This window comes from Homalodisca vitripennis, chromosome 5 (assembly GCF_021130785.1).
Source record: "Homalodisca vitripennis isolate AUS2020 chromosome 5, UT_GWSS_2.1, whole genome shotgun sequence".
NCBI lineage: Eukaryota > Metazoa > Arthropoda > Insecta > Hemiptera > Cicadellidae > Homalodisca > Homalodisca vitripennis.
Window position 1 is genome coordinate 39,237,640 of NC_060211.1, and position 51,717 is coordinate 39,289,356.

A 51,717-nucleotide genomic window follows, 5' to 3' on the forward strand; every position below is an offset into this window, starting at 1 on the left:
ATCGTTTATTCTGACTAAAATCTCGCAAGAATAAAATTAATATTAAAACATTTGTATTAATTTACTAGTGGTATTAACATATATTTATAAAATTATATAATAGGTTTTTTTAAAATAAAGTATTGTTAACTTCTTGTATTTATTATTTGTATTCTTTTATGTGGCTGCTAAGTCCTGGAAACTTAGTCTAGCTGCTGGTAAGCCTGGTTGCTGGGTGTAGCCTGCTGGTAAGTCATGGAGATAGGGTCTAGCGGTTGGTAAATCCTGGAGACTGGGTTTAGTGTCTGCTTAGTCCTGGAGACTGGATTTAACATCAAGAACTAATATACTCCTTTCACTACGTTCTTGAACATAGTCTTCTTCTAATAGTTGCCCGATGCTCTCTTCAGAATCACTATCTTGGCTAAAGTTTTCAATTATTTTAGATTCGTCCACATCACTTAAGTCAGATGACATAATCTAATTAGCTCGTTCGTGGTTCTGGAACTGACTCTAACAAATATCTTACGCATCTCTGTTCTCATAATACGAATCCTTATTTTAATTTACAAAGATAATTAATTCCCACATCCAAAAATTGTGCACTTAAGCCAATTAAAAAAAAACTTATTAATAACTAGATATTGGATACACCAAATTGTACGACAGCACGTAGATCGCTAACGGCAAAAACGCGACAGCAAGCACGTTAGCAAACTGCTCACAAATTGAGGTAGCGCTTGAGATAAGCTCGGTATTGCACATCTGGGCGGCCGGCGAAACATTAACCCAGCCCAATGTTACGTGGGGGGATAGTTGTTGACAGATTATTTTTTTTCCCGCGAAAACGAAACAGCTGCATTAAATATTGTAAAAATGCAGCAATTTGCCGCAATGTTAAATAATTATAACGTAAAGTATTATTGGACTACCTAATACTATAGTCCACTCAATGAATACTTCTAGAAGGAAATATAAATATTACATTTATAAAATTATATAAAATTACCGTAAAGCCCAAAAGAATATATCGACAAATTTAAATGAATTACAACTTAAAGTGACTAAAATAGTGATATTGTGCTATAGGCACGCAGTTAATGGAAATTACCAAATCAATGTGAATGATTGCAAGTTCCTATGTAAGCGTATATATGAAATAGAATACAAATGCTATATCTGAGAATGAACTAATTGTAATAGTTTATAAATTATTATTATTATATCTTACAAAACTCTTGATTATAGTTACTGATTAATAAACTCTCTAAACTTCTCTCTCCTTACTTTTTCACAATTTATTGTTTACTATAACCTTGTTTAGTGAATTAGGAATCTATAATGTATCGACGAAATGCTAACTGAAAAGAGATCATGACTGTACTTCGTTCAGAAGCTCAGGTACATGATATTTTACCCATCAGATGATTTTGGCTTACCTAGATGGTTTTGGCTTAGTTGATATTACAATTTTGTGTTCCTAGTAACACAAAAGCCCTAAGTTCCTAGTATTTTGTGCTAAGCAGAGTACAAAAGATCTTTTTAAAATATTGTGGGAGCTTTAGCTATTTTCGTAAGAAACATTTAGACCAATAATATTTTTTGTTAAATAAAATGTTAAAATATATTCAGTAAAAGGTTGTTTAACTTTCTTTCCAGTTTTGCAAAATTACATCTAGTCACCAAATCGTTGTATAAATGAATTCGTTTACAAACAAAATTTGTAAAAGATTGCAACCTAACCAACTCCAAATTCTGAGTCACCCTTCGAATGTTTATAATGAAATGCAAAAGATATCAAAATGGAGTTTCCAAGCATTTGAAGATTATTCAGGCTGTATTCTAGAACATTGTTTTATTTCATTATATAACAACAAAACTTCCCTTTTCGTGTAGTTTATTCTATTATATAAGTACACGATGATGCAGACTTATGCTATCAGCCAAAATCCATAATATGTAACGAAAATTTGTGATATACATTATATACAGTATATATAGCGTTTCTCTTGGCTGGAAATTACAAAATGAAGTCAATATCTCGAACCATCTATCTCTTTGTTTAGCTACAGAATACAGATCTATCCACCTTTGGCTTTATGTCGAATCAGGGATAGTTGTCGTGTTATCGCATCGTACAGTTACATTCGTGATTGTGTTGGAAGTAAGTAATCTATACACTTTTTCTACAATTGAAAAAATATTTGTATCAATTAATTTGACATAGTGACTTTGTAGTATCTTTTTAGGTCCTCTATACTCAAACCTTCTGCAAAGTATATGGGTTTACAAATTGGGCGCCATTTCTCTGTAGTCTGTAGTACATAAAAGTTGCAATGAAAGACGCTGCTTGGTTTGCAGGAGAGTCCTGGAATATTGTTTTTTCACATCTTCGAATTTTAAAATTCCTGAATTTTATATCAAACTATGTATTATTTGCTGGTTCTTCACTCAGCTTTTAATTAATAAACTGGGAACGATTACAAATGTTTTTATGGAGTTATAAACCATTCATTTAGGCTACTTGTGATGTAAATATACAAGGCAAGTCTGGTTATGTTTTTCCTCTTCTATAACTGCTAATTATAACTTCTGAACCTTCTGTTCACTGAAACACTTATGAATACATTTATTTTTCATGATCATGTAGTAATCCCACAGAGTTATACATTGCTAGTTAGGGATTCGTAATTATTTTGTCCAAGCTTGGCATTACTAGCTAGGACTATTACTTTGTTAAAATATTTAATGTTATCATTACTTTTTTATTTTTATTGCCTTCTATTGATTTGATACATGTCACTAATATGCCTAAATTAGTTGTTTACTATAACCTAGAAAGGGGAGACTTTAAAGCGGCTTACACTTGTTACAGGTTATTCTGTTGTTTTTATCCATCAATTCGACATGTAAAAATCGTACACAATAAGAGGTATAATTAATTACCGTAATACGAAAAATCTCGTATTTTACAATTTTAAAAACATAAATTTAACACCAACATTACAAAATAACAAAACCAACTATGGCCTAGACTTAGACATCAAAGAAACTTTACAATATTTATAACTTGCCCAGCTTGATATCAATGAATAACCACTTTTGGTAAAAGAATTCTCCCTATGGGTCACCAGGAGCCAAACCCACATGTTGAAGCTACTTAAACAAATCTGGTCACTTGTAAGAAACACCTCACATATTTTCCTCATATTCATCACCATTTTGGATTCTAATCTTGATTTTAAGAATCATGTAAAAGCGTTGTCATAAAGTTGAAGACGTTATATAAATGTGTACACTGCCAGTGTCTGCTAAGTTTGAAATTGTCTGCTCAACAATAAAAGTGTTTTACAATGATATATGTTCCTTCATCTTTCGCTCATTGTCTTACTCGGAAAAATGGAATGGTTCTCACTAGATTGGAAAACAGAGCTCTGAAATTTGTTTACAATCTCAAAAGATTTGATCATGTCAGTGAATTTACTTAGGTTAAGTTCTAAGGTGTTATCGATTAAAGATTGTTGTGACTTGTAAACTGTGCAAGTTGTTGTTTACAAAGTTAGGGTAGGGTACGATAAGCGGACCCGGATTTTTATATCAACATTGGCAAACGATATTACTTAATCATAACCATCGATACTGATTAATTATTTTGAAATATTAACTTAAATAGTCTAGATATCAACAGCTGTAAACACTTTAAAATAATACACGTTGGGTAATATTTCAATTTTACATAAGTAATTTTAATTATTAAAAATGGCAGTCAATTTTAGAAAACTACATGACATTGCTTTGAAAGATGATAAGACATAAATAAAATATATTGTTTTTGTGGCTTCAACATGTTGGACTCGTACCGAAAACCCCATTATGTAAAATTTGTGGCAAAGAAACAACTATAACTGTTAGAGGAGCAAATATGGTTGTCTTCAGTTTTTCAAATTTTTGTTATAATAATTTGTTTGATCACTGTAAATATTAAATTCATATTTTAATTTAAAACATATGATTGTTATTGAGGACTATAGATACTTTTATATCGATTGATAGTCTAGGATTTGAGATGCGAATATTAGTTATCAAAGACTATATTCTTTAATATAAAAAACCGGGTCCGCTTATCGTACCCTACCCCAAAGTTATTCAGACTGACAAGCCTGAATATATCAGGCAAAAACTTATTCTCAGGCATGAAATAAACACTTGCAGTACTTGACAGGACGGCCTATGTCATTTGCCAAGGATCCTTTTAGAAATCGGCAAGGAAGCTTTTAAGATACTTTGGACCGGAAATATACAATGCTTTGCCCCCTGCTTTGAAGAGCCAACTAAGGGGTGAACTGTTCGTTTAAAAAAATCATCTCAAAAAGATTTTTATATAATTTTATTTCGTTTTAGATTTGAATGACATCATCTCAATGATTCGCCTTGTAAATCAGAGTAGTTTTGAAGAACGCTTGCTGAATAAAGACGTTATTTATTTATGTGTTTGGATAGTAACTCTTTGTCTTTTATATCTATTACTTAATATTTGCTAAACAATAAGGTAAAAGTACATTAAAAACAACACTAACTTATTTATGTGTTTGTTTCTTTATAAACTGAAAAATATTTTTAATAGTTAAGAACATATAGAGCTGTCGGGATTTCAAAATGTGGAATCCATTTAGTGGTACATTAGTTTAAAAGCAAAGTCCAGCGAACATTCTTCTGGCATAGTTCTTGCCGACTTCTTCAAGGGAGTCTTTGTAGTACAATTCTGGCCATATTATATTTTAGGACATTTGGTAATGAGTACTTATCGAATCACTGAAATCTAAAAACGGTGTGAAAGTTAATGGTTAATCCCTAGAGAATTTACACACTATGAGTGTAAGCAAATTGAAAATAGTGGTTAAATTAATTAAATATATGGTTTTGCTTGTCATAAAAAATGTTACAAGGAATTAGAGATCAATGTTGGATTTTTTACTACTTTAAGACCAGTGGGATGTAGACTGGATGGATTTTCAAATTTAAAAATAGGCCTATATTCATCCCAGGGACCCTAAGAATACCCATGTAAAATTCCAGTACAGGTAATTCTAAGCAATATATGGGTCAAACTCGATTTTTCTCATATTACAATATAATGTTACAATAGTCAATTAGAAAAGGAAATGACTAGAATTTCTTGCCGGAAAGCAGTTATAGGGAGCAGGCAACCGCCAGACGGTCATATATTGCTTAGAGTTACCTATTAGTGATCAGGGGCACTGACGTGATCTGGGCTTCAAATTTGGAACTACTCGAGTTAATTTTTTTTTTTTTTTAGAGCAAGCAGCGCGAAGCGCTGCGCAGCGGGCAGGCATTGTGCGTGATCTTTTTTTTATTAAAAATTTCTGATAAATTGTTATTACATATTACAATATAATGCAGGTAATGTATGTAAAACAATTTTAAACACATAATTACATGCTGGAAAGCAAAGTAAACCAATATAATCCGCCCAATACAAAATCTCCGTAAAAATCTGGTAAAGGAATCTGTGTCATTCCTTTGGCCTGAATCAATTCAGTATATACGAAGATCACGCACGATGCTTGCCCGCTGCGCAGCGCTTCGCGCTGCTTGCTCTTCTAGAAAAAAAAATTAACTCGAGTAGTTCCAAATTTAAAGCCCAGATCACGTCAGTGCCCCTGATCACTAATAGGTAATTCTCGCGGTTGCCTGCTCCCTATAACTGCTTTCCAGCAAGAAATTCTAGTCATTTCCTTTTCCAATTGACTATTGGAACATTATATTGTAATATGAGTTGCCTGCTCCCTATAACTGCTTTCCGGCAAGAAATTCTAGTCATTTCCTTTTCTAATTGACTATTGGAACATTATATTGTAATATGAGAAAAATCGAGGTTGACCCATATATTGCTTAGAATTACCCCAGTACAAACAGTTGAACAGTTTATATGTTAAAGCAAAACAAACAAAGCATTTATAATATTATTAGATTAATGCAGAAAAAATAGACCAATTCTGAGATCTGATATGCATTGTCTCAGGGGCGCTAAATACCTTATAGGTTTTACCAGTCATAAGGTTAAAGGAGATCAAGAAAATGTACAATGAACCTTCAAGCAATTATCTTTTGAAAACTAAAAACTATTAGTGTCTGTTAAAAATGTAGAAAAACTGACAGGGTTGTAATGAATACGTGTAATGGAATTTAATAATGAATACATTTTTAATACTACTACAAAGTGTTAATTTGAAAAGTGCCTTTGCCAGTTAGGGACTCATCCAAAGATTTTGTAGAATTATTAAAAATTTGTTCACAATTAAAACCTTGCCACTTCCATCAAGAATACAACATAGACAATAGCATTTCTTCGATAGTGTTTACTAGTATTAGTATTTATATTTTTTATTGTTTATTTGCAGAATGGGGAAAGCTAAGGCAGTGGAGCCAGAACCAGCTGATAAGATTATACGAACTTTGGGTGAAAATCTGTGTATAGAAGTTTCTGAGGAGGAGAAGAAATATAGAAATAAAAAGGGTCCAGGTAAAATTTACTATGTCATAACTTCCTACCTAAATAGAGGCAATATCATTGCGAAAATGTATTACTGTTCATCAACAATTATATGTATATGATATTTTAGTTGATAACTTACTCAAATCTTATTTCTGTAGTTTCTTTCACTATAGGAGCTGCATCTTGATTCTGTAGTTTTTGTTGCAAGATTAGTGGCTGCAGTGTAAATTGATGGCAGTGTAGATTTGATTTAGAATATTATTGTGCCACAGGTTTAATTATTAATTGAAACAGGAAAACGTACATTAGTTTAAATGGTATTGAAAACTACCAACCCAAATTAGCACTGTTACATAAATGTATACCTTTTCTGCAAATTATAAGCTTTCAAATTTATTGCAATAGGCCTAATACATATTATTATTAAGATTGATGACATAAATATTAAAATTTTTGTAAACAATCAAAACTTTGTTGCTGAAAACATTTACTTTGTTTTATATTTAATACTTATATTAAACAATCTATTTTATATTTAATGTGACAAAATTATGAAAGTAGCTATTTAATATTTCAAATAATCAATATGTTATAGTTATAAAAATTTAATTCCATCTAAGATGTATAACAGGACAATCAACAGTTTTGTGTTGACTTTTTCTGTTATATATTTCATTCTTGTTATCCCTGAATTGCGAGACATAGACCACAAGCATTGTTAGGAAATTCTTTTAAAACCATAAAAAGATTTTATTTTAACCTGGTATATTTGTGTTTATGTTTAGTGTTTAGCTATTATGATTGTATATATTCAAGTGCTATAGTGTACAGAATGGCTGTAGATGGTACGTTAAGTTGTTCTAAATGAAGACTGTTGTGCAGATGATGTGAAGCACATCCGCAAAGAGAAGCTGAAGTGTACAGTCTGCGGCAAGAGTCTGGCCGATCTGGCCAAGAAGGCAACAGAACCGTATGTACACATGGTTCTAGGCGTATTGGTGTGTGGGGTAAGTTTAGTTGAGTATAAGAGACATCATTAGTAAGTAGTGTGTGCTAGATTTTTAACTTAGGAATTAAACTAGTGTCACATCTTGATACAAGAGACATAATTAGTAAGTATTATGTGCTAGATTTTAAACTCGTAGGAATTAAACTAATGTCACACATATTGATATAAGAGACATCATTAGTAAGTAGTGTGTGCTAGATTTTTAACTTAGGAATTAAACTAGTGTCACATCTTGATACAAGAGACATAATTAGTAAGTATTATGTGCTAGATTTTAAACTCGTAGGAATTAAACTAATGTCACACATATTGATATAAGAGACATCATTAGTAAGTAGTGTGTGCTAGATTTTTAACTTAGGAATTAAACTAGTGTCACATCTTGATACAAGAGACATAATTAGTAAGTATTATGTGCTAGATTTTAAACTCGTAGGAATTAAACTAATGTCACACATATTGATATAAGAGACATCATTAGTAAGTAGTGTGTGCTAGATTTTTAACTTAGGAATTAAACTAGTGTCACATCTTGATACAAGAGACATAATTAGTAAGTATTATGTGCTAGATTTTAAAGTTGTAGGAAGTAAACTAGTGTCACACATATTGATATAAGAGACATCATTAGTAAGTAGTGTGTGCTAGATTTTTAACTTAGGAATTAAACTAGTGTCACATCTTGATACAAGAGACATAATTAGTAAGTATTATGTGCTAGATTTTAAAGTTGTAGGAAGTAAACTAGTGTCACACATATTGATATAAGAGACATCATTAGTAAGTAGTGTGTGCTAGATTTTTAACTTAGGAATTAAACTAGTGTCACATCTTGATACAAGAGACATAATTAGTAAGTATTATGTGCTAGATTTTAAACTCGTAGGAATTAAACTAATGTCACATCTTGATACGAGAGACATCATTAGTACGTAGTGTGTGCTCAATGTGCAAAACTACAAAACCATTATACTACCTGTGGCCCTTAATGTATCTCCAGTTTTAAGTCTTAGTTTAGCACAGAAACATCTTGCAATTCTTCAAATGACACAAAATACTTAAGCTAGATTTATCCTGTATTTTAACAATTTTGACCACTTAGCTGTATTTTAAAAGCAAGCAGATTTTCTACTAATCATGGTAAGTTCTTTACTTAAAAATATTATTCATGTACACAAAGTTCTTATCAGGTGAACCCCTGTACCTAAAAAGCAAACTTAGGAATTATTTTAACCTGAGGGACCGTTGGAACTAACAGGATACCTTGCTTGAACCTTGAACTGATTCAAAGAAGGTTTTCATACTTCTTCTAACAACTAAATATTGAATTACCCAGTTCCCTAAAGTTTGAAATTAACTTGAAATAAAAAAAATCAGTCTTTGTTTAAATAAACTTTCTATTTACTGCGCTTAAAAATGTTTATATTTTTATTATTCACATTAACTCTTATTCAAAATTAAATTTGGTGACGTGAACTGTTTGCAAAGCAATGTAATTAATGAAGACCGCTCAAGAATAAAGGCGTTAGATATTTATTTATCTTATAAATGTTAGGCATATTACTAATTTAGTAAACTTAAGTTATTTATTGAAACAAATATTTTGTTTCAATAGAGTTAGTATAATAAAAAAAAAAAAAAAAACTGTAAACCTCATTTCCCATTAAAAATTGAAATATGTATCTTGTTTACATTAGAGGTTATATGACTAATGCATGCCCTAATATTATATATTGAGCTGCTTGGTAACCAAAGTTTTAATTGTGTGATAAAAAGTGTACTCACATGAAGGTAAATATGTATTTAGAATGTATTAAAGAAAACAAGGAGTTTTATTTCTGCATTTTAGTAGGCACCTTGTTATTTTTTTAGATTTTCCAACCAAAAATAGATTTATATTAATCGAAAATGTTTGACTCTGAATTATGTAAATGGCCTTTTTGTCCGATTAAAATGTATTTTATATCATTGTTGTTATCTTATAATATATCATTTACATTAAATATTCGGAAAATCAGTATTATTTGAAGTCCTTACGTAATTATTAGAAAGTATTAGGCCTACGTAAAATGCCTCAAATAAGTCAGTGAGTTACTTTTGATTTTGAGTATTCCTGATTAGCTCTTTATGCATTTTTCATTCATATTAACAAATTTGTTAATCATGGGTTTGGATAAACTGATATGGAATGCTCCATTTCAGCCAGCTGCCGTGTATAAAAGCTTTAGGGTCAGTTTATGGTTGACCATATGTAATATTTTGATGGTTATTATTACTTGTGGTTGTAGTAAACTTTTAACATATACTCTGCCCTGATATTGTGATGCAAAACTGATCATGTATTTCCAAGGTTTGTAATTCATTTCTTTTATCATGCATCTCTAGCATATCTTAGGACATTTTGTCCTATTGCCACTAAATTGTAAAGTATTGTCTGAATGTGTTGCAGGACTGCTCATCATTCTATGGTGATGGCTATTTCTCCGTAGATGAGGACGGAGATGATAAGTACTGTCGATGGTGTGGTCAGGGAGGCACACTATACCTGTGTTCCAGTTGTACTTGCGCTTTTTGTAAGGTAACATATATCTTGTGGTTTGTCTTATGTTCTTATCATCCATTCAATGTCAATACTGATAAGAAGAGATATAAAATAGCAAAAGTGAAGAGAGTGATCAAGATGTGAGCTTTAGACATGTCTAAAGTAATGTTACTTGGCTCATCACTTTACTTATGACAAAATCTCCATAAAAACATTTCTAGAAATGTTGTTATTGTTTCTACAATATAGTAAGGTTTTTTATGTTTACATTGTTCATATTCAAATGTTTTAACATGTGAAATTGCTTTTACAACTAAGCATGAGTATTGTTTTTCCCGAGTCGTTTTGAACCTTACCAGTGAAATCTGTTATGCTTAGTTTGATAAAATTGTAATTGAACTCTGAGAGACTGTGCTGAATAAAAGGAAAATTAAAACTTTCTAATTGGAAAGCCTATTTATTCATTAGGGAAATATTTTGTCTGATGGGCTGATGGTTTGGTTTAATAATGTTTTAATTTAAGTTTCAACTATTTTGTGCTCTTATAATTTATAAATTGAATATAATAGAGTAAGTTGACGCCCATTCATGAGCACTTGTGCTTGACAAATAGATATTTTGAATTGAATTAAATGAGACCTGGCGTTGTTGATCAGCCAGTAGTTGCCCGAAGCCCATATAGTGCTAAATAACAATTTAGTGTGACACAGTAGGTTAATTAACATTTAGAAGAGTTTGCATATAGTCAGGATTCCCACCCGACATTGAAAACCGTAAATTTTGTTCACCATGAAAAAACCTTTAATTTACAAACAGAAAATTTCTACAACGTGATTAAATGAATCAAGATGTGTGGTCGCCGTGGCTGTTGTAAGGCCCGGTTTAAACGTGAGCGTAAATTACACAAGCCTAATCACGGCATTCGGTTCTGGTGCGATTAATAGTTTATCTGATAATATGGTGCAATTCACATTTCAGTGTCTAGCGCCAAAGCATGCCACTAGTGCGTGCAGTGGTTCAAGGATTCTGAAATTTTGGCATCTGTTGCAGTTTTTCACGTCCCTACTCAATTTGAATACAGGTGTTTTTAGTTTTAGTTCTGATATTATTAACATTATTTTACACTTAAAAATGTGCAACTTTAAAACAGAACGGTTTATAAAGAAGTAGAGTGTAGGCCTGTGTTGTGGAATCAACACTTGTTCGTTGAATGATCTTTCAAACATAAAGTAATATTTTTTTTATTCCCTAGATCTGAGTGCAGTAGTAATAGGTAAAACTGACTTGATAGAAACCTGGAACTCGAGATAAAAGGGACCTACAATTTCACTGCCACAGCCAACGGCTTTTTCCAGCGTTATGTCAGCTTTTTTTGGGTCATGTGGAACTGCTCTAAATCGTGCCAGGACAGATTGCGGTGATTAGGCTTGCGCCATTCTCGCTTGTGTGAACTGTTCTTAAGGGTCAATTAATTGTAAGAGCTCTGGTGTGATATAAGCAGTAAATTTTGTCCCCTTTTATGTTCATTATTTAGCAAACAATACTGTTGAATGCATACCGCCCACTGCTTGTGTCGTAATCAAGGCCTAAAATGAATATATATTTTTTTAGATGCATCCGTCCATTCCTGCACGAATTGTCGTTAGTGAAATAAGGAAAAGCCTCAATTGTATCGACATTTCAAATTTGATCCCCTCCCCTCCCAACACCATCTGTTTTCTATTCGTATCGCCTCAGTTAACATTAATGTTACTTGTTACTTATTTCAATCGTAATCTAAAAAAATAATTTGACATCACAATGTTGACTGTTTCAGAAATGTATGAAGCAAAATCTGGACAAGCAAGACCTAAAGGATTTAGAGTCAGATGATTGGAAATGTTTCATCTGTAAACCAAAGCCTCTATTTGAGTGTCGGACTGTTTGTTGGTTTTTGCAAGAAAATGCTTCCAAGGCTAAGTGAGTATTCAAGATCAGTGAGTCTGTGTACAGTATTGATGTCATTGAAGTCCTGTTTTAATAAGAAAATCTACTTTCTTAAACACGTTAAACAATTAATCACATGAAATGAAAGAGTTATTTTATTTTATACGTTTAATAAATTTACCATGAGTTAATTCAATTAACTTGCAAGGTTACTTCTTAAACTATAGATATGTTGATATGTATGATTCATAGCTCTGAGTCCCTGGCACGGCTTCCCTAATCATTTTTGGTGAAAACTGCGATTTCTTGCGTATGTTGAGTTTAGCTCTATTTTACCTTTGACTTAGTGCAGCGTCTGAAATCTGACACTGTGATATACTTGACTCATGGAACTCTGAAGGCCATGTTAGTTTGAAGAGATAAAAATAAAGTCAGTGACTAAGATAGTCTTAACAAACTCTTTGCATTGTTTCAACATCAGAGATACCTCGACTACAAAAGAGGTCTGTCTATCTTCTTACCCAATAAATATCCAGTGTAATCTAGATTACGAGATACTCTCATTGTCTCATTGGGTGCACATATGAGTGCACTGCGATGTTTTAGACACCATCCCTAAGCACGGCGGAGCAACCAAGTTTACTTCTTGTGAAGTAGTTATAGTGGGAAGGGTCGATTCAATGCAGATATTGAGTTTACTTTATTTCACCTTTCACTCAATGCATCGTCTGATATCAGACACTGTCACCAATCTCTTTTTTTGGATCTCTTTGGACGGATGTGGACTTTATATTCCACGAGTCAAGTCTGTAATGTTTGTTTTTTGAACACCTTTCAAGTTATTGCAATAACTGTAATGATTATGTGGTAATCAGTTTTGAATGTGTAATGCAGAATAATTGAATGAACTGTGTCTACAGCCTGTCTAGAGTCTACGCAGGCATTCCTGCTATGTTGTTCCTAAAATTTTTTGTATTAGTGCTTGACAATAATTCAACATAAGATGTTGAATTAATACTCAATAGGATTTACTCTGGGTTAGTTGCAATCAGAAGGGTACAACCACTTTGTACTGTAAAAATTCTCAAACGAATATATTTTTCCCGTGTTCATTCATATTTTTCATATATAAAAACATATCACATATTTCAACAAAAAAGACCTGAATGAGATTCTTAAAGTTCAAAAGAAAGTGTTGAGGGTGATATTAAATTGAAATTATTTAGAATCTGTCAAAAAATACTTTGGAGAGCTAAAGATGATTACTGTTTATGGCTAATATGTTTATGAGACTATAATGTTTGTAACTATAACCATGAAACTTAATTGAACAAATCCATAGTTATAATACCTGTAAGAGAAATCTGTTGTAAACCATCATAGGTTAAATTTGTATAAAAAAAGACTAAATATGGTGGCAACAAGTTTTTAAATTATATTCCTGTAAAAATAAAAAATGAAAGTAATCAAAATAAATTGAGTGTAAAGCTTAAGGCATATTTAATGAACATATTTCTGTACTCAACTGAGGAATTAAAACAATTTATTGATATTATATGTTAGTTTGTAACATTGTAGACACTATTCACTGAATGTATGTACAATTTATGAATAAAGAATTTTTTAATTTTTTGGTCTATTGAGGCTAAACATAATTATTTTACGTTGTTCTTACAGTTATGGCTGGAACAGGTAATATTAGAGACGATAGAATTGACAGGCTCATAGACTATAACAATTCAGAAGATTCTGCCAGTGAAATTGAATTAGACTTTGTCTAAGAGTTCCAAAGACTAGGTCTATGCCTAGACAAAGCTGTTCCTGAATTAGAAGTTGGGGATGCAATGAACATAGGCATAAATTATCCTATTCCTAGGAATTGAAACAGGCCTAGGCATGTACATACGACATGGAAAGGTATGGAAGATTATGACAGTGAGCAGAACTTATAGTTATGTAAGTGACAAGAAAGTATTTTTGAATGTAGTTACTGGAAAAATAATACGTGAAAGGGTTAATATTTTAAACTAATAATGCATCTTCAGTCTTCTGTTTAATATTTCAAGACGATATAAACATTTGTTGACTGTCAGAAGAGCTTTTCAATTTTTGTTTCCTCACATTTCGTAAGTACAGATTTACTTTTAGCTTATTTCAAAGGTGGCTTTAACAAAAAATTAAATGTGTAAAATGTTCGATTAAAATTAACAATATAACAAGATACTGTGTTGTTATATTTGTCTATAGTTCCCAGGAAATCTTAAATGGTATATTGTCAGGATTTAAAATGTTTTACATCGTAACCTTATATTTAATAATAGAATAAGAGCATTGTATGAAATGGTTCCAATTTAAGATTTTGTATATTATACTAAAAACATTTGTACAAAATTAACTGATTATCACTCGTTCTAAAATAATCTACACATTATTGTTTATATAATTTTAAAACTATTCTCATACACATTATTGTGCCCAGGAATGAAAAAGATGAAGAAAATGATAAAGAAGAAACTGCTCCAACAAGATCAAGGAGGGAAAGGGGAAGCAGAAAATCTATAAAAGAAGTAAGTAAATGTTTATGAGTTTATTAACCTGTTGAGGAGTAGCTGAAAGTTGTTCCAAAAGAGTACAGACGGTTATAGCCGTTTGATCCCAAAAGAGTATTGACGGTTATGACCGTCCATGACGGGGTTGCTAAAACAATCAATATTGCAACTGTTTATGCACTCTAGTGGCGTTCTTACATACTATTTCGACTGTGAAATGTTCAAAGTAATTATTGCTGTACGGTGCTGGCTCCTAGTGACGGAATACATAATCACAGATTTGCCGCCAAAGTTCTGTAATTTTCTCATGCCACGTCCATTTATAGGCTATATATGGTATCAAAAAACCCAAATGCTAAGGTTCACATCATGGACTTCCGAATTAACGTTATCAGACAGATACTGGAAGTACATGGTGCACCAAGAGAAGAGGCCGCAGCTGTGACGCGTCTGTTGGGCGGAGCCCAGCAGCTGCTACGCTTGTCAGGTCGCCATTTCCCCCACCCACTACCAGTAAGGGAAAATGGCCGAAGGAAGCTAAAACGCTGCTTTGTGTGTTCAAATACAACACGGGGTGAGCGTAAAAGGAAAGAAACTGCTTATGAGTGCACAAAATGTGAAGTAGCACTTTGTGTGTACCCGTGTTTTGAACACTATCATACGTTTGTAAAATTCTAAAAAAAAAAAAAAAAACAAAATGTATGAATTTATCAAGTTGTAGATCCAAAAAATGCATTATTATGATATTTTGTAAGGTTTCAATACATTTTGAATGAAAACAACAAAATTTTTTTCTTTACTCCCTGGAGTTCGTTAAGGATAATTTTGCTTACTCTAGTAAACACTATGTAGGGTGACGGTTATAGCCGTCAGTACTCCCCAACAGGTTAAATAAAGCTTCAAATGAAAATATAAATTGAACTTTATAATAGTTTTAAATAAAACTACTAAACAACTTTATTTAATGTGTTATTCCTGAGTTGTACAAGTATTTTGTTTGCAATGAGAACCAATAATTGAACTTTATAATAGTTTTAAATAAAACTACTAAACAACTTTATTTAATGTGTTATTCCTGAGTTGTACAAGTATTTTGTTTGCAATGAGAACTAATAATTGAAGATTGTTTCCATGCAGTTAAACCTTGCCTCCTCTGAGTATTAGTAAAATTTATCAACAGAGATCGGGTGAAATTTTATTGATTGGAAATAAGTGCTGAGAGATATCAATTATATGTGAAATCAAATTGATACTCGCTGCTCTTGAGAATATGTCATGTTTACAAAGCAGTAAACTCAACAATACTAAAGTCTTAATATGGCTAGTATCCATTTAAATGGTGTCTAGATTTGTTATCGGTAGTACATTTGTTGCTATATTGCGGCAGTCAACATAACTAATTCAAAGAAACTACTATTTACAGAAACTTTTTATGTGCGGGACTTGATAATCACTGTAGAAAAAGGTAAGTTTTGGTGGGAACTACTGAACGAGTCCACCCTTCAGCTTTGATCTACCACGTTTCTATTAAAAAAAATACATAGTTTTTATGGATAAAAAGCGATTTGAGAATCAATTGATGACAAACCACTCAGTGACTAATTTACAACAGATACCAATCTGTTCTACGTTGGAGAGTTGAAAACTGATATTTATTTATTTTTACGTAGCACAGTTTCGTTATCTTTCGCACACTTGACAGAGGTTTACGTTCAGGAATGAACAGCAGAACAGGAATGCTGCACTGTAGTGTTGAACCGCTCAGTGCGTGTGGAACTGGATTCTCGTATATGTTACGACATATTTTCATCTGTATACTCGAGAAATATAAATATTTCATGAACTATTGTAATATATCATATTACACGCTCTAATAAATACCGATCCAATTGGGACGATTGTAAATTTTCCATTTTTAACAGCACACAATAATACAGACAACCGATACAGTAAAATGAAAAACTAGTTGATGTTGTAAAAACAGCTGAAAAAATTTATCAGTAGCGCTACATAGTGTAGAGTTTAAATTCCGGTGATCCTTCACCTTGTACATATAACTATGATGTAGAAAAAAATATTTACACACAGTTTTAGAAAATAGAGAAACTGCCATTGTTTAAAACTTTGTTAGCTAGTAATGACGCTCATGCAGTCTTCAAGACATTATTAGAACCATAAGGTGGTGATATTAAAGCAGGTTGCTTTTGTGACCTGAGCTCTTTACTGTGCCTCCAGATCCTGCTACCACAAGACAATAATGTTCGTCAGTAATCTGCAATGTGTTAAATTCTGTAGTGTTTTGAGTTTTAAATACATTGTGGTAAAACAAAGTTAGAAAAATAAAAGTATGTTCATAGTTTCAATCAGTATTCAAGTCTACTTAATTGTAAACAAAAAAAAGTAAATTGTTGTTGTTTACATTATAAATGTTATGGAAGAAACCAAATATCACCTTTAATTTTTTTACTATAGTACTTGTGGTTCTCTACTTCTCAAAAATATTTCAGGTCTGTGTGTTACTTATTATAAACTTATTGGCATTTTTTTCAATTTGTCTTCAAACATTGTAATTTCTTGGAGGTCAAGTATTTTCAACTAAAATATCTCAGAAGGGACAAAATCTCAAATTCCCACAAAATGTTCAGTTGTGTTGTAGTAAGTTGTGAAAATTCCATCATTGAAAGTATAAGTATTTTTAATTTTATTTATATAAATGGCCCTTAAAATTTTATTTTCAAAAGCGACATTTACAATATATATATTTTATTAATTTAATTTACTAGGCTTGAATGGTGATTGAACTTATAATTTACAACTTCTTATATTTTCTTTAAAATGGGTTTTGTTTGTAGTTAATTTGGAAACTTAATGTAAAGATATATATAATTCTGAACAGACCAATACAACTATACCAAATGATAGATATAAAAAACTAAACATTAAAAGATACCATTAATTAAAGTTCTGAATTCTAAAGTTGGTAAAGAAACCTATCAAATATATACTCATTCAACAATCACCACAAAATGCTCGAAAATCACAATACCATTCAGTTTCAGCTCAACATGTGTGAATGATAACACAACTCAAAAGCTGAAAACTCTGATCCTATTCATTTATTGTTGTCAAATATGTCAACATTATAGTTCTGATGTAACTCTGCTTTAAGTAAATATGTTTCATTTACATATTTTATTTTAATAGTGGTAAAAATATTTACACTTTTTAATGTGTGAACTTTATGTAAATTATACAATTACTATATAGTGGTTTTGTTTCAGGAGAACACGACTCCAGCATCACGAAAACGAAAAGCAAGTGAAGTGGAAGATGAATCTGAAACTGAAAAAGAAAGAGGAAGCAAGAGGCGTAAGAGTTCTGATTCAGGGAAGGAGACTAAGCAACAAACCACTTCATCAAACAGGAGGTCAAGGAGTCAGTCCGTGAAAGAAAAGGAGGATGAAAAAGAGTCTGAGGATGAATCTCTTAAAAAACCATCTACAGTCGAACCTAGGTCCAAAAGAACCAGAGGCTCAAAACCTGAAGTGGAATCCTCACCAATTAAGAAGTCACCACGTGTTTCCAAGAGAAATGAAGATCAGTCCAAAAAGAAAACAGAAGAAATCACAGTTTCTGATGATGAAAATGAAGAGAAAGATGATTCTATTGAAGAAGTTCCTAAAAAAGGAGCTAATAAGTCTTTAAGAAAGGATAGTTCTCCAGCTATGGCAAAAACAACCACAAGCCAGGAAAAAGTTGAAAAAAGAGTTCGGTCCAAGAGACATTTCTCTGAAAAAAACTGTTAAAGAACCTACAAATGTTGAGCCTCCTTCTAAAAGGCCATCTCGAAGTTTGGGTAAAAAAACATCCCCGTCAGAAAAAAATGTAAAATCCAAGAAAACTGAGGTTGATAATGAAATTGAAAGTCCTAAACGCAATCAACGATCAACTAAAAGAAACCGCTTAAACAAAGATGAAGACGAAGATGAAGAAGAGATTAAAATGTCAGATTCTGATGTACATTTGATATCCCTTGATGGGAATAGTGAGAGTGAAACTGAATCAAAAGGAAAACCAACAAAACGTAAGGCAGTCTCTAAATATAGTTCACCAATGAAATCAAAATTGAATTTATCTAAAAACGCAGATAGCAAAGTAGTTCAGGCCAGCGGGTACATAAATTCTGCACTTAAAGATATCAAGGAACTCAGTATCCTAATTTCAAACCGCTGTGAGAAACTTTGTACCAAAAGTATACAGTCAAGTGATGATGTTATTAGTGTATGTAACAAGTTACAGCAGTTAATGACAGGTGTTCATACAAATTTGGGACTGATAGAAAAAGGTTTGAATACTAAGATAAGTAATTGGCAAGAGGTAAAACTGGAAGATAAGAACATTTCTGAGGAAAATGTATCTGAAGTAAAATCTGTAGATAACCAAGAACATACTGAAGGTAGTAGCACATTAGAAGGAGAACAAATTAATGATGAAGAAGATTCCAGTATTGATAAAAGTCCAGATGATATAGAAGAGCTTAAAATAACAGAAGGTAGTGCCAGTCTTCAAATGGGGAACAGTGAAAATCCAGAAGAAGAAATGGAGGTTGATGACAACAATGAAGAGAGAATGACAGATCAAGTTGAAAATGAGAAAGAACAAAATTTAAATGAAAAGACTGATAGTGAGTTAGACAATAAAAATGATGAGAAAGAACATATTGAAGAACCTGTTGAAAATATTTCAGACACTTCAGAAAAGACTAACAGCGAGGACAAAGAATCTGATACTGAAAAAGATGATAAACAGGTTGAAATTACTGAAGAAAACGATGAAAATGAAATTTCATCGCCAGAAAAAGTAGAAGATGTGAAAGACAGTAGCAAGGAAGATGAAGATACTGAGGAAAGCATAACCAATAATAAAAATGAGTCTGTTGATAAAATTGAAGAGGAAGAAACTGTTGAAGAGACTGAGAACAAACCAGAAAATAGTGAAAATACTACAGAAAACAGTAATGAATCTCAAAATAATAAATTGGATGTTATAGAAGAAAAGAATGAAATTAGGGAAAAAGAAAAGGAAAATGTGGCTAATGAAACGGCTTTTCCTAGTTGTGGCTCTGAGAGTCTTGATGTATATAATAGTGAAAGTGTAGATTCTGTATCAAGACAGTCGGGTGCTATAGTTGTAAGTAAATCACAAGATAATGGATTGGGTGACACTAAAAAATCAAGTGACGAAGGAGTATTGGGAGATGTTTTCAGTGAAGAACGGACAAATGATAAAAAGGTATGAAGAAAATTTTATTTTACTTCATATTCTTTTAGTATTTTTCAAACAGAAAAAAATTATGTTGATTAAAAGGGGTCAGGATAAGTATTAGGGATTGTTTTCAGTCACAAAATATAGTATGATTCTTTAGAAAATTATAAAACATTCTATATAAAACACATTAATTTATTTACTAAAATTAAGATTCTTTATAATTGTAGGTAGGGAAAAAGTTGGTTAACCTTGTTTGTAATAAAACTGTGTGTATTAAAATTCCTCTCCCATATTTACATGTTTCTGATATTAATTGCAAGTATTTCAGGGCCTACTTTAACTAAACAATGTGAATAGTTAGTTACATTTGACACCTTATTGTAGTGTGTATTACATTTTCTTCTGAGGTTCATTATTTAAATGCTTTATAAACAATTACACAATTCTTTACATAAATATTCATTTGTTTTTTGTTCTGTACAGTTTGTGACTGCTATTTTCAAACATTAGCCATTTTAAGTTAAATAAAATACAATAATACCACTATCTTTCGAGATCTGAAACTGATCTCTTTCTCGGCTGGACAATCAACTCAAACACGTAGACCACTAACTAGGTTAAAATAAACAAATCATACTAATGCACTCAGTTGTCTAGAAGTAATAAATCTTCACAAAATCATAGAAGTATATATTTAACCCTTTTAGTGCCGAAGATAAAAACAATCCATGTTGAAAAGTGCCATTTTTCGTGTGTGACTATGCAAAAAGTTACCGTATTTACATTTAAACACATAAACCAATATTTAAAATTTAATTTTTGTGAGGCTTTTCGATAGCAAGGCTAACATGTGATGTGTCTGACGAAGATAGCCTTGCTATCGAAAGGCCTCACAAAAATACAAGTTTTAAATATTGGTTTATGTGTTTAAATGTAAATAAGTTAACAAGTAGCCAATACAAGCCTCATCTTCAACATTATGCGAAAAGTGCCAGAGGGTTTTGGACGGAAACACATTTCCATGGAAACAAAATAAAAATCAAGAGGTAAAATAACTATTATACAAAAACTTTATTTTGAAATTTCAGTACTTTCATGATAAAGACCATTAAAAAAAAAACAAAACAAAACCATGTGCCTAATGTTGTACCATAAACAAAATTGTACAAAAATAGTTAATTGCTAGAGATTATTTTTTTCAAAAATGCAAGGTATCAGAAAGAAATTCACCTAAAATTTATTTTTGGTCTTTAAAAGCTCCTTTTTAATTTGTTTGAACGTCAAATAAATTGTCTATCAGAAAATATAAATATTATAACAATAAGATATTTATATTATTTAAAAAAATTAAAAATCACTTTAAGACAGTGACTTTTCCATGGAAACAAAATAAAAATCAAGTTTAAGGTAAAATAACTACTATATGAAAAATGTATTTTTAAATTTCAATATTTTTATGGTAAAGATAATTTAAAACACCCTAAAATCATGTTTAATATCCTACTATTGTACAATAAACACAATTATTAAAATTAAGTCATGTGCTAGAGCTTTGTTTTACTAAAAAAAGCACAGGGTTTTGGGAAACATTTAGTTAAAGTTTATTTTTCACCATAAAAAGCTTTTTTTATGTCTTTAGAAATTTTAATACTTTAATGATAAATACCATCTAAAACCAATGCAAAATCATGTGTAATATAACGTTGCTTACTAAAACGAAACTCAAAACAAACATAACCTGATTGTAGGACTGTAGGTCCACATCTAGTTTGACGAGAGTGGCTGATGTCACTTTTCTGCAGGGTAGGACAGTTAGTTCACGCCGACACCCGTGGACTAACTGTTCTACTTTTCAAAACTGACCTGGCCGTGCATTAGTTTTTCTACCTGCATTTATTTTTTTATTCTGGTCAGTGATGCTTCCACTACATTCACACAGCGTACTGCTAAAGCAGTAAATATTAACAACAGTTTACTCAAGCTATCACATATGAAGTGGATTACTAATTGGGATGATATCTAAACGAATTCCATATAGCATTATATTACTATCTGATTAATTTGGCATTGTCCTAATGAATCTTAAACATCTACAGTAAGTTTGTATTAGTTATGCCTTATCTTGAACCACCGTTAGTATAATACTGTATATGCCAGTAGACATGTTACTCGTAGTGAAACCGTTACATCGCCGCTCGCACACCCACAGCAAACATCAGGGAAGCGCGCGCCCATGGCGGCGAACGGGATGCCGGATCAAAACTAACTAGGTAAAATAAGAACACTGTGGTCAGTATACTCAGGTTCATTCACTAAGACAAAACATAGGCCTATCCAGTCAATAGAAATATATAAGTATATATAGCCTACTATAAATAAAAAAAATAAAAAGTGCCTGCAGTAGTAGATACCTCAAACAATCCTTGTCAGGTGCACCTGCATACAAAAATTAGAAACGCCATAATTTGAAACAAGAAATGCCAATTTCACCCGGTATCCTTCGGCTAAGGGCGGGCTCCTAATGAAATCCAAGAAATAACTAAATATATCTAAAACTAACTTAAAATTAAATAACAAAATATAAACTATATAAATGGCAACAATAACAATAACAAATAAATAAAGAATATAAGCAGGGTATCACAGAAGACTAGAAGCAGGGTGTTGACTAGAAGAAATGTCCATCATGGTGGCCCTCCTTCAGCAGAGCGCAAAAGCGAAGGTTCTCTGCGACCACGCATGATGGAGAGATGACAGGAGGAAACAATTCATCTCTTGGACCTCATCAGTGAGGGGCCGTAAACTTAGCCGCACATGTCAGAAGGAAAACAGCTCAGCAAAACTAACAAAAACACTTAATTAAACAAAATTTTAAGCTGGAGCTACTCCTAACTTGTACACCACGGCTCGGAGTCTTTGCCACTCTACCGGAAAAGCCAAACGCCTTCAAATGGTCAGTGGCCTCTGCAGCCAATAAACCACACACACATACACTATATAAAACACACATGAGCCGGGGAGATATAGGTATTGAACCGGCTCAGTAGTACACGTTAATTGAAATGGATGGTTTATTGTTTTATTAACATTGTTAATAATTAAAATAACCATTTAGTTCATATCTAATATATCATTTTTAAAGTTGTACCAAATTAAGTTAAATAGATACGAAGACAAAATATTTTATTACCTTAAATAGTGGTTCTTGGCATATAATCCAAACAGTAAACAAAACATCTGCCTACACAGACATACTAACTTACATAATAGTGACCTTATGCCGCTAACGATACGTTGTAAATATCACTCAAACAGGAATTCGATGAAAAACGGCTAAAGAATTTGTCTAGTTTCATTCAAACTTCCAATTGCTATTCATCGCTATATCCCGCTGCGTCAAAGTTTAACGTTAGTTCAAATAGTGATCCCGGAACGACAGGGGATAATATGTTTAATTACTAGCAGCTATAAGTGAATTAGAATGGTCCAAATTCTTAAATGTATTCTTAAACTCTATTAGTTTTATTCCCCTTTAAAATAAACCGTTAAACGTTTTAAAATTTGAAGTTTAGTTAATAAAAAAACACAAATGCTGTAAGGGTTTTGAAAGATGCATGTTAAAAATAGTAGTTCCCCGCGGTTTTGTATGCAATTTCGTAGGCTTTCATATGAGTACTTCTGATTCTAGTGAATTATATATATCCGATGAGATTTCCTTATTTCTACGACCAAGGAAATGTCTTAAAGTGTATACTTACGGCAATCGTAAATTATTCCAGACTTAATAAATTTTGTGCCCCAGTTAATATTGCTTTGTTTCCTCGAACAAGGTACATACAAACTTCTGAGAAGCCTACGTCTGTCAAAAGTCAAATAAACTATGCGTTTTATAACAGTCTTTAAATAAAAGTTATATAGTACATTCCTTTGATGTCTGCATACAGTACTCACCATGCACACTCAATATTTACTAAAGTGTACAGTTAAAAGTAGATTTTCAATAAAACTTTTAGTTTTCTTATCTAAAATTTTGAAAAAAGAAGTGTTGTTATTATCAAGCTTACTCTATGCTTTCACGACTAAATATAAGGAAATTAAAAATAGTGATCAAATTAATTTTATATATGATTGTGCTACTATAAAATAATGTTAACACAGAACAATTGACTAAAGTTAACAGGCTCTTATACTATAATATAAATATCTTGTTCTCTTCACCTAATTTTTCTGTGCATTCTTATGATATTGTTATCGTTGTTCTCTTAGTCAGAGCGAAAACGTATCCAATTAAGCGAATACCATTATAATCGTTACAGCCATTCTTAACCCTTTGCACTCCGCGGTCCGACATATCGGACATCGTAGTTTAGCTAAAAACTCCGCGGTCCGAAATATCGGACATCGCAGTTTAGGCCATAAACTCCGACGTCCGATATGTCGGACCGTTGATAAGTCGCGTTTACTGGCTACATAAATGATCCAAATGCAACCTAATTTGCGATATACGCAATCTGGGATAGTTATATAGATTATAACGATGTACGGTAGTAAACTTTTGATACTCTATGTTTTTTTTTTTTGTAATGAATAATGCAACATCACTTTCTATGACGTATCAGCTGAAGTCAGGATATCAGCTGGCTTGTGTATTGCTTTGTTCGCTGTGAGTTCGTGCTTTGTTTGCTGTGAGTTCGTGTTTCAGATAAACCTCTTTTTCAGTGGATAAATCGTTTTCAATATAATTAGTGTTTTTTATTGTTTTATAAACAGTAAAAATAAGTGTTTCAGTAATGAGTGAGCTTTCGTCTGACGAGGAGGAAATGTCTCGGAAACGGGCTTCACACCTGTTAGTGAAAACACGCTGATTTAGGAATGTTGTTGCTAGTGTATGGAATACATCGGCGATCTTAGTGATAGTTTTCTTAGCAATATATCCGACTCAGATCAATCTGATGATACCGACAGTGAAATTCTTCCAGGCTATGATGATGACACTGACAATGATCCAAACTGGAAGCTATCAGAAGAGCCTAGCTCAGATGACGAACACCCTGTTTCTAACCAAATAAGTTCTAGGCGTGGTCGTAATAGTCTATCTATTGATGAAACTATTGCTGATGTTATTTGCAGGTTCAGGTAGGCCTAATGATTTACCTTCTACTAGTAGTTGTGTTGTTGAAGCCTCTGATAACTTGCCAGAACTAGGCCATGTAAACAATAATGTCAATATGCCTATTTTGAATACAGTTCAAATACGATTGAAGATGTAATTAGAAATGCTCAGTATTTGGAAAATGCCTGTTCTAAATCAGGATATCCCATCCAGACTTGGAATCCAAATAATCCTGATTATATGGAGTGGACTCCTGCCAATGAGAATGATCCTGGTTTTGACCACAATATAGGGTTTTTTTGAACAACCCGGACCAAAACACTGTCCACCTCATGATGCTAAACCTATAGAATACTTTTTCTTGTTTCTTTACTATTCATATTTTGACCAAATTTGTTAGTGAGACCAATAGGTATGCCACCCAGTATATTGCTACACACGCTCACAGGTTTTCTCCACACTCTAGGGCTCGACAGTGGAGATCTGTAACGTTGGGTGAAATGAGAGCTTTTATAGCTGTTATAATGAATATGGGACTCAACAGAAAGCCTAATCTTCAGAGTTTATTGGGCAACTGCTGATTCATCACAACATTGTCCTTGGTATGGAAGATGTTTAGTCGGGCACGATTTTGAAAGCATACTGCAATTTTTTTCACATGGTTGACAATAGCAAAATTGGCTAAGGTTGGAGAGCCTGGTTACGACCCCTGTGCAAAATTTTTACCTTTACTGGAAACTGTAAACAGACTATTTAGATTATACTACACTCCTCACCGTGAGTTATCAATAGACGAGAGTTTAGTGGGGACCAAATCGCATTCACAACTACTCCAATATTTGCCCAATAAACACCACCATAAGTGGGGTGTCAAAATGTGGATGCTATGCGATTCTGTATCAAGATATTGTTTGGCTTTTTATTGTTATAAGGGATCAAAAAAGAGTGGTGAGATAACTAAGGGTTTGGCATTCAAGGTAGTAAAAAAAACTGTTGGAAATTGGCCAATATTTGAACAAAGGGTATCATGTATTTATTGATAATTTTTTTACAAGTATTCCCCTAGCAACCTACTTATATGAAAATCTTACCTTTGTTACTGGGACTGTTAGAAAAAATAGAAAGGGCATCCCACCTCAACTAAAAAGAAAAATTTTCAAGTCGGACAAAAAACTTATGTGAGAAATGACAGCCTTTTATTCTTAGGGTACCGGGAAAAACAATCCCAGAAAAAATCCTGTACTCTTGCTGTCAACAAAGCATACGGCCAAATCCACCCAAAAAATAATAAAAAGAAAAAATCAAGAAGATAGAGTGAAGGAAATACCCGAAATGATAGACTCCTACAACCACTTCATGGGTGGTGTAGATGGGTCTGACCAAAATGATCTACTGTTATTTGGACGAAAGGCGAACCCTCAAATATTGGAAGAAGGTCACTTTCAATATTTTTTGCAAGGATGATACTGAATGCATACATCATCTACTCTGAAAATACTTCTGGAAAAGTCCTGTCTAGATACAATTTTACTGTATCAATCGTTGAAGATCTGTCTAAGCAGTGGCTTATCGAAAAAAAATGCTGGTCATCAAGGTGATGGTGATGGACCAAATGCCAACTTCCCTATTGGTTTTGCGACGTTTACCTCCAAAACAAGAAAGGAACTGTTGTGTTTGCAGTCCAATCAGCATCAGAGCAGGAGGCAAAAGAAAGAAGAGTAGAACAGTGTGTGTACGGTGTGACAAGGGACTTCATGGCCTGTGCATCAGTCAACATACTTGCTCATAATGAACCTTTTCTGTAAATAGTGACTTTATTTTTTGTAACTTTTAAGTTTGTTCTGTTTTATAACATTTTACTTTGCAATTTTTGCTGTGCAATACAAACAGTAATAAAACGGTTTTGTGTTGAGAAAACATTTTTAGATTTTATAAACTTAGCTATTTTTTACACATAAGTAAAATTCCATGAAAAAAGTAAAAATGCTATTTTTTCATAATCAGTGTTATCTAAAATTTGTATTCTTTACTTTGCATTCATACAGAGCAAAAGTTGTATGATTTTTTATCTTTCGTGCCAAAACATAGACAATATGCCAGTAATATCACAGACATTTCACGATTTGTAGAATTTGACACCAATTGATAAAGTGCCCATAACTTTTTGGATTTTCGAGGTAAGTTCATAAAAATTTTGAGTGTAGATACATAGTTAGATAAGAATTCCAAAAATAATAACAGTTTATAGGGGGTCAATGTAATTTTAGTCAGTTATAAGAGCTGAAAGTGAAATTTTATAAATATTTTTTACATAAATATTATATAAAAAAATTAAAAAAAAAAAAACAAAGATTTTTGGATCAGCATTTTTTATGTTCTTTTATATGCAGAAACTTATAACAAACAAAACAAAAACAAAATTGTTGGCTTTATGTACTAAAATAAAAAAGTTATGATTTTTTTATGAAACCCTTACACTTTGATCAAATGGCATTGGAGTTTTTCGCTAGTTACACTTGCAATAGCCACTGGAGTTTTTGGCAGTGACACAAAATTTCACTCCGGAGTGCAAAGGGTTAAGTTAGAAATATTGTAACTAACCTGACTTTATTTTATGTATATAATTTTGTTTAATTCTTTCTGCAGCTGTCTTATGTAGTGTACTGAAAAATATTTAGCAGATATAGAGTTTAGATATCGAAACATCCTTCAAGTGCTGCAGTGTGAGTACGACGATCCCTTGTCAAAAGAAATCTGTGAGTCGGACAGTGGGTCCCAGGCCGGGACGGTGGACCCATTGTCCACCCGTTAAGAAGTAGGTAAGAAATGCTTCCGAAAGTTTTGTGACGTGGGCCTACATAACATATGTGGTCCGTTTGCCACATAACGTTACTCAGGCAATTTTCAAACAAACTACATCACTGTCTTCATGGACACTCGGACGTATCACTGGCACAAACATCTAAAAGTTTTCTTATGGAAGTGTCATCACTTTTTTGATTAATTTGAATAACTAATGTAACTTATAAGCATTTTAAATTAATAAAAACGCACAATTATATACCATATAAAACGCCCGCTACTCGTCACAACACTGCGATCGTGATCCAACTGAGAAAATGTTGTAATTTAGTTAGTTGTATATGTCATCTAACAGCAGTACAGAGTAGAAATAACAGTTGAAAAGGTTAGTTTAATTCATGTATTGGCCTTTGGCATGATATCAGCCAGTATAGGATAAGTTATAGAGGTACTAAAAATGAAACAGAAATCGTTTCGGAACGAGACTCTCGGCACACAAAGAGTTAAATAAAACTCAAGAGTAATTATTATAAACTGAACTAAAGAACATATATCACAATACATTTGTTCACAAGCCTTTGCTTAATGGTTTTTATTGCAGATTTTGGAACATAACATTCTGACTTGTTACGTATAACTGAACATTAAAAATAATTTATTAAACTTCTAATCTACAACTACCTTAAATTATTTAATTCAACTTTTTTGTATGCATGTATTACAACTTCTAACCTTTAAAATTAGATAAGTTCCAAATCATATGTTTCATATTTAGTCATGTATATAAAATGCAACTAATAAAAATGAATAACTCATGTTTCGCTGAAATTTAGTAGGGTAGTTGAAAAGACAAACTTTTTACGTCACACTGTGCTGCAGGTCATTATTTACCACATATCTCCTTTAATATCTCTAAATGCTAAATTTTGTTACATTACAATTATATTTTTCCTTTTATGGGAAGTATCCTCACTATGACGCTAAATAATTTTAACTTATTCAATCATATTCATACCAGACAAGTAGCCAGTGATGTGATAATTTTATTTTGATTTTTCCTGAAGTTTCCTACACATGCAGTGAACTCACATTTAAGGTAATCCTACTCATCCCATAAAACTTTTCTTCCTTCTAAAAAGTGCTCCTTTCAGAAAATGTAAAGACAGATTTTGAAGCAGTAAAGAAAAAAATGGGCATAAAATTAATTGTTGACTTTTTTGTGTTGAATTCTGTAAATGTAATAAAAATTCTTGAAGTACAACTGAGAGTTACATTTTTTGTTCTGTAATATTTATAAAATTGTAAAACAATTTATTTCTTTGTATTATGTTGGGAGTCTTTGTTTTACAGAAAGAAGAAAATGTGTCACCAGAAGTAATGGATGTAGATACTGGAGAAAATGAAAGTACCACAGGAAGTGACAAACCTGCCATTCTAGAAGACAATACACCCACAGCCAGGTGATGGTTGTTTTCACTATGCAGTCTAGTTGTTTATTTGATATTTAGTGTATCACTTACTGGCACAATATATTAATGGATTTATTACAATTTCAGATCTTATTTGATAATAATAATAATAATAAATTACGATAAGTTCTACAGTGATTTTCAATGAATCTTGGAATTGTGTAATAAAAAGCTAATTCATAATTATTGACTAGCTAGTAGTAATTGATGTAGCTAGTAGTGGTCCTTGTAAAAAAACATCCAAGAACTGGATAGTTAAATGAAGTAAGATCTTGGTCTTATTATGCTGGGGTTGATGATGTAATGGTTCAAACCCTGCTCTTGGAACTTGTGTATTTTTATTATTTTACAAATTTATGTGGAGTTTATGAGTTTCTTGTGAAAGGAATCATCTACAAATAATCGTGGTTGACTTAAATAATAACAGGTTTTAATATATGGGAATTGTATATTATATATATTCTCATATAATATGTCAGATAAAAAATTTTTTTTTAATTATGTTGTTTATGATTAGAAATTTACTGTATTGGTTCATTTTACATAGGGTGTCCAAAAAGTCCCGGGCCGGTTAAATATTTTTCAAAATATTTAAAATAGATCTAAAAAACCTTACTTAAAGTTACTGGACATAAAAATCTATTTTATCACATATTCAATGATCCGCTACTTCTTCAGGGGGGGGGGGGGGTGGCCCGCCAGGAGTCGGAAGAAAATCTTAAATGTAAGCATTGGTTGATATGCATATCAAATAAAAGGTCTTTATTAGTAGAGTACAGAGCCGCAAACCCGACCTCAAACGGATAACCGAGTCAAAAATGACAGCCGTTCAAAGATGGCTTGAGTTTGCAACTTAGGTTAATGTAAAAAATAAACTGATGAGCTTTTTGATTTTAACTTAACTAACCCAAAACTGTTTACAATTAATTGTTGTTGTAGAATAATAAGTTTCGTTATTTCTGAGAGGGATCGGAGTTTTGGGTTAGTAAAGTTAAAATCAAAACGGCTGCCATTTTTAAATCGGTTATCCGTTTGAGGTCGGGTTTGCGGCTCTGTACTCTACTAATAAAGACCTTTTATTTGATATGCATATCAACCAATGCTTACATTTAAGATTTTCTTCCGACTCCTAGCGGGCCGCCCCCCTGAGGTAGTAGGGGATCACTGAATATGTGATAAAATAGATTTTTATGTCCAGTAACTTTGTGTAATGTTTTTTAGATCTATTTTAAATATTTTGAAAAATATTTAACCGACCCGGGACTTTTTGGCCACCCTGTATATTGGTGTCTACACAATTAAACTTATCTTATTTTATTTAATTTAAAGTAGTTATAAAATGAAATATTAATTAAAATAGTGTCTGATGCCAAATTTGTTAAGCATGTAAATTGCTCTAAAGTACAAGTGAAATTTTTAATACTGTATCCCTATGATTGGTTCAACATTTTATATTTATGTTTAAAAAAAGTTATAGTTCTAGAAAATAATTGAGATGTGGTGTAGGAAGTCAGCTCGCTTAAACTATAAACAGTTTAATGATGAAATTGATTTTATATGGATCAGTTTTATATAATTTTAGCCTTAAATGGATACACAGTTCAAATAACTCAAAAAAGTCTGAAATAATTATTTATTGCTCAAAATCAACACTAATCTTAAATAAGTTTAATGTAGGTTATGATGTACTATCTAATAGCCTGATATGGCGCACACACTGTAGGGTTATACTTGCACAAACCACAATTAATTTTTGTTTGGATGATATAAAGTGAAGAACCTTTTGTAACAATCTTTTCATACCTAAAAATCATGCTCTTTTTTAATGTCATATTTATGCTACATATTTTGGAGAAATTTGTACGGATTTAAAAATTTAATTGTGTCAATAGATTTATTGTTAATCATTTTACTAGGGTTTTGCAACTAGTAATGGTTTTTAATGGTTAAAATTTAAATTATAGTAATGTTTCTGGAGTGTTTAATTAAGCAACCAATTTATTTGTTAATTGACCCAAATTGTGTGGGTGTGTTCAATATATATTTTTGGGTTTTAAATAACATGAAGTTTGGACGTTTGATCTTGTGTTTATAAAAATAAAATAATATGAATTTATTGTTTTGTTTAAATAGTCAGTCAGAAGAAAGAGGAGAAAGTGAAGAACTCAAGAATGGTACAGCTGACGATGAGAAAGTAGATACAGAAAAGAAGGAGGACAAGTCAAAGGAGATAGAGTCAACAGAACAGAGAAGTACAGAAAAGAGAGAAGAGAACAGAATAAGAACTCCGAGCGATGAGCACAAGTCAAGTAAGCAAGAAATCTACTTAATAAAATATCAGATTTTTTTAAAGGAAGGTTCAATCCCCTTGATGTAAAGGCAATGAAGTAGACTAGTATATTTATAAAAATGGTGTTTTACTTGGGTTTCTCAGGTTTTGTGAGGAATAATTAGTATACAAGATCAACCACAGGACATTGCTATTTCCATGTTTCATTTTTCAATCCTTGAACAAATTGATGAAGGCTACAGGTGAAATGAAATGTGTTGATACTGGTAAAAACAAAACTTGCATATTCTCAAGTGGAATATTAAAATTTTACTTGATCTAGGTCTCAGATTATAGGAACTCTTTATTGTGGTGAAATCTAAACTAATAGTAACAGTTGGTACGTTTTTATTTATGTTTGATTCTAGGAAAAAAACCATTTTACAGTCCGATTTTATAGTGGTTAAATATACATGAACAAATGTTGCAATTGGTCAGTTATACAATTGATCATGTCCTTGGCTAAACTTCGTTAGTGGTTACTATTTGTTACTCTACAATGAAAAAAAAATATATGTGAAAAATCTATTAGAGTGTAGATAGATTCTTCTTCCCACAGTTTGGACCAAACAAATTGTTTTGTTAAGTTTGGCTTTTATTGATTTATAACGATTGCATAGTAATATCTATTGAGCTATATTTTGTATATTCTTAATCAATAAAACCTTTTTTTCTTACAATAAACAAATATCCCAAAATATCATAGAGTAGATAAATCAAAATAAAACTATTTTAACGCTCCAGATCACTTCCAAGCTGTATGTGTAGGTGGCAGTCCTCACACAGACCCATCCCGAAGGCTGTCAGGGGACAGAGACAGGGAGAGGGAACGAGGGGGAGGTGGCAGGTATTCCCAGGAGCAGCGTTGGTCTGGAGACCGTGGTGGATCCTGGAACCGTGATCGTGACCGTTACCAGGATCGTGGCTGGTCCGGTCGAGGGGGCTCGTGGAATCGCTACGAAGACAGGCGGCCAAATCGTGGCGGTTGGGGATGGAACCGTTAACAAGTGTAAGTTAAAGAAGTCATCATCAAAGACGAGTGTCTTTAGCAACTCTAAAATAAGTATAATAGTATATCCTACTCAGAACATTTTTAATGAAGTTTCAATAATACAGTTGATAAAGTTTCCTATTTATTATTGTTAACCCTCCTAACACATAGTACACATGTGAAGGCTGCTGTAATTTTTAACTTAAATGCCAAAATTTAGGTACAATATATTGATTAAATAGTACAATTATATTAGTAGAAAAGGGGTAGGTCGCAGCACTGTACTTTTGAGAGAATATCTTTTTTCCTTTGTAATAACTATCATTCAATTAATGAAACCATTTTATTTTCTAACAAGCTGTCTAGAGGAATAAAGCAACAGATGCATGCCTATAATACAAGAGGGAAGGAGTTGAAAGTTCACTGTCATCACTAATTAAATTTCTATATAAAAAATATTTATTATGTAGGAAACTTTATTTAGACATTTATCAATAGCAATAAAACAGGAAAGAGGAAACAAGAAATTTGAAACATTCAAAAACCAAATAATTTACTTCTCTTTCAATATATGGATATTTACAGAAATACTAATTCAGTTATATAAATGATTTATGTTACATTAGTTGTTAAGAACTTTGTTGACGCTTTCCTTGTTCAGAAAGAATAGATAGCCTATTTTGATTCAATTTAATTTGTGTTTACACAGTATATAAAGGGTTTAACAGGGGTTTAAGGGAGAATATCTATTTTTAATGTAAATTGATAAAAAAAATACATAAGTGACAACTTTATAATGTTTCCAATGATGTTAATTTTAGCTAGTATAAAAATGAAACCGAAATGATGGTATGTATGATGGAAAACATAAAATTGGTTGTTATAAATGCCATAAAGTTCTTGGAATACAGAGAAGGGCGTAGAGACAAAAACAACAATAGTCTCACAGTCTGGTGGAGACCATTGTTGCCTCAGGTTACTCTTGGTTAGCAGACTGTGAACTGCTTTGCTTCTCACCATAACTCTCAAGTAGTGGCTATACTGTAAAACAATAGGTTACATAATGTCATAGTGTTGCAGGATAAACTAATCATAAAATAAAAAAGACACTACCAAAAATGGCATAAAAGTGGGTTCTGTAATAAACATCTCATATTATGGTACTGTACTCCTGCCACAATGACCAGTTATTTTTAGAAGTTTTAACACATTTTTTTGTTTTGCAGGTGATTGGAGGTGGTGAGCAGTTCAGGCAGTGTAAATATTTTGAAATGTTGTACAGTGGAACTTTTTTATTATAGTTGTAAGATAGGTATAGATTCGTGAACTTGTACACATCGTGGTGAGTCATAATTTGCTGTCATGGTCAGTGTTGGGTTACTTGTTTTACTGCTTTGTCGACAGCTAAGCGAAAAACAATAGGGAGGTTTTTAGAAAAGCTGTGAAGAGTATTGATTCAAGAAAAGTCATCCATTAGGATACACAGTTATTTTATAATGCCCTCTCTGAAAACTTGGAAAACATAAATGAATGTTTGTAAGGAGTTGTGGGTTTCTTTGGTATGAAACAGTCTCATTATATTTTTATTTTGTTTTGAATTAAATTAACCCTATGTATTCTGTTAATGTTTATTCTGTGAGGAACAGGTCTAGTTGCTGAAATATTCAAATTACAATTTTCTTTTGTCAATGTTCATGGTAGAATGAGTCTCAAGAAAACTACAAGATAGTAACAATCTATTGTTGAGATTCTCAATACACACACAATACAATTACCCACCTGCTGCTTTCATAGCTGAGCAATAAATTCAAAAAAACTTATATGTAACATTTTAAATTTTATTTCTTAAATTCTTCATAAGTTTTACTCAAAGTGGTGGACATTTTCTCAATTTATTTTAACCCTCGAGCTGGAAGTGGTGCCTCGTCGTACTGGCACTACACGTGCAAGCATATTATATATATATATATATATATATATATATATATATATATATATATATATAAAATCTATCTCATTTCATGATAATAGTCCAATTGTAAAGTTTTATATACTGATGTATTCACAAGTATGTGATAAGTAGTATATAACAATAAACTGTGGATTCCATGACATAACATTTTTATAAAAGAAAAATATTTAACCCTTTCAGTGCCAAACATTGTTATGTAATGTTAGTCAGTAATGCCAAGGTTATTTTTACAGGTGTTGTCCAAAAGTGCTGTGCCATTTTTTAGCAATTTGTGTATAGTTATTATAAAATGTCGTAACTTTTTTATGTATGTTACACTTAATATACTCAAAAACTTTCTTATACTACAAGAAAAATATAAGATAACGACAGTAAAATCTTAGCTTTATTTTTTTAGGTTCAACAGCTCAAATAAGTACCATAAAAAATTCTCACACTCAGTAAAGTCAAGGATCCCAAAATAAAAATATAGCATTTTTTTAGCTGTCGCTCACTTTTGTTATAAATAAACATTGATACTAGTTAATAGGAAAATGAGCAGGCTTACTCTGAAAACTATCTTCTAGGGTCCACTGATTGAAAGAACACATAAAAGTATACATATTTTACACATAATAGTAAACAAATTTTACACATAATTAGAAATGTTCAATTGCACTGGAATCTTTTTCAACCAATAGAGAACATTCTAGTTGTCTGTTCATTTTGGTTGCAGTCACTGTGGAAAGCAGTATTGCCATTTGACTTTTTATAGACACTGTTGTCACTGTGTAACTGTTGACAATGTATTGAGTACTACAGGGTGATTGAAAAGTAAGTTGCACCCCCCAGAGTAACTGAATAAGCCAGACCTTTCAAGGAACTTGTTAGAAATTTGGAAAACCTCTCATAATCTGATTAGATAAGAGCATTGCGTAACTTAAGAGTTAGATAAACAACAAAAGGTTATTTGTTTTCCCAACTACTTCCCCCCACTCCAATACCACAATCCTCATCTGTAGTTACCCAAATAAGTTTTGTCTTAATTGGTTTTTCAATATTTATTAAGTGATGTATAATTCTTAACGCATGAATCACAATAAGGCTCAGGTACGTTTAGGGGTGTTTTTTTTTCTTTTTCGTAGAGTGGACCAATTTTAATTTTTTAAGTGTATTTTTTTATTGACTAACCAAGACCTTTAAAGTGATATGTTACATATGTTACAATTTGAAAATATTTGAGTTACCTCCTACTCCCCTTTCCCCTGAGGTTCAAAGATTTGACTACTGTCATTATTAGTGTGACCCTTTGTAGCTAGGGTATCCAACATAACAAAAAAGTGTAAGGGGGTGTAACTTGCTTTTAAATAACTCTGTGTATTAGATCTTTTATAATTATGTTATTTTATGAAAATATGTTTTTGTTTAATGTGAGTTTATATAAAATACATGTACAAAAAGAATGTATTATATTTTCTTAAAAACGTCTAGTAAAACTATGTTGGCAATTTATGCATGTTTTTAAATGTCTGGTTGCCTGGACGTTGGCACTGAAAGGGTTAATAAATATAATTTTGTAATATTCTGTTGTGTAACTGTTGAACGGTATGTTTTACACTGAATATGTAAATGTAAAACTTGTTCTAAATTCTGTGCTTCTGTGAAAGTTATGAAGCATTTCAGAAGAAATATTCATTAAATGTTTTAAACACTTTATGAATAAGTAATCAAAGGAGTGTTCAGTACATGGATATTATATTTGAGCTTTTTCTCCAAACAGTGTTCTCTTTTAACAGCCATTTTGGTTCTCTGAACAAATTACAGCCATTTTCATATATTCAGTAACATGAGAGGAAGGTGTTTAAAATATCTTGTATAACCTAACGCTCGTGTTTATCTAATGGGCTAATAATAGTGAGTTGTAAGTACAATTTTATTAAGAAAGTAGCTCTTCAAAGTTTAAATGTTTCAAATAAAACTTATGAAAGTAGAAACATTATTATAGGTAAGAAAAAGCTGTACATTTTATTTTTTCTAGTTTAAGGAAAACTTGTTCATCCAAGGGGGACAAATGTACAGATATTTCCCTGTATCTCCGTATAGAAATATATTTTTATTTATTTTAAGAGAGTTTATTTGAACCGTATCACTATAAGGAGAGTATAATAAATAAGTGCAACTTTTTATCTTTGTTTATTAGAATGAGATATATATTGGTTTGATACCATTTTTTTTGCTACATTCTGATTATTTTTAACTAATTAAGAAAAATATTGGTAGGTTGTACAAAATAAGTCACATAAATGTTTTCCTAACAGCACATATTCATTTTATATATTACAAATCTGATTACCAAGAATTGTTTGTTAGAATACAAAATTTTTGTAGCAAATTTATTATGACGATGCATTGCAATTTTAGTTTGAACAAAAAAAATTAAAGCAGAGTTAATTCTATTGTATAAGTTATTAACGGTTAAGTAATAACTTGAAAATTTTTTGTATTTTTTTCCAGATGAGTACAGGAGATGATAACTGCAGTATTTGTAATGGGTTAAATCAAATATTGCTCTGGCGGCAAGTAGTTTGCCTGAGATACTATTGGAATATGTTGAGCAAATTGAATGTGAACACATTTTGAGATAGTTTCAAACAAATAAAACTTTTATAGCTGGAAGTAATAAAACTGAAATAACTAAAAATATATCTTGTTATTGTTACATTTTTGCAAGAAATTTTAAAATTAAATGATGTACTGTAAAAAATGGCTAACAAATTAAAATCAACTTAATATTGCTGATTTGTATTTTTTTATGGTATTTTTAAAACAAGTTTTATTCTATTTTGTCCAGTTACAAAAAAATTAATAATTTATTATTATCACCAATAAGAAGATATGGTAACTAAATATTTATATGTACAGTAATCTGTGTTGAAAATGTGTTCACTCTTTTGTTCAACATCTATCTACATAATGAAATATTTCCTGTAACAGTTTTTTACCATTTTAACCCAAAGGTTATTGTTTGTAATTTACCAAATTGTATGTATTTCTTTTCCAGTCTATTGAGAAAATATTTAAATAAATATAAATGGTTTTATAAAAAAGAAATGGATTTTAAATAATTATTTGTATTTCCTTGATTCTGACCATTGAATAAAATCTGTAAATTAATTTGACATGTTAGGTCATATGAATATCACTAGTGTGTTACCCTATAGTGATTCCACTGGTGAAACCAAAATTCACTGCTGATACCCTATAGTGATTCCACTGGTGAAACCAAAATTCACTGCTGATGCCCTATAGTGATTCCACTGGGAATACCCATATTCACATCTGATGCCCTATAGTGATTCCACTGGTGAAACCAAAATTCACTGCTGATGTCCTATAGTGATTCCACTGGGGGATACCCATATTCACATCTGATGCCCTATAGTGATTCCACTGGTGATACCCATATTCACTTCTAACCTATAGTGATTCCACTGGTGAAACCAAAATTCTATGCTGATGCCCTATAGTGATTCCACTGGGGATACCCATATTCACATCTGATGCCCTATAGTGATCCCACTGGGGATACCCATATTCACATCTGATGCCCTATAGTGATTCCACTGGTGAAACCAAAATTCACATCTGATGCCCTATAGTGATCCCACTGGGGATACCCATATTCACATCTGATGCCCTATAGTGATCCCACTGGGGATACCCATATTCCCATCTGATGCCCTATAGTGATTCCACTGGGGATACCCATATTCACATCTGATGTCCTATAGTGATCCCACTGGGATACCCATATTCACAGCTGATGCCCTATAGTGATTCCACTGGTGATACCCATATTCACATCTAACCTATAGTGATTCCACTGGTGATACCCATATTCACATCTCAGGGCGTAAATAAGTCCTGAACGCCTGGATATATTCCAAACTGATTGAGACATTGATGTACAACCTTCACCATACTCATTAAAGTACTTTTTGTATGATACAAAATTCTCCCCGATTTTCAAAGGAGATAACTTTAAATTTTCAAATTGCAACCCCTATCTTGTGACATGTCATTATAAAGGTATATTCAATCAAAACACAATGACATGAACAAAACATCACTACAATGATCCTAGAAAGAGTTATGCATAAATAACCCTTTACATTGTAATGCCACCTAGGAAATAAATCCATTTGCCAAACAACTAAAGCTCCACATAATGAAAAATACAAGCTTCATGAAACAAGAAATATAGACTTTTTCAACTTTGAAGATTTGTTAGCCTCTATTCAATTGTCAGGAAGGCTAGAAAAAAACTGTTCAGTGTGTAGTGTACAAACATCTGCTGATTGTCCTAGAAAAAATCTAGGCACTGTAGCAAAAAGGATCCATCGTCTGTTTTAGATAGTATCACTGTTGAGTATGTAGGGTAAACATGCCAATATAATTAGTGTTGGTATTTTAATTATGTGTCATAACTGTTAATTGCACATTCACACTAATTAACCATAATGTATGTATTGGAACAAAGTTTTCTCAAGTTAATGAAAATTTAGATGCAGTACAACTTTTACATAAACCATTTTTACTTTACTTCTATAAAAGATAGGAACTTCAGGTTTGTATTATTTTGCTAAGATATATCTTTTATCTATGACTATGTATGTAAAAATTCTATAAACGATGTTAAATTTATATTTCTATTCTTTTTTGTATTGATCAAACATTAAAACTAAATTGTTTTTACTTTCACATTTATTTAACTATTACATTTAAAACGAAATTTGGTAGGAAACATTTTTTGGTGGAAGGAGTTCTTGTCCATTTGTTTGTTATCAAATGTACGTGAAACAGAATAAGATATTGTTTAAAATTTTAGCATCTTTGACCCCCTCTGTTCGTCCGCCATTCACCTCTGTCGCTATGCAGGGATAATTGTGTAGTTTCTGTATCATTCTTGTGATTGTAGCATCTTTGACCCCCTCTGTTCGTCCGCCATTCACCTCTGTCGCTATGCAGGGATAATTGTGTAGTTTCTGTATCATTCTTGTGATTGTAGCATCTTTGACCCCCTCTGTTCGTCCGCCATTCACCTCTGTCGCTATGCAGGGATAATTGTGTAGTTTCTGTATCATTCTTGTGATTGTAGCATCTTTGACCCCCTCTGTTCGTCCGCCATTCACCTCTGTCGCTATGCAGGGATAATTGTGTAGTTTCTGTATCATTCTTGTGATTGTAGCATCTTTGACCCCCTCTGTTCGTCCGCCATTCACCTCTGTCGCTATGCAGGGACAATTGTGTAGTTTCTGTATCATTCTTGTGATTGTAGCATCTTTGACCCCCTCTGTTCGTCCGCCATTCACCTCTGTCGCTATGCAGGGACAATTGTGTAGTTTCTGTATCATTCTTGTGATTGTAGCATCTTTGACCCCCTCTGTTCGTCCGCCATTCACCTCTGTCGCTATGCAGGGACAATTGTGTAGTTTCTGTATCATTCTTGTGATTGTAGCATCTTTGACCCCCTCTGTTCGTCCGCCATTCACCTCTGTCGCTATGCAGGGACAATTGTGTAGTTTCTGTATCATTCTTGTGATTGTAGCATCTTTGACCCCCTCTGTTCGTCCGCCATTCACCTCTGTCGCTATGCAGGGATAATTGTGTAGTTTCTGTATCATTCTTGTGATTGTAGCATCTTTGACCCCCTCTGTTCGTCCGCCATTCACCTCTGTCGCTATGCAGGGATAATTGTGTAGTTTCTGTATCATTCTTGTGATTGTGAAAGTTGCAAGCTGTTAAGTGTGTTTTCTTTATGTGAGATATTTCTTAATGATTAAGTAAATTTAGAATTGTTAAGTTGGAGTGTTTTAGTGCTGTGAAAAAAGAGGTTGCAATTTGGAAAAAAATCTTACAGGTCTGGTTTACATTTTTAAAAACATTTATGTGTGGATGGGTTCATAAAAAATGTAATTTCAATAAAAATGGAATATATTTAAAAATCTTATACTCCTAAGATATAAATTACACTAGTAAAGAAATAAATAGTACAATATATAATAAATTATTTTTCATATTCTAAACATTTTGTTTAGCCATTTTTATAATACATAAAAGATGTGAAAAACTAGGCAGTGTTTGGATTGCCAAGATTCATTTTGAATTTTAAATGTAATCAAAATTAAATCTTTTTAAAGATAATCCAAATACAGATGTGGTTTATACCATTTTTTTTTTTTTTTTATTAACTAAAGGATTAATGGTGAAAAATGTATCAACATTGCTAGAGAACTTTTAAAATTTCATAGTGGTATTCATAAAAATTCAACCTCCATTGTGGACTTTATTTTTTATGTTTCAGTTGCATTTTGCTAAAAATTAACAATATTTTATAATACATTTCAAGAAGAATCTTTATATAGGTATATGCGTTGTGCAATTTTTTAACCATTTAACATTCTATAAGTAGTGAACACAATTTATATATGAAACTTCCTTAAATAAGTTATTTAAAAGTATTATAAATAAAAAAGTAAATCATTGAAAACATCTATTGTAATATTTATAAACTAAAACCATACTTTAATTTTAGTTTAAAATAACCCACACAATCTCAAAATGTATGACATTATAAATCAAAATTTGATTGTTTTACCATCACACCTTTATCATACACTATGTTTGGGAAAGGATATTAAGAATCTAATTTTATTATAACAGTAAAGACATTTTGAAAAACTCAATAAAAACAATAATGAAGTTTCATAAAGTTTTGTTTTTAAAATATAAAATACACTCAAGTAGTAAATTGCTTTTAAATCAAAACACAATACTATTTTTCTTATTGAAGATTTTTGTGGTTTTAAACTATTAATGTTTAGTAGTGTGGTTTTAGAGTTATGTTTTACATTTGTCCTCTGGCTACTCTCCATTGACTAAATACTGGAGAGTTTCCTTTAGAAAACATGAATTGTGGAACACATCACATATTTTTCTCCATTTCTAATAAAACAAGTCATCCTTGATCTAAATATTAGGCTAAATGTAAGCTATTAGATGGCATAGATGCATTCAGTCTTGTTTACTGAGGGAAACGGTCGCTCCCACCAAGGCCCTGAGCTTAGCACTGAGGGCCAGCCTGATGTCACGAAAGGCTTCACGATCTGCAAGATTGATGTTCTCATCAGGATCAATAGAATGATCGTATAACTCTGTGCCTGCCATCTGTGTCCACAGGGGAGTCCCTTTCCAGGCAGGCCATTCCGTGTAGCGGTAGTGAGCGGTGCGCAAGGAGTAACCCATGTAGCGCACCTCACGTAATCTCGGCTTATCACTGTTGGGGTGAGATGTGGGGTAGATCCCTGGCCTCGGGTACTGGCTCACTGCCGGCTTTCCGATGTCAGTGACTGTCTAGAACAAAAGTACACCTGTATAACCCAGAAATATTCGTTAATACTTAAGTGTACAGTATTAGTTGCACTGTACCTCATTCTTGACAAGTGAAGTATAGATGACGGGTAACAAACTGGCGCCTTCCGTGCAGGTGGTGACACTGTGGGAGGGGCGGGGACAACGGGGTAGTCGTGGCAGACCTGCAACGTCCACGAGCGTGGGGAACAGGTCCAATAGTTCCACTGGAGCTTGTATAGATCGCATTACTGCAGTCCTGTCTGTCAGTCCAGGCACTCGCAGCAGTAGCGGAACTCTCACAGCCAGCTCATAGTTACTGAACTTGGACCATTCTCCGTGCTCACCCAACGACCAACCTAATACATTTTCATTTGAAATTTTTAAAATACACGATTTTATTGTGTGTGATATGAAAAGCAAGCAAGATCTCTTGTCGGAGGAGTACAATTTTGTGTAAAATGACAATTTTTTGTTAACAGCTTAATCATTGTCATAGTGAGATGATGGCTGACATTGAATACAACTACATCTAAAACTGTATTGAGAGTAGTGTAAAATATTAGTCACAGATATCAATCTTTACATAATATTTCAATCAATTAGTCAACATTACTATGTACAAGCTAATATTGATTGATATTAACAGTGATTTGAAACGAAAAGGATTAGAGAAACAAAAGGTGTGAAGCCTGTGAAACTTAACAATTGCATTTCTCAAAATGTACACTTTTTGTTACAAATAAATCAATTTTATATTACTCACACAATTTCCTAGATACTAATTTAATTGTTTTATAAATTTAACAACACATCTAATTTTTATTTTCACTCCACATACTGTACCTAAATCTAATAAAGATTAATTAATACAAAAATAACTACTATCCAACTTAATAAACCAAATGTCATGAAAACAATCAATTTTCTTATTCTAGAATGAACATAACTAAAGATTCCAGGATTCAAGTCAAACACAGCGTGAGATTTCAGACACTCCACTTAGCGAAAAGTGAACTGGAACGAAACTCAACATTCACAAGTTGCTGATGGCAATTTATTTTAGAAATACAGGGACCCAACATCTTTTAAAAAATAAATGTTTCTAGGTACAAAAATGATGGAGTTGTGAATTTTTTATGGTTGAAGCTGCTGTATTGGAACAAAATTTCATATCAAGCTGGTCAATGAACTTAGCTGAGATATTTATAAAATTAATTTTTATACCAAATTTCAACTTCTTTGGGTTTTGTGTCAAACAGTTAGACTCTGGAGGTAATGTTCGGTGAAGTGAATAAATTAGTACTTACATATCGCCACAAATTAGATTTCTAATAGTGTTTGTTAACCCTTTTAACCCCGACGTCCGTACTATACGGACGTCGTAAAAATGGCGTCAACTCCCGACGTCCGTATAGTGCGGACGTGCACTTTTTATTACTTTACTGGCCACCTATTTCACCAAATGCTTTGAAATTTCACAGACTTGTGCACAAAGATATTTTGCATCGAAATATATTAGAAGTATTTTTTCAGTTTTATTTATTTTTTATATATGTATATGCATTAAAAAAAAACTACTTTCAAAATAATAATTTTATTTGTATATTTCTGTAAGCTACATGTATAAAGAAGTAAAACAAAAAAAGAATTACCTAAATATCTTAAAAAATAACTGAGTTATGAATTTTTTACAAAACCCTTACATTTTGTCTGAAAATGGCTTGGGATTTCTGGCACATCACTTGATTTAATGGCCGGGGTTAAAAGGGTTTTAAGCATATCATGTAATAATCCAAATATATTCTCCGAAAATTAAAATCTTGAAGAATTACATAAAACAAAGTGTTTAAAATTGTGGGACACAAAAGTATAAAAGAAAGGGAAAAGCATATATTAGTCAAATTTTAATTCTTTGGCTACACATAAACATGTAATAAATACTTTTTAAATAATTATATAGTGTTTGAAATAGAAGATAAACTCAACATTTCCTGATATATATATGTTATGAGATGCCCATTGTAAGGACACAAAATTTGTACACATTTTAGTGTTGTCTTTCATAATGATTTATTGACCAAATTGAAATTTTTATAAGTGGTAATATGAGAAATTAAACTTCAATACAGTTTACGTACCATGGTCACCTAGGAGCACAATTATTGTGTTGCTGTACAAGTTGGTAGTGCGCAGCTCATGGATAAGTTTGCCGATCAAGTCATCAACATAGCTTACTGCTGCATAGTAGCTCTGTCTGATGAGACGACTCCACTCGTCTGAAATTGAGACCATGGGTTTTAATTTAGACATATACTGTACATTCACTATTAGTATTCTACTCACATCATTTGTGACCCAATTATACAGAATTAAATGGCTTATTACATGGTTGAATGTATTAGTACTTTTCTAAGCAGAACAGTTTGAAAATCACACATTTACTTGATTTTTTTTATACTGTAATAAACAATCATTATTCTAGTCCTTACATTTTTTTATTAAAATGTTATTAGCATTGGTTGAAAATAATAAAAATAATTAAAAATTTAACTTGAACTATTTAAGGACTTGTTATGAAACAAAAATTTACGTTAAGGATCTTCGATGACACTTAAACTGTGTCACCACCGGAGAGATGTAGGAAATTCACAAGGTTTACAGCCAAAAAGAGAATTGCTCATATTCTGGCTGCCCCCACAGCCAAAACCAACTTTAAGGTATATATAACAGTTTGATAAAAATGTCACAGATATTAACAATGACAGTGTAAAGTTAAGAACTGACTTTGGAACTGAAGTGTTTATGTTCTTGAGGAAGACAAACAAACTTTTACCTGGCATACGTCCGAAGGGAAAGGGGATGTTGAGGGAGGCAATGTCATCCCTCATTCTGACATCAGTCCAGGGGTTCCAGGCCACCGAAGGAAGCAGAACAGGCCATTTATTAGGAGGCAAAACTCACGTTCGCAAGTGGGTGGTGATCTAGGCATGTCAGATTACAGTTTTTGAAAGTTACCGCTTCCTGTATAAGTACTAACATCCAGAATTCATGATTATTACAAAAGTCGATTCTAGAGAAGAGGGGGGACCCTTCTGAGATTTGCTGTGTTCCATTCTGTCAGTGAGTCACAGCACTCTATTTTCTATGTCATTAACATGTGTTTTCATCGCATTTCACAATGACTGATCTTTTGAGCAGCAAAGAATGTGCAGAAATTTGAGCATTTTGCGTCAGAAATAATTTCTCTGATACACACAGCTGTATATATCATGTCTATGGGTGATATTCAGATAAAATAATAATTTTGTCTATTTAAGATGGCTGCATTTGAGTGACAAGTGACCAGCATCTAGTAGGTCTGTATCGATCATAAATCTAAAAACACTGTTCATTTTTAAATCTGTAAAACTTTACAAACTGCAGATTTTAAGATGCAAAGTTCTTCCAGCTCCCATACTGATTGTACTTAATTGATTATTGACAGTATTCATTAATTACCACACAAACAATTTAGATTTCTGGCCAATACAGGCCTGACAGGTTGTGGATCACTCTTCATTTAAATATGGCCATTTTAAATAGCCTACCATCACACTTATCTGAGATACCTATAAACTCATCACAAAAAACATTGTTGTTGTTATAGAGATTACAGCATCTCTGAAGCAGAATGGCCAAATTTCTAGTAAAAAACCTCTTGTGAGCTCTGCTTAATACGTTCACGACGACGGCAATTTTACGTGTTTGTTTCATATTGAGCAGTCATATATAACACAAAATCTTCAAAATAGGCGTAAACGTTGTTTTCCATAAAACCATTCTATAATGCATAAATAATGCATTTTAGGTTGAAAAAACAATGATAAAATGTATATGAGTAAGTTAAAACCAGTGTGTCACCCGTGGCACACGACGCCTATACATTGCCCTTCGCTTCAATGGGCGTCGTGTGTCACCGGTGACACACTGGTTTACTGAACCTAAACCTACTCTATGCTACGATCTGCTGGCGGGTGGCGAGCCACATCACTAACTTTCTCTGCGTTTTTCTTTGTTGTTCTCTTCCCGCGCAATCATCAAGCTAACCTAGTCCACTCACTTGCGGCTGCTCAGTGCTACTGTTGTGGTGTTTTATATTAGTTGTTATTGTGCAATTTGAATCTTAGCTTGGGAGATGGATGACAGTGACATTGAGAACGCTTTGGACGATTTTGATATAAATGAACTAACTGATTTTGGGTACTCAGGAAGCGAATATGTACCTTCGTCTATCTGCTCTGACGGACAGCAGGGCAGAATCTGTAGATGATATGAGTGATGTGGAAGATAACCCGCTACCTCTAAGTAATCAACAGCTTGTAAACATTGACATTGTAGCTAATCCTCAGCCCCCCGGATTGTAAATAATTTTACATGCTGAAAATAATCTACAAAATGATCATCACCCCAATAATGTTGAACCTCATAGGCCTCAACGACAAACTGAGATTGTAAGAGTTTGGGGTGCCCAGTTGTAACCTATAGAGTGCGGCACCGGTGACACACACGGGCATTCTGATCGAAGCAGCGTGTATCACCGGTGACGCATGTCGTCCGTGAACGTGTTAAGACATTCAGACTTAGTTAAGTACAGCATAAGCACATATAATAAAATAAAAAGCAGTGAGTGCTGTGAGTCACTGGCTGGACAGAGTGCAGTGAATGTCTGAGAGTGGGCTTGGAAGGGTCCCTCTACACATCCGTAATTGATCTGGGACAGTCTTGTTACTATCGGCCAGGTCAGATACTTTCCTAATATACCTTGTATTTTGCGATACCACTGTAAAAAAAAATCATAGTGCCCTCTGATCCTATAGAAATAAGCATGTGAGTCTAGTATTAGCATAAGTTTTTCATCTGCTCAGATCTCTGCCCTATACATAAGAACTGACAGCTAATATAGTTAGCAGTGTCATTCTGATCTGTTTCAAGATTACCAATGTTGCTCAGTAGGTGATCTTATTGCCCAACATTTATTCTCAAATACTTTTAGTTACCACCCCACAGTGGAAAATATCCTAGCATGGAAAGAGACTCCAATGGACATATTTACCATTTTCAGCTGTGATATAGAGGTAACAGATGTGGTTTCAAAAAAATGGTAACCCTCCAAGTTAACTTATTCAGAAGTATTGTGTTTACAGGACGGACATACACAGCAAAAAAAAAACCTGTCTTTGTCATCAACTAAAGGGAGAGACTGCTAAATGCTCTGCGTTCTTCACGTTACCAATATAGTTACAAGATAAGACCAATGTAATCATCAAGACTTCCAATGGACCAATGTTTAGCATTTTCAGTTTATCAATATAAAGGTAGCAGGGGTGGTAAAAAAATTCTAACCCTTCAAGTTAACTTATTCAAAAAATTTGTTTCACAGACGGATATACAGCAACAAAAACCTGTCTTTGTCATCAACTAGTAGGAGAGACTCTTAATAAATGCTCTGTGTTCTTCACCTTACTAACATGGTTACAGATAAGACCAATGTCAAGACTCCCAAAAGACTGATGTTTAGCAGTTTCAACAGGTAGAGTTTTACACAAAAATTCCTACCCTGTGGGTCAACTTAGTCAACTAGTTCCAACAGTTATTATGCTTACAGAGAGACAGAAATTGGATTTTGTTCATCAGCAATTGGCAGGAGAGTCTATGCTAAATTGCTTGGCTAAAGCTGATTAATTTATTCTGGTGCAACTGGTCACATAAGATTTTAAGTGCATACAAGCAAGTTTTAGGAGGAAATGCTAATCAGCTTACTTAGATACTTGCGGGGATACTTGAGTGGAACAATGAGGTTTGTGGAAGCCGACCGCCAGAAGGAAATTTCGTGCCCTCTCCTCCTCAGCCCATCACTCCCAATCTTTGCAGAAAATCTCTTGCTTCCCTATAGACATAAGGTTATGAATACCCCCCATTTCAAAACTTTTAAATTTGGTAATAAATCACTTAGAGTCCAATCAATGTAACAGGAGAGAATATACGTCATCAAAAAGTGAAGACATACTCAAGTTTCAATTTGATTTGAGTAGATTCATGGATAAAAGTTTAAAATTCTTGTCTATGAAAAGGGGGGCATATAATGTTTTAAGTGTGATTTTTATTTCTATTGTTTGCTAGTTGTGAAGAGTTAAAAGACCCATAATGGGCAACTTTACTTCAGAAAATTTTAAATGGCATACCATAAACTGGGGAAGGGGGTGAGGAGAATATAACTCTCCCAACGTATGTACATTTTTATAATAGTTTATAAAAAACAGCTATGGTGGGAATGGTTTATTCAGTGTGAATGTTGAGTGTTTAGCATCTGGAATCTGATGCTGTCACTGACTTAACTCCTGGAAATCTGGAGTCGTGTTTGTTCTGAAGAGATCAAAATAATGTCGGCGGTGAAGAAGTTCAAAATGACCATTTTACATCATTTTGACATCATAGACACCTAGGACTACAAAATATAGTGTAATCTAGGTGAAGAGATATTCCCATTGTCTCATCGACGATGATGACTCAAGATTCCAGAGTTCAAGTCTGACAGTGTCAGATTCCAGATGCTGCACCAAAAGGAAAGGTTGAACTGGAGCTAAACTCAACATTCACAATTTAAGAAAAACTTTCGCAAAATGGGCTTGCCAGTACAGAAATTACTATATGCCTAGTTGGAGGGTTAAATGCTTCAGTCTGAATTAGGCCTTTCTAATTTATATTTATTCCAAACCCTCTGGTGTTGATGTGCTCCTCAGTCAAATTCCTCTCCCCCAACGCCAAGTCCTAGTTACGCTGTTGGACATTTGTTAGTACTTTTGTCTTTATTAATATTTTGGTGATAGAAAGTCTCCAAATACCTGGAGATTGTGTAGATAGATACCTGTAGACTCTCCAGATCAGGGAGAGAGCCCCCAGGCTGCTGGTCCGGAGTGACAGGACATACAAGGTTGCTGTTGTAAGCCCTCCTGACCTTCTCGACTGCCAGACTGGTGCGTTCATGTAAGCCTGGCTAGGAGGGTGGTACGGAGTACTGGACCAGCTGTATGGCTGATCATCACTCCAGTTGCTTGAGATTCCTGGACACGATATGTGAATAATATTTATTATAACTTTATCTATAAACCTGTCAAAAGCAGGAGCAAAATTATATAATATAGATTTCAAGCTTTATCCTGGTCCAAGGAGGCCACATTGAACAATGATTAAAGTTTTGTTATATAATTCACATTCTTCCAAGTAGAATTACATTTGAGATTGTGACTAAGGTGTCATGAAAGATTTTCTTTTTTTAAATACATGTTTAACTTAGCTTAGTTAGCCAATTAGTTATTATGGCAAAATTTACCATTTAATTAGGTAATAAAGGGGATTTTTTATAGAAAACACTGAAAAATTAAATAAATAAGAAAATTGTGGCTTAGTATGAAATTTACATGTACATTACACTTTAGTTCCATAATTTTAATCTAAAAAAATAATTGCATACATATGTGCACAAAATTAGGTTAGAGCCCAATAATTTACTATCAGATTTCAAAAAGTAAAGCAATTATGGTGTTTAGTAAGAGTTTCTACAACAAATATTCCTTGGTGTTTTTTTATAAAACTTTATAGATATTTATTGTTATAAATCTTTGAATGACTGCCATTTTGATATGAAACTAGATTTTGGTTTTGAAATTTTCTTCACAATAGACCTTGCCAATGATAGCATTACATTTAGATTCATTTGGTGCAGCGGTTTCAAAACTAATAATTTTATTTAAATATTACAAAACAGCCAGATGAATTGAAATTAAGCTATGTTTATGTAGTGATTTATTTTCTTATAACCCAAAGAATAACTTCCCAAGAAGTTGATATAAGAGGTTGGAAACACACCTGTATATTTCAGGTTGACACAACATCAGGAAATTATGATACAAAACAAGCAAAAACATTCAAATGAATACATGTCTATCTTTTTTTCTGTTTGTGTCTAACTGGCCATGAGGTTTTTTAATTTTGTAACTCACATCTCAAAAAATTGTATTGTTTAAAGTTGTTGGCATTTACTTTCTCTATCAAAATAGCTGCATTTATAAAAGTTTTTAAAATTAAATATATAAATACTGTAAATCCTGTAGCAAATTGCAAGAGTTGGTTTTTTATTTTTCAACAAATTTATACAAATAGGATATTGTTGGATTTGTCATAAGGTTCCATCAAAACATATTCTTGAAAATGGATATAAAATGTGTGCACACATATACATACATCAGTAAGCAAAAATTGGCTATGGTTAGAATCAGATTAGAATATTTTATAAAATAAGCTATATTGATGTTATTATTTATTTGTATTAAAAAAAATAAAATGGGAGGCAAGTTGTTGCATCTTATCTAATAGCGTTGGACACAGGAAAATTTAATATCACAATGATCCAATTACAGATTAAATAATTTAGAAGCCCATGGTCAGCTGTTCATATTGACTTGCTGGGGGTAAAAAATTTAACTCCCATTTCCAAGACTCTGAACATGTTTCCAATGTTAAAACCTATCCAAAACCTGCAGGGATCAGGCATGATGGGCCAGCTCTATACTTCTGTAAAAAAAAAAACAATAGTCCTTAAAAACGATAAAAAAATCAGTGCCTATTTTGAGTGGGATAATAATTACATAAAAACGTGCTACGCTTAGTGTACCAATTGTTAAATGTAAGTTTATACAAATCATTTCTCATTTAAATTTAGGTAAATAAATGTAATAAGGTTATAATATATTCATTCTTGGTACTTTTGTTGGTTCTTAGCCCTAACAAATAAGTAACCACCCAAAAAAAAATTAAATGAGGCCTATAATTACATTTATCTCTCTATTATTATTTGTCCGAATTGGAAAATATTTTTTTATCGCACGTTCATAATAACCTTATTAAACTGCTTGTTTTGCATACCTCATTTGTAATAACCAGTTAAAGAGTTAAGGTTAATAATGCCAGGCAGTTTAAGTTTTGAGTTGTAAACTAGAACCTGTAGAGTTTATAGAATAAATCTGAATACACAGTAAGTAAAATATGAGATAGACCTAATTCAAAGTCCCCCCCCACCCCCCCCCCCCCCCACCCCCCCCCCCCCCCACCCCCCCCCCCCCCCACCCCCCCCCCCCCCCACCCCCCCCCCCCCCCACCCCCCCCCCAAATAATAATAAAAAATTTATATTAACATGAAAATTTACAAGCTGTCAACAACAAAACAACAATAATAAAACAAAATTTAGATTGATAGAGGATTAATAGTACAATCATCTATGATTTTTCACTCAGCCACATAAAATCTACAATATGCGAAGGTGTTCGGCTGGAGAAAGAAGCTTCAACATCTTTTTTAAACTTACCATCTGATTGATAAAAAAATCAATATCCATTACTGAAAGAGCAATATTATAGTTTCTCATCATAGTATTTATCAGCGGATTCAAAGCACAATTAGTTCTGGACAGTCTTAAAATAAAAAGTGAATTAGCTCTCCTGTAAAAAGTTATTCATAGAGATACCATCATGCAAGATACACCACTTGCCGATACTGACTTGTGTAAACTATTTGTACTACATTATTTTGAGATATTCTGCAAAACTAGTATATGAATTAAAACAGTTAACAATACTCCTGTAATGTAAGAGAACTTTTCAGTTTGGCCAGCAAAGACTGTAGCAGAGCATGCACTTACTTGTCGCATAGGAATCCTAGGGATTTAAACTTGCGCACGCCTGCCTTTGGGCTGGTTCTGAGAGGTGAACTCGCACGAGACCTGTGTGGGGTGAGGAGGGGTGCCAGACATGGGGTAGCAGTTGG

General features: G+C 32.8%; 3 protein-coding genes and 1 pseudogene across 4 annotated transcripts in view; 2 read left to right on the plus strand and 2 right to left on the minus strand.

Annotated features, from left to right (window-relative positions):
• The first annotated feature begins 2,019 nt into the window (after positions 1-2,019).
• LOC124362032 (transcriptional regulator ATRX-like) lies at positions 2,020-18,331 on the plus strand. 2 transcript variants are annotated; one of them, XM_046816182.1, is made up of 7 exons: positions 2,020-2,143; positions 6,402-6,523; positions 7,379-7,503; positions 9,955-10,083; positions 11,864-12,006; positions 14,453-14,540; positions 17,804-18,331. In XM_046816182.1, the coding sequence occupies exons 2-7, from the start codon at positions 6,403-6,405 to the stop codon at positions 18,326-18,328; spliced, it is 1,131 nt and encodes a 376-aa protein (XP_046672138.1). In that variant the 5' UTR covers positions 2,020-2,143; position 6,402; the 3' UTR covers positions 18,329-18,331. The 2 variants fall into 2 exon arrangements, with proteins under 2 accessions (XP_046672138.1, XP_046672137.1); XM_046816181.1 differs by lacking the exon at positions 2,020-2,143 and adding an exon at positions 2,315-2,523.
• A 187-nt stretch (positions 18,332-18,518) lies between these two features.
• LOC124362030 (uncharacterized protein DDB_G0283697-like) lies at positions 18,519-34,110 on the plus strand. The gene is made up of 5 exons (XM_046816180.1): positions 18,519-19,814; positions 29,056-29,165; positions 31,308-31,483; positions 32,272-32,512; positions 33,721-34,110. The coding sequence occupies exons 1-4, from the start codon at positions 18,525-18,527 to the stop codon at positions 32,505-32,507; spliced, it is 1,812 nt and encodes a 603-aa protein (XP_046672136.1). The 5' UTR covers positions 18,519-18,524; the 3' UTR covers positions 32,508-32,512; positions 33,721-34,110.
• Positions 34,111-40,421: 6,311 nt separating this feature from the next.
• LOC124363433 lies at positions 40,422-51,289 on the minus strand (annotated as a pseudogene).
• Positions 51,290-51,596: 307 nt separating this feature from the next.
• Positions 51,597-51,717, minus strand: part of LOC124363820 — a 4,621-nt gene continuing 4,500 nt past the window's right edge. The window contains exon 3 of the mRNA XM_046819082.1: positions 51,597-51,717. This exon is cut by the window's right edge and continues 154 nt beyond it. Coding sequence (XP_046675038.1) covers positions 51,617-51,717 — 101 coding nt within the window. The 3' untranslated portion in view covers positions 51,597-51,616.

Coding starts and splice junctions, on each gene's coding strand:
- LOC124362032 (XM_046816182.1), top strand. CDS start 6,403: ATGGGGAAAGCTAAGGCAGTGGAGCCAGAACCAGCTGATAAGATTATA. Junction 6,524..7,378: donor TAGAAATAAAAAGGGTCCAG/GTAAAATTTACT, acceptor ACTGTTGTGCAG/ATGATGTGAAGCACATCCGC. Junction 10,084..11,863: donor GTACTTGCGCTTTTTGTAAG/GTAACATATATC, acceptor TGACTGTTTCAG/AAATGTATGAAGCAAAATCT.
- LOC124362030 (XM_046816180.1), top strand. CDS start 18,525: ATGTCAGATTCTGATGTACATTTGATATCCCTTGATGGGAATAGTGAG. Junction 29,166..31,307: donor GACAATACACCCACAGCCAG/GTGATGGTTGTT, acceptor TTGTTTAAATAG/TCAGTCAGAAGAAAGAGGAG. Junction 31,484..32,271: donor GAGCGATGAGCACAAGTCAA/GTAAGCAAGAAA, acceptor CTGTATGTGTAG/GTGGCAGTCCTCACACAGAC.